Source organism: Vipera ursinii (assembly GCF_947247035.1).
Source record: "Vipera ursinii genome assembly, chromosome: 3".
Classification (NCBI taxonomy): domain Eukaryota; kingdom Metazoa; phylum Chordata; class Lepidosauria; order Squamata; family Viperidae; genus Vipera; species Vipera ursinii.
The window spans coordinates 185,933,288-186,005,376 of record NC_139516.1 but is presented as its reverse complement, the minus strand read 5'-3'; the positions used below and the strand labels follow the sequence as shown (position 1 = coordinate 186,005,376).

General features: G+C 38.9%; 2 protein-coding genes across 5 annotated transcripts in view; both read right to left on the bottom strand.

Annotated features, from left to right (window-relative positions):
* LOC310637507 (Y+L amino acid transporter 2-like) overlaps positions 1 to 5,739 on the bottom strand; it is a 24,915-nt gene extending 19,176 nt beyond the window's left edge. Inside the window, exons 1-2 of one of the 3 annotated variants that reach the window (XM_083357961.1) lie at positions 5,604 to 5,739; positions 46 to 567 (exon numbers count right to left, since the gene is read on the bottom strand). In XM_083357961.1, coding sequence (XP_083214087.1) covers positions 46 to 550 — 505 coding nt within the window. In that variant the 5' untranslated portion in view covers positions 551 to 567; positions 5,604 to 5,739. Of the gene's footprint in view, positions 1 to 45; positions 568 to 1,671; positions 1,806 to 5,557 lie in introns of those variants that run through there. The other 2 variants (XM_083357960.1, XM_083357962.1) reach the window with 2 other exon arrangements.
* Positions 5,740 to 20,536: 14,797 nt separating this feature from the next.
* On the bottom strand, positions 20,537 to 51,685 carry RIPK2 (receptor interacting serine/threonine kinase 2). Of its 2 annotated transcripts, none has more exons than XM_083357882.1 (11): positions 50,614 to 51,672; positions 39,325 to 39,478; positions 35,646 to 35,801; positions 34,228 to 34,382; positions 33,309 to 33,358; positions 30,544 to 30,705; positions 27,962 to 28,047; positions 27,365 to 27,460; positions 24,738 to 24,822; positions 22,737 to 22,889; positions 20,537 to 21,625 (listed from the first exon to the last, which is right to left on the bottom strand). In XM_083357882.1, exons 1-11 carry the CDS (start codon positions 50,841 to 50,843, stop codon positions 21,285 to 21,287), a joined length of 1,668 nt encoding a protein of 555 aa, XP_083214008.1. In that variant the 5' UTR covers positions 50,844 to 51,672; the 3' UTR covers positions 20,537 to 21,284. The 2 variants fall into 2 exon arrangements, with proteins under 2 accessions (XP_083214008.1, XP_083214009.1); XM_083357883.1 differs by lacking the exon at positions 20,537 to 21,625 and adding an exon at positions 22,024 to 22,551 and having other exon boundaries at positions 22,646 to 22,889; positions 50,614 to 51,685.
* Between the last annotated feature and the right edge of the window lie 20,404 nt (positions 51,686 to 72,089).

The window sequence follows — 72,089 nt, the reverse complement described above, 5'->3', positions numbered from 1 at the left end:
CATATATAATAAATTATTGCTTTGACCAAGTGAAATTTTACTTACAGATGCAGGCTGCTGCAATCAATCTAACTGCTCCATAGGGTGGCTCACAAAATGGAAATATTGGCTGAACAATGTAATTAGCAAAAGTAATTGCTATGACTGCCTGCGTGGTAGGTTCAATTATCAACAAGGAAGACCATAGTCTGATAAATGCTATAAATCCTCCAAAAGCTTCTAGAATATAGGCATAGCTTGCTCCTGATTTAATTATGGATGTCCCCAGTTCAGCATAACACAATGCTCCAAACAAAGAGAAGATCCCGCCAAGGGCCCAGAGTAGTAGTGCGAGTCCATATGAGCCACTATACATTAGCACACCCTTGGGTGATACAAATATTCCTGAGCCAATCATGTTCCCTACAATTAAAGAAATGCCATTAAACAAGGTGATTTCTTGTTTCATTTGCATTTTTTCCTTCTTGTTCTCTGCCACTGAGTCCAACTCTTGTAATTCATTCTTGGGTTTGTGTTTTTTATTGCAGCATGTTGTCCAAGGACCCGTCATCTTCAGTTAATCATTACCTGGAAATAAGAACGAGAGAATGTTTTGTCTGGGTAAAAAAATGTGGAAACAAGGAACAGTTATACTATAACACTTTAATTGCATGGAGGCTCATTTCTGTTATCAGTAGGCCAAGAGTTTTCAAATATTTTTCAAGCCATTGGATATGTTAGTTTAATAATAATAATCAACATCAACATCACCTAGAACCCCTAATCCAAACTCTTGTAATTAAAGTGAATTCTTTGTTTATTTCCTTAGTCTTTCACAGAACCCCATCAAGTTTTCATCCAAGTCTAAGGCCACAACCTCTGGTGCTCCAGGGGTTTTCCTACATGTAACTGCCCCTCATTGAAGATACACCTAATGCACTTGTTTTATAAGATTAGAGTGCTTTGCTTGGACAGCGGACAGGAGAAGAAAGAAAACATTTAAGTCTAAAATTCATGATTGGAAGGCCTATTTTTCTTTGCAGAAAAGTTTTCATAATAAAATTATGATTTTATGGTTCATGAAAAGCAGACTTTGAAAGACTGATTCCAGACCTTTCCTAGATAAAAACATAAGTTTATTGGCTTTGGTTAGAAATTTAAAATACTAGGTAATACATGGTACATAATATTACTATGATTAATTTTTACTAGAAGCCTAAGCAGTGATAGGTACAAACATAAAGTTTAGCTATTGCTTTGTGTACTACACATGGAAATTTAATTTGGAGAACTTTCTTTTGAGAGCACCTTATGCAGCAAAGTTAAAACCATACAAGGGACTATCCAAGATTGACTCTATATTTTTTGAAGGCTAGTATAGTATTTCTTCCATTTCTACATGCAGAATACTACTAGGGGGATAATTGACTTGTGTTGCTAAAGTGACTCAGGGACTGTCACTAGAAAATTTGGACCAATCACTGTCTTTCAGGCAACCCACACGATTGGGAATTAGGAGATATGAGTCATATAAAGCACTTTAAGTTCTCAAACAAAAGGTAGAATCTCAGTGCAATTGACAGTCACTTTCTCTTAGCCTACAATGCTAGGATTGGGCAACAGGTCATCAGTCAGTCAATTCTTGTTGCATCCAATGGATCAACACTTGGTTGATCTGGAAAAAGAACACACCTTGCACTGGTAAGGTAAAGGTAAAGGTTCCCCCGCACATGTGTGCTAGTCGTATCTGACTCTAGGGGCCGATGCTCATCTCCGTTTCAAAGCCGAAGAGCCAGAGTTTGTCTGAGGATGTCTCCGTGGTCATGTGGCCGACATGACTAGACGCCAAAGGCACACGGAACACTGTTACCTTCCCACTGTAGTGGTCCCTATTTTTCTACTTGCATTTTTTCGTGTTTTCGAACTGCTAGATTGGCAGAAGCTGGGATGAGTAACAGGCGCTCACTCTGCTACACAGCACTTGGGATTCGACCTGCCAAACTGCCGATCTTCTGATCGACAAGCTCAGCGTCCTAACCCACTGAGCCACTGCACTGATAGGTAAACACTAAAAAGAAAAAAGAAAAATGAGTATATTTTTTTGCTACAATATCTGAGAAATATTTAAGGAAGCCCTATCAGATTCTGGAGCATCCAAAGTTATCTCCTCAGATCTGCCTTCTAACTTCCCAGTTTCAGCCACTTGAGGTAGTCATCTAATATTAATTTAATTTTGTTTTTAACTGTTTTTATTATGTTTATATATAACGTTTCTGTTTTTATGTCTATTTGTACATCATCTAGAGTTGTTCTGTGAGGGAGATGGATGGTTTCTAAATGTGATAAATAAATAACATGGAGTTAATCTCCACTTCCTCCACTTCTCTTCTTATTACACAATATAAAGTATCTTCTTTCAGCCAAAGAAACACTGACTAACCTCAGCTATCGCAGCTTTTTTTTCATATTGAGCACGAATATTGTTGCTCCATAGACATTTTCTAATTCATGCATGTAGTACTTTATGCATTGCAGCTTTCCTTTGACCCAAGAGATTATAATTGGATTCTTATGCTAACCCACAATGCCATTTGGTTCAGCATCTTTTGTGAATAAAGTCACTGAAGCTTGTTGCAGAAATCATGATTAAAATAACTTTGACTAACTTGACTTAAAATGTGAGCCCAGCTACAGTATATTATCTCAAATTGATAGCCAGAATTAGTTCTGTGGAAATAGCCTGCCACGCATAACCCATAGAATGAAACTGTAGTTTCTTGACTTATTTTGATATTAGTGTATTACAACAAACAAGCCCAGCAATACACAAATTATTCCAAGTTTACCAGCTGGCAGCAATAATTCCTGAATGTTCTCATTTGCCTTAATGACAAAAAATAGCTAAGAATCAACAAAGACCTTCAGAGTTCCTCCGCTAAAATGAAGAAACCAACATATTTAAGATCCTGAAAGAATGCAGCTATAGCATATATACAGAGAAGTCATTGCAAGTTGACTGTCAGCAGGGATGTGGAATAAATTTATGCAGTTCATATTTGAATGTGAACGTATCACATTTTTAATAATTAGAATTTTAATACAATTTTAATTATTCTCCACATTTCTCCTGACTCCAAATTTGCAATGCATTCACCATTTTTTTTTAAAAAAATGCAATTCAGGAAATCAATAGAAGAGATTATATGTAGCTCAGGGTTGAACTGAGGCTTGCAGACATTTCATTAACCAGCTAGGTAACATTATCAATGTGAGTGAGTGTAGGATTTACTTTCTGTTTAGGGAAAGTATATATTAGGGGAAAGTCCTCACAAAACTATTTTCAATCTTGTTTTCCTTGTTTGCGTGCCATCCTCAATACATTTGGATTCAAAGAAAATTCAGACAATTATTTATAATCTAGTGTAAAAAAATGTGGTGGGATACTTTCTTTCAAGTCAGGCTATCATTCTTCAGAATAATTACCTTGTTATTACAAAACAACCAAAGAAAGCCTACTGAAATGCATAAGTCGATCTTTGATAGGGAATATTACTTTGCTCATTTTTCTTGACAAACACTCTAAAGAATTAAGCAGCACAGTAAAAATCAGATATTTGGTACTTGAGCCCATTAGATTATATTCTTTAGCCTGAGGGGGTGGGGGTGGGTAGGAGAGAATTAAGAAAATCAAATTATTTATGATGGTGATGATGTACTGTGTTTATTTGATAGGTGGCTTGATGAAATGATGAGAATAAACTAGGGCAGAATGACCTGTCCAAAAATGTGAAGAGCCTTTGCTAAGTGAACATTAAAAGCTTAGATTAAACCAAGAGCATTTTTGTTTTACCAAAAGTTTACAATGTGAACTAGCAATATCATTTGGTTTAATTGTACAACAGTTAAACCTCCCTTTAGCATTATTTTGCATTTTGTAATTATGAGTTCAATAAATATGCAGAATGATTCTAAATTGCAAAAAGACATTATTTTAAAAATAATTCTGGTAGGGGAAAAATTGAGAAAAGTAAGACCAAGGGAAATGGATTTTTTTTATGTTGTGGATGAAGATACATCTTGTAAGAAATTAATAAACTGACTCCTATTCTTCATAACAACATCTATATAGATTTTTGTTGAATCAGGAATGTACCCTTTCTCATGAAAGGGCCTGTAGTCCACCAAAAATATATAATGATTTTGTTCATAATTAGGGTATCACAAGTCTGTGACCCTACTTTGACCTTCCACTTTTCACTATCTTTACTACTTCAGTTGACGTTTGAGCCAGAACTCAGTTTAAATTCTGTCTTCTCTTATCTCTTCGGTTCTTTGCTTCTTTCCTTCCCCTTGGCAGAGACTTATATCACTTCTCTGCTCCGAGTTCCTGGTCTGGTGAAGTTGATATTGCTTACTACTGGTGCATGGAAAGACAGTATGTAGACTAAAAACAGATCTCTGTTTTGGAGTTCAACTCCTATGAGCCTTGGACAACATGTCCAGTGGCAACGAACTGTGAGAATTACATCAGTAGAACATTTGTTTATCTACTTTTACAGTACTGGATGAGCTCATGGAACAGTTAAATAGATTTACAATACTAAATGCCTGGCTGTTATGGTTTGCATCAAACATTACTTTCATAATCTTAGGAAAATTTTCCTGAGAGATAGCATAAATTGCCCCAAGATGTTTCATCTAACCATTTGTTCAAAAACACAGTGATGTATCTATAAATATTTTCTAGCTAGCTCATCGTATTTGTTACAGCATGAATTGGCAATGAAACCCAGCCATGCAAAGTTCATTTGAGTTTACCACCCCTTGCCTACTTAAAGTAATATCTTCAGAAGTAAATGGAGGTGAATCATCGGTGAGGGGTTTGAAACTTTTGACACTTCACTTGGGTGAGATGCCTATGTATACAAATGAACTAAAAGACTCTTAAATAATGCATCATGTAATAGAAATGCCTTTACTAGTTTCTAAATAATTAATGGGTACGTGGAAAAAATAGCTATACTAAACCATTTATGAGATCAACTATAGTACTGGAAAATCAGCTGAAACAGACCTCAATATACAATATAGCTATTGAGTATGATTAAAAGTAAGCTGTAAGAGAAGTGTTTGTTGTATGAACATTTGCCCAAGCTGGAATATCCTAAATGTACAAAACAAAACTGTCATCAAGAAATGTCTTCCCAAATGTTACACTATTGAACTAAATCCTCCTATCCTTTGAATGGATGATACAATTTCATATGCAGTGGTCCCTACCTCCTAATATTTCCTAGTACCACATGCTATTTTTCTGCTTATCTACAATATTGAAAAAGTTCCTCTGTTTCAGTTTCTTTAACCTAGTACTTACCAGATTCATAGGACTACAACACACAGTGATGGGATATGATGCAAGCTGTAGTCCCAAGTATCTTGGAAGAGCTAGTTAAGAAAGTATGTTTTCCAATGAACATTTTTAAAATGTAATTTGAAAAACAAGATCCTCCCTTGCTTTACCTTTTCAATGGTCCCTTTCTAACGACCCGAACATATCAAAAGGAAAAGTCATTCCTACCTGAAATTAATCAGTAAAGGTACAAAGGAGTTATACGGTGGCTCACCCATGAACGATATCCTCCTTACTTTAGAGGGAAAGCTGCTGTAACTTCAGAAATGGAATGGTGATCTCACTCTAAGTAAGCAACAGAACAAACAGCTGCCTGATGCAGAGTGGAAACTGATATGAATATGAATAGCCTCTTCGCTCTTTCTCTTCCCCCTTCTGTGTGCTGCTATTTGAGCAGGAAATCCACGATGAGCCGCTTCAACAACAACCAATAAAATAAACTCTCTTCCACTAAAAGCTCAAGTGTACTAATGAGCAGTAACTGTTGAAGCTACACCCAGTCTTTAGTTTGGTGTAGATATTACAGGAGAACTGTGTCAGTCTATGGCAGCCAAAAAGAATCCTAGGAATGTAGAACACAACAAAAGGAGTCTGGTAGACCCCTCTAAGACTATTAAATTTCATTAAAAGTCATAAGACTTGTGAAAAAGTGCTGAAAAGGGGCTACCAGATTCCTGTGGTGTTCAGAATATCTCACAAATGTACTGTGCTTGCTAAAAATAAAAGAATTCAACAGGATCTGATCTGATTTTAAGGGAGACTTTGCTTTATGTGGTCAGGGATCAGCTCCACATTCCTAGGATTTTTCATTGTTCCTTTGATTTCAATGTAAAATGGGGGATTTTGAATATTTTTTACAGCAATGCTTCCTAAACCTTTTCCTTCATATCCCTAAACTACTTTTCAGAAAGTCCTTTTTAATCACTTATCAGAAAGCCTTTATTTAAATATCCCTATTGTGATTGGCTGATGGGTTCATGTGTCATTATCCAAAGAAAAATCACTTTTATCCAGTTTTGGGTATAATTTACCCAAGTTTGAGAAGAACTGTTAAGGAGGGTGTAAACATAAACCAACTTCTTTTAAGAGAAGGAGTAGAATTAAGGCTAGATGGAAGTATGAACAGAAAGGAATTCAATCATGAGTCACTAATTCAGAGTAAAAAATCAGCCAAGCCAGAAGAAAAGTTCAACAATCTCATGACATAATAAGTCAGGGATCACAGCGGAAGATATTACATTGGGTGTGTAACATTCTGATTCCAAAAAATTAGGAATTAGTTTCACGACTAGCTGATCATTAAGCAAAACAAATGAATCCAGCCCACATCTAGATAAATGTTCTATGTGCTTTTCTGAGACACAAGTGTCTACTGTAGCAAATAGGAATTAAATTTACATTCCTGAGAGTAACGATTACCTAGACAGGACAAAATAGCCTAAAATGACTCCCAGACTCATTGCTTAATGCTTAATAGCAGATACTGGACACAGTTACAGGAAAATGCAAGACCATTGATGTAGAAATACAAAATAGGGACAAAATTCAGGCAAGGCAAATAATAAGTGAAATAGATTGAAAACATGGATGTTTAAGATAATTAGGACAAAAATCTTACGCATTCACTGGTTTCACACCACAGCTAGATTTGTTACTAGCTGCATACTGTAGTTTGTTGACTGCACACTCAGAATGACCTTGGGTGGCAGACAGATAAAAAAACCATAAAAATTCAAAAAAATCAAAACCTTAATAAAGAAAATATGATCAAACAGGTAAACAACAAACACAATAACCATAAACCAATTCACAATGAGGCTTATTTCAATGTATGGAAAAATGCCAGATCTTTCAGGCTTGTCTAAAAGATAGCATGGTAGTGGTAATCTAGCAAAAACTGTCCATGATTAGGCCAAATAAGTTAAAACCATATAATGCTGCATGGATTGTCCCTGCAACTATGTGGGACAGACCCTGAGGAAGCTAACCACCAGATTATAAGATCATAAGTGAGTGGTTAGAAATGGAGACCTGAAGTTAATGGTAGCCTCACACTGCAATGAACAAGGACATGTATTCAAGGTCCAGCCTGGGTCAGTCACTGGGACTAGAGGTTTAGTCTTCAAAGCTTTCAATGTCCTGTGGAGCCCATTCTTAGGAAACCTCTTTCTAGCAGAATGTGTGCTTTGGGCTATTCTATGCATAGTATTGATATGGCGCCTTGTTGCGTATGGCATTTTAGTTATTGATTGGGGTGTTGAGGGCTAGCTATTAAGTCATTGGCTGTTGTTTCCTTGTGCTTCCAAGTCTTTGGCTTCTAAGAACTTGATAAGCTGGTGGTAAATCAGCACTTCTGTTGATTGACAAGAAGCCAGTTTCCCAGGCTTCAATCATTTCCCTGGCTATTTTTGTATCTGCTCAGCCAACAATCTTAGTAGCTGTGGAATTGAATGTATGTCCTTATTAATTGGCAGCATGGTGGCTCAGTGGTTAAGATGCTGGGCTTGTCAACTGGAAAGCCAGCAACCCAAGTTTGAGACCTGAGCACCATGAAATGGAATGTGCTCCCATCCTCTCCCCAGCTCCTACCAACCTACCAGTTCGAAACCATACAAATGTGAGTAGATAAATAGATACCACTTCAGTGGAAAAGTAACAGTGATGTTATGATGGTCACATGACTGCAGAAATGTCTTTGGGCAGTGCTGGCTCAATGGCCTTGAAACAGAATGAGCACCACCCCCTATAGTCGGCAATGACTAATGGAGTAAAATCTGCAGGGACTCCTTCATCTTTTTATTTTTCACCTTATTCATTGCAATGTGAGGCTACCAATGAGTTTGGGTCTTCTCATCTGACTGCTCACTTGTATTCAATTTCACATATACAGGTGAAACTCGAAAAATTAGAATATTGTGCAAAAGTTCATTTATTTCAGTAATACAACTTAAAAGGGGAAATTAATATATGAAATAGACTCATTACATGCAAAGCAAGATAGTTCAAGCCATGATTTGTCATAATTGTGATGATTATGGCGTACAGCTCATGAAAACCCCAAATCCACAATCTCAGAAAATTAGAATATTGTGAAAAGGTGCAATATTCTAGGCTCAAAGTGTCCCACTCTAATCAGCTAATTAAGCCATAACACCTGCAAAGGGTTCCTGAGCCTTTAAATGGTCTCTCAGTCTGGTTCAGTAGGAATCACAATTATGGGGAAGACTGCTGACCTGACAGTTGTGCAGAAAACCATCATTGACACCCTCCATAAGGAGGGAAAGCCTCAAAAGGTAATTGCAAAAGAAGTTGGATGTTTCCAAAGTGCTGTATCAAAGCACATTAATAGAAAATTATGTGGAAGGGAAAAGTGTGGAAGAAAAAGGTGCACAAGCAGCTGGGATGACCGCAGCCTGGAGAGGATTGTCAGGAAAAGGCCATTCAAAAGTGTTGGGGACTTTCACAAGGAGTGGACTAAGGCTGGAGTCAGTGCATCAAGAGCCACCACACACAGACGGATCCTGGACATGGGCTTCAAATGTCGTATTCCTCTTGTCAAGCTGCTCCTGAACAACAAACAATGTCAGAAGTGTCTTACCTGGGCTAAAGAAAAACAGACCTGGTTTGTTGCTCAGTGGTCTAAAGTCCTCTTTTCTGATGAGAGCAACTTTTGCATCTCATTTGGAAACCAAGGACTCAGAGTCTGGAGGAATAATGGAGAGGCACACACTGCAAGATGCTTGAAGTCCAGTGTGAAGTTTCCACAGTCTGTGTTGATTTGGGGAGCCATGTCATCTGCTGGTGTTGGTCCACTGTGCTTCATTAAGTCCAGGTTCAATGCAGTCGTCTACCAGGAGATTTTGGAACACTTCATGCTTCCTTCCGCAGATGAGCTTTATGGGGATGCTGACTTCATTTTCCAGCAGGACTTGGCACCTGCCCACACTGCCAAAAGCACCAAAACCTGGTTCAATGACTGTGGGATTACTGTGCTTGATTGGCCAGCAAACATGCCTAACCTGAACCCCATAGAGAATCTATGGGGCATTGCCAAGAGAAAGATGAGACACATGAGACCAAACAATGCAGAAGAGCTGAAGGCCGCTATTGAAGCATCCTGGTCTTCCATAACACCTCAGCAGTGCCACAGGCTGATAGCGTCCATGCCACACCGCATTGAGGCAGTAATTGCTGCAAAAGGGGCCCAAACCAAGTACTGAGTACATATGCATGCTTATATTTTTCAGAGGTCCAATATTGTTCTATGTACACTCCTTGTTTTATTGATTGCATGTAATATTCTAATTTTCTGAGATTGTGGATTTGGGGTTTTCATGAGCTGTCATCACAATTATGACAAATCACAGCTTGAACTATCTTGCTTTGCATGTAATGAGTCTATCTCATATATTAGTTTCCCCTTTTAAGTTGCATTATTGAAATAAATGAACTTTTACATGATATTTTAATTTTTTGAGTTTCACCTGTATTTAATTTTGCAGCTATTATGATTGTTGGCCAAGCAAGGACAAAAATAGCCAGAGAAATGATTAAAATCTGGGAAATAGGCCCCTTGTCAGTCAATAGAAATGCTGATTTACCACCAGCCTATCAGGTACTCAGGAGCTGATGGTGCAGGGGTACAAGGAAAAAACAATTAGTGTCTTACTAGTCAGCCATTAATACTCTAATCAACAACTAAAAGCTACATATAACTAGGAACTATATAAATGCAACATGTAGAACAGACCAGCGCACATATTCTGGAGAAATAGAAGTTTCCTGATAATGAGCTCCAGCACAAGCCAGAAAGTTTGGAAGAATAAACCCATGGTCTAGTGACCAACTCAGATTGCATCCCGAACTATATAATGTTTATATTTTTGGATGCAGCTTGTTATGCCACATATTAATTATACCTGGTCAACTGACATTTGGAGTCTAGAGTGTTGTGTGAACTGAATTGTCTGAAAAATGTGCAAGAGATACACTTAACAGTAGCCCACGAGGATGGGTTATTTGAGTTACTGCCTCTCCTCAGTGACATTCATCCTATCCCGTCAGGACTAGGAGAAGAATCTTGTTGTGAGTTCCACCAATTAAAAAGTGTCATCTGATGGGATCCAGGAGGAGGGCCTTTTCTGTTGCTGCACTTGTCCTATGGAACATAATTGCCCCTGAGGTTACGCTGGCCCCAACCTTGATGGATTTCTGGAAGGTCTTGACCTGATTTTGTCATTTGGCTTGGTGATCAGAGAGTGGTGTGGAACCCATAAAATGGTTGCACTGTTCTTAAAATACTGTGCTCTCCTGCATCCTGAATTGCATGGTTTTTAATGGTTTTAATGTTTTTGATTGTTTGTATGATTGCTTCAGGTTTTTGGTTTTTGGTATTGTTGTTTTAAATGTCTGCTATGAGTTTTAGGTGGGAAGCTTTAGAAATTGAATAAATAAAATAAATAAATAAAATAAATAAGATGCACAATAGGAAGATTGCTGAACTCTCAGTATTATGCCACCAGCAAAGTGAGTACATTTCAGTGCAGTTGGAAAGTCTCTGTTGATTTCAGGGAGAATCAACAAAGACCTAATTTATAGCATTATTAACTCAAAGAATGGCTATTTTTCGTCAGCTGTATCTCTGTATTTACCTGTTTAACTAGAGAATGGGCAATGAGTAAAGGTTCTGTTTGCCTTCTTAATTTCTGTGCTAATTTCAGGGAAACATATTTAAAGCAATCTTCATGTACTTCAAAGAGTCTACTTGAACGTCTAACTTTCTGACTCCAAAGAGAAAAATAAAAGTTGATCCTAAGGTGGGTTCAACAGGTTTCTGGTAACTTTGCAGCTTGAGCTGGGACAGTCAACTGCTTTGTGATCTCTACATATTATACCTACCGGTATGAAAACTGCTATGTAACCAGTACTTGATTTTACTACTCTGTTCAACTGTACTTATTTTTAGGATTTCTTTTTCATAACAATCTATTAACTATGTCTTGAATTGTTATAAAAACCAATATTAATCTTCTTTGCTTAGATATTTCAAAAGTGATATCATATCCTGTCTCTTTTCTCAGGGCTAAACTCCTTGCTACTCATAAAACTTAGTTTCCAGTTCCTAGATTCATGGACCTCATTTACTTTCTTTGAATCTTTCTTAAATATGTTTCCCAGAACTGGACACAAATGTGCAGTTTATTTCAACAAACACAGAATATAGTAGAATGTTAATTCTTTTTAATACCAATAGGTAATCACCTTAGAATTGACAATTAAGGTACTGAAGTGGTGAATAGCTTTTACTTTTTAGGATTGACAGTCACAGTAATCAAGAAATACGTATATCACAGACTAGCTTTGGATAAAACAGAAGTAAACCCTTGGAAAAAATATCTAGATGCTCTGATACATCTTAGAATTATGCAGGTAATGGTTTTCCATGTGACACTCTGTGGAAATGAAAGTTGGACTTTGGAGAAGCAGATAGAAAGAGTTCTGATTAGCACTGATGAAGTTACCTAGTTTGGTTAATAAAAGTATGTATTGCTATTAGTACTGATTGTATGAAAGGGCACAGAGGATTTGTGGGTTAGTGTGATTCCTGGGATGCTATGGCTGCACCCCATGCATACAGCCAAGGACTGAAACAGCTTTATTGTAGAGTTATTAGGATTTTTTCTCCCATGTTCCTAACTATGGTGCAAAGATGTCTTTATAATGATTCTAGTTCAACTCCAGTTCACAGTGAAAGCAAATTTGACTTTAGCTGGCCCATTTTAGCTGATTCCTTCTTTTGGCTGTGGATAAGATGTGGGACATTTTGTCAATAGTACAGTTGATTATATGATCAGGGCTGGGATCTGCCCAGCACCTTTGAGCAAATTTGGGCCATTGTGGGCATATCTCTTTCCATTTAGTCCCTGGGCAATATTTTCCAGGGCTATTTATTTGGGCAGCAGGAGAGTAGCTGACAAAACACAAGAGTGAAGGACCTATATTCTCAGCCATCAACATACCCCAATCAACATCTAAAAAGCCACTTACAACAGGTACTATAAATACCACACACACAGAACAGCACACATTGCTAGAGAGAAGTTCTCTGAGGATGGGCTCCAGCATGAGTCCAAAAGCTCAGAAGACAGAAACTCAGATTGGATCCTGTATCCTCATTCACAATGCCACTGAAGCATCCCACATCAAAGACTATCTAGCATTTGCCCAGGTTTCCTTCATCCCATTCCAAAATCCTCTTCCCATAACAATATGGGGTTTGAGTGTACCTGCCGGTTATTTCCCTTCCCCTACTTGTTTTAACCTTTGCCTCATTTCTACCACCCAGATCATACATCTCAACAGTGGTGAGCTAAAAAAAGGGAGAAGGAAAAATTAGGAAGACATTAAATTGCTTCAACTTTGCTTGGATCCAGAGGACAGAAAGATTCTAACTGACCAGCTTCAGTGCTGTTGTAGTGATGATGAAGCAGTCTCATCTTCCCAATGAACATGTCTTATTGGAGGGGAAGCAGCTTGGTTCCTCTGAGTTTTTTGGACTGAAATATACTCCAGGTACTGTACCCAGTGACAAGGAACTGTGAAAATTGTAATCCAAAATAATTTGACCGTATCAGATGATCTATTCCTGGTTTTTTTTTAGTGAAAATTGCAGTCAGCAATTTTATGTAAGGTTAGGAGTAATGTGCAAGATAAGGGAGTGGATCTCCTTTTGTATCTGGCACCTGTAGCTGTTGAACATTAGTCCTGCTGATATCCAAATATTGATCAGCTTTCTTCATTTCTCATGGAATTAATTCTTCCTAGTTTCATCCCACTGTCCCCAGGTGTGTGTTAGAGACTATCCTGGAGACACTATTTGAAGGTGCTTTTAAATTAATTCAAAATGACCCCAATTTGTAAGGAAAAGACTTACCACACATCTACTGGCTAGATGTTCCTCACAGTCATATAGTTCCTTATTTAGAGCGTGCTTGTTGGCATCCAGAGGCCAGAATGAAGCAAAGTACACAACAGCCAAAGAAGCTGAGTAGAAAAACAGTCCCTGTGGAGTGTCTTGTGAGCAGCAGTTTAAGAAGTTAATGAATGCTGGAAAACTGTGAGGCAGTCAAAACAAACCAGCCAGAGTCAAGGAATGCATTCCTGCTCCTAAAGTCAAAGAGCAACTGGAAGCAGAATAGCCATGGGGATATGACCTAAGCCAGTCAGACCTTTTTTCTCAGGATCTGCTAGTTATATTCCTAGCTCTTGCTTTCTCTCATTCTGCTCCCTCCCTACCCACTCCTTCCACCCACTCCTAATTGCTTGGGGTTTTTAATAGTAACTAGCGCTAGAAGAATGAATTTTAAGAGTAAATATTTGGATTTAAGGAGCTTTGGTGCTTCTGTTTCCCACAAAGGTTCAAGGTTCAAAAGGCTTTTCATAGACCTCAATACTGAACTCTATTCAACAATATGCAACTGAATGGCAGAAAATGTAAAAGTTATGTTCTAGTCAGGAAAAACAAGCCAAAACACAGATACACAGGTACATGATGGGAAGTATGTAGCTCAGGAGTAATATTGGTGAGAAGGATCTGGATGTCCTGGTAGATCACAGATTAAGCATGAGGCAACAATGTGCTATAGCTGCCAAAAGAGCCAGTGTGATCTTGAGCAGGATCAGCAGACGTATAATGCCGAGAACATTGTTCCAATGCACTAGTTAGACTGCATCTAAAGTACATCCAGTTTTGGTCACTACAACAGCAAGAGCAAGAGCATTTAGACTTACTGTATATACCACTCCATTGTGCAGTGCCTCCCAACCTTTTCTATACCCCCACCACTATATTCTCGCACCCCTTACTAATGTTCAAAATAACAGCAACAAATTATGCATGTACACTATAATTTTGAAAACTCAAGTTTTCCCACCTCTTGGAATATTGTCTTGCACCCCCAGTTGGGAACCCCTACCATAGTGTTTTTACAGCACTCTCTGAGTGGTTTACATCAGCATATTGCCCCCAACAATCAGGATCTTCATTTTACCAACCTCAGAAGGATGGATAGTTGAGTCAACCTAAAGCCCACCAGGATTGAACTCCAGACTGTGGTTAGAGTTAGCTTGCAATACTGCATTCTAACCAGGGCTCCTACAATATAAGAAGGATGTTGAGGAAATGGAAAGAGTACAGAGCCAAAGGTCAAAGGCAGTGAGAAATTTGAAAGCTAAGTCTTATGAAGAAGTTATTGCTGGTCTTCAGCTTATGACCATTCATTTAGCAACTGTTCCAAATTATGACAGCCTTGAAAAAAATGACTTATGACTGGTCCTCACATATATGCAACATCCCCACAACTACAAGATCACAATCTCGGTGCCTGACAACCAGCTTATATTTATGACGGTTGCAGCATTCTGAGCTCATGTGACTGCCATTTGCAAACTTCCCAGCCAGTTTCTAACATGCAACATCAGTGGGGAAGCTGGCAGGGAAGGTAATGTGTTGTGATGTCTCATTTAACAACCGCACCACTATGAATTTTTCAGTCATTATTGTGGTTGTAAATTGAGAACTACCTGCAGAAGAACTGGGCATGCTTAGTTTAAAGATGAGAAGGCTAGGACCACATCCCTCATTCAATACTGAAACAGCTGTTATAGAAAGCGAGTAGGTTGATCTAAGCTTGCAATAAGGAAGAATCTTTTTTAACAATGAGAGCTATAAAGCAGTGGATCATCTGCCTCCTGGAAGCACAAATTTAAAGCAACCACTTTTTTTGGATGGTCTGAGATTCTTGCTCAGGGAATAAGGTTGGACTAGGTCTCCCAGGTCCCTTCCAATTATATAATTCTATGATACACTAATCAGAGAGGTGAATTCTGAGTAACATTGAAACTCAGAATTGTCAAGGTTTATTCAATGCTTATATAACATCGCTTTCTACAATCTTCAGCTTTTTATACTAAATTTTCAGGTCAGATGCTAATTTTGCTTGACTACAAAAAAATTCTCAGGAAATTACAAGTCATGACAAAATATTTATATGCATGAATAACAAACCTGTGAATTGGAGTTTGGGTGGGTTTTCTTTTTGCAACCAATTGCAAAATTATAATTTGAGAGGGCTTACTACTGGGAAGCTATTTCCAGTTCTGAGAAATTCTATTCCTTCTATAATGGTTGTGCTATTTTAAGACAGCAATAAATAAGAGAGAAAGAGGGAATGAAAATCCAGATGATATAAGGCGTTGCTTCTTTTTCTGCAGGATAATGATTTCCAAGATTCTTTCAATTCTGTTATTCAATAACACATCCTAGAATTTGCAGAACTTTTTACACTGAAAATAAGATGGCTTCATGCCCGCCAACTTAAAAAGACAAAAAACCCTCAGATCCTGGCGAATGCAGGATTAGGTAGAACTGTGCACAGATTTTTCTATCCACACCCCAGTACTCCCAATTTTCCATGCTGCAGAATTCTTTATGCTCCCCCTCTCCATTTCAGAGTAGGGCAAGAGGAGGAAGCGTGACTTTCCTCAAGAAACAAAACATTTACTTTCCATTTAGGTCACAAAAGGCTGCAGATGTCAAACTGTTAGTCTTCTAAATTTTGCTGTATTATAGTATACAATAATGGGCATACTTTGTAAAGTAAGTTTGTAAAGCCACCCTGAGTCTTCGGAGAAGGGCGGGATATAAATGGAATTAAAAAAAAATACTTATGTGCATACAGTCACATGCACAATATTTCTGAGTAATCGAAAGTACAAAAGTAATCAGAGGTGCAAAAAGTAACATAGACATGCTTTCTTTTATCACATTTTAATGTGGAGAGAAATTAAAATAAAGAAAGAAGTAATATGCTGCATCAAAATACTGGAACAAAATTAACAAAGGCATTGTTGGTTTTGGCTATTTCTTCTGTTTTTCCCCCCTTCCCAATTGTTTCAATCCAGATTAAGACTTTCTCCTTCTGGAACACTTCAGCTTGCAAACCATGTAACAAGAATAACAACCCAGATAACTGCATAGCTGTGACCGGTGGTTCAAAGTGTAACCTCATTCTTTCTTTGGTAAGTACAATTCAGGTACAGGCTTCAAAGCTTTATCTTTCTGATCCCATTAAACAGTTGTAATTCTCTGCTTCAAACAATGCTTTGATCTTAGCTTGTAACTTCCTCATGTACTTTACCTCTTCAGAGAATATCTTTGCCTTATGACATGCAATGAACAATAAAGCTTCCACACAATCAAGACTGTTCTGTTTAATGCATTACAGCTAGCCCTCAACTTATGACAATTGAGCCCAAAATTTATGTTGCTAAGTGAAGCATTTGAGTTTTGCCCATTGTATGACTTTCCTTGCCAGTTATTAAATGAATTATTGCAGCTGTTAAGTTAGTAACCCAGTTATTAAATGAATCCCCGTTGAATTTGCAAACGGTGATTGATCACATCATCCCAGGACACTGCAGCCATCATAAATATGAGCCAGTTGCCAAGCGTTTGAATTTTGATGATGTGACCATGGGGCTGCTACAATAGTTTTGTGAGAAACAGTCATAAATCACTTTTTAAAATGCCATGGTGACTAAACAGTTTGTTTAGTGCAAGTTGAGGAGTACCTGTACTTGAACCAGCCTCTGCCTCACACTAGTTGGCTGGTCCTCTGCTTCTGAGGATTATGCTACTCTCCTAGGCTAAAAATATACTTCAGAAACAATTGTGATCTTCTTTCTTCCAAAATAAGCCAATGGCTAGAACACATCAGTGGCCATTTTTTTTAAACTGCGAACTTTGAGAAGTTACGAGTATGTCAAACTGTACATATATTTGTTATCTGACTTTTTCGTGGCCCTTAACATGAAGTGTTTGACACTGACATTAAATCCATTACCATTACCGTATTTGACTCTTCTCTGTGCTCTGATTCTGTAACAAAATACTAGTGCTAAAGTTCATATCAGCAGGCTGCCAGACTGAAAAAAATTGGGGCATTCTTCAGCCTGGCTTGGTACATCTTTGTTTCAAGGAATTAGATGAAAAGTTTGTAACAGAAGAGACTAACAGAGTTGGAAGGGACTTTGGAGGTCTGCTAGTCCACCCCCTACTCAAGCAGGAAACCTATACCATTTCAGACAAATGGTTGTCCAACCTCTTCTTTAAAACCTCCAAAGTTGGAGCACCCACAACTTCTGGAAGCAAGCCATTCCACTGATTTATTGTCCTCTGGCAGGAAATTTCTTCTTAGATCTAGGTTGGTTTTCTCCTTGATTAGTTTTCATCTTGTTATATGAAGCTAGGGAGTTCCACTGGCAGTAATGATTTGTTGGATCAGATCCTTTAGCTCAATGTTTTTCAGAAAGCTGGTGCTTAGTTTCATTGGCTGGCAAATCATATATGCTCTACTCACATTTGCCAATGGCAGTTCATGTACTACGCTGTGAATAACAGGGGAAAGTGATAGCAATATTATTGACAAAGAAGAAAGCACCAGAAACAGGCCAAGAGCGTGGCCCACTTTTATCTAGATGATGATGGTATTTAAGGCAGGAATATCTCAGCAATCCAGTATGTGGTTGACATAGAGAAAATACCAGGCTCCATTAAATAGCAGTGCCTTGAGCAGCCACACCTAATTGAAGAACTTTTCCCAATTCAGGGGGAAATGAATAGATTAGTTAAACCAAGGGTGTAACAAAGTAGATGATGAAGTCTTATCTTCATAAGCAGCAAACAGGCATTAGCTGAACATTAAATGTGAAATCTCAAATAGGGTACACGTATAATCCATCAAAAGCCATCATTCTTAAGGGTAAATTTTCATACTTTGCAACAAGACACATCGCCCCTTTTGAGCCAAAGATTTTTCAGTGATGAAAGGCTTAGTTCAATGATGAATATAAATGTAATAAAATTAAATACTGATTATCACTCTATGTATATTCAGTAATTTCATCACAGACTTTAGTGGAGTACATGAAACCCAGAACCTCAAGTTGTACACCAATGCTTTTATGAAAATATCCCATATGTGTTCTCAATATTGCAGACAATAAGGAATGGACTTTGAAGAAATGGGAAACTGACTGATGCTTTTGAACTTTGATGTAGAAGACTGCTGAGAACCCAATGCACAGCCATTTTAACTTTTGTATTCTTGTTTTTTAACATGTATTGCCCTGTTCACCGCCCTGAGTCCTTCGGGAGAAGGGTGGTATACAAATATAATAAAATAAAATAAATAAATAAATAAAATAGTCCAGAATTTTCACTCAAAACATAAATGACATGGCTAAAATTATCCTACTTCAGACTCTGAAGGATCTAACTCTCTAGAAAAGACTCTAAAGCAGGGAAAAGTTTAAAGAAACAGAAGATGAGGACTCAATTACAGTGGTGATGACAATACCATTGGAAGACAAGACCTAAAGGACCAGGTTTAGGGAGTTTGGAAAAAAATCACCAATGTGGTCACCAAAAGTCAACACTGACGTGATGATACATAATCAATCAATCAATCAGACAAAATTGAGAGGACTTTTGGCTTCCTAACACTATTGATAATCTATATGCAGCAATATTCAAACTGAGCACCTTCTAGATGTATAGAAACAGAATTATGGAATTGGAAGGCACTACATGAATCATTTAGTTCAACCTTCTGCAATGCATAAAAACAAAATAAAACAATTAAACCATCCTTGAGAGATGGCAGTCCACCTTCTTCTTAAAAACTTCCAGACATAAGAGAGTCCACAACTTCAGCAGGTTAATTTTCCATTATGCACAGATCTTAGGAATCAGGATTTTTTTTCCCTTATCATTATAGAAATTCTGGAAAAGTAAAAGGTGGCAGGCTCTAACTAAATCATGTCAGACTCATCAGAGCAGTGAGCTTTGGGAAAAGCTGAGGTAAGAACAGCTGACCATCAAGAAAAAAAAGCCAGGGTTGACTGAACTATCCCAGATCTAGACAACACACATTAGAATTCTGAACAGAACATATGTAAGTAGAAATCTGGCAATTGCCACCAACACATGCAATGAATTTTGTTACATTTAACCAATGCTGGGCTACCCATTACTCTTTCAGATACAAATAAATGAAAAATGAAAAGTTTAAGTTAAAAGCAAAATAATCTTTGTAACATAAAAGGACAGCTTTTATCTACTAATTGGGCTTGAAAAGTTCAATCAATAGAGGTCCTCAATGGTCTATTCTTCCTACAACTCCTAGGAACTCCTAGCAACTCCTGGAAGAGATTTTTCCTATTAGCTACTATCTCAACTTTTTAATTTAACTGATAATGCAAAGGATTGAACCTAGAACATTCTGAATGAGAATAATTTTCAGCTATATCACTAAATTTTTCCAACCATAATTTGCATTTTTATAGAGAACTGTCTGAATCCTACCAGTCACATGTGAATTAAAATATAAGTTTTAAAAAAACTTATTATTTGGCTTCTAAAGAACATTACATAGTCTCTCTCCTGCCACAGCCCCTCTATTCCACCAAACTATAGTCAGCATAATCCTTGGTGGTTTAACTGGAAGAGCTTCAAAGACATTTGTTCATAATGCCTTTGAAGTAGTACAGTAGTAATGCAGTAGTAATTCAGGAATTAATTCTATGATTTATTTTTTGTCTCTTCAAGTCAGCCTTGAATCCTGGCAACTACCTATACAGGTCTCTGTAGTTTTATTGATAGGATTTCAGAAGTGGATTGCTATTCATCTAGTTGGTTCCGTGCCTAAAGAACTACAACTGGCCTACATATCCACTCTTCCGTTTTCTAGCTCGATACCAGACTGATTCGTACTTATTTTATATGCTATTGGTGGACTACTTGAAGGATTATTTCATCTTTTTAGAAGATGCCATTCTCCTCCCCTCATATCTAAACAGAATTAGACTACTAGAGTATGGAGTGCAACTTCATTTTGTAAAGAGGCAGGCATTGTGAGGCAAAACCTCATTCATGCTTGTCAGGTTCTCTTCAGTTCTTCAATGTCTTTAAAGAGTTTCCTCTTCAGAAGTGGTTGTTATATCCACCTTGCCACACCTACTTTTGAGTTAAGGCACACTGAACATGGATTGCTACAGGCCTATTTCCATCTTAGCAAAGTATTCATGAACAATTTGAGCTATAATCAATGGGGCCTCTATGAAAACAGTATAGATTTTTCCTAAAATCCAATACAATCCATTTGAACAACACTCTACTCTTTGGGGGATTAATGTCTTACATCTTGCAAATCTGGACTCGAGATATTCTTTAAAGATTATTAACAGAGAACATGTTGCTTTCAATAACAACTTACAGACCACTTTTTTTTCCTATTTTACAAAGCTGCAAAGCGGTAGCGTATGCATTCCAAAATAGATCTGGGGTTTGTCTCATTATGTCTGGTCAATATTTGGCATAGCCAAATAGGGTATGTGTTTTTTGCCTCAAAGCACATGATTAAGGAAAAGGAAATCCATGTAGAAGTGGTTCCTATTCATGTAAAAGACCTTATAAAGAGTGGTGTTTTAGAACTATTGTACTAACACTCTAACCCGGTAACCCTTCCCTATTTAAAGGCAGGTTTGACTGACAGAATGCTTCAAAAGACAGAAAACCCGTTTGAGTTGCCTATTATTTTGTATTCTTTATATATTTCATATTTTCTTTTTAATAATTCCACAAAATACAAATTTATTCAGTGAGGAAAGTCCAAGTGTGTTGTTCTTTTTAAAAATGGTAAGGACACTATAATACTTCCATTTGCCAGATGCCCTCTCCCTCAGGCAGCAAACTAAGAACCTCAGTTTGTAGCCATGCAGCACAAACATAAAGAGGTACTTCAGAAATAGGAATCCACACTGCAAGTCCTGTCATTTATAGATGCAAAGAAGTGCTCCTGGATGCAGGAGGTATATTTGGGTAAGGCTGAAGCCCCAACTGTTTGTTATCTTTCAGTTTTTGCACTATGATTCTAGCCACGTCTTCTCCTTGACTGTCAGTAGTATCAAGCAGTTGCCTGACTCTTGAGGTCCTTGTAGGTTTGGTGTTAACAAGTTCATAATCCTCTTTCATGATTAAATCCCTGGAAAGAAGGGCATCTAAACACTGGTTAATGCAAGTGTCAGTCATCTGATGGACAATATCCTCTCTTTTAGTTTGGATCCAATGATGAGCTACAGCGAAGTCTTGTGATTGCATAGTCCTCAATATAAAGTCTAATACAGAGAAGGAAAGAAACAACAAAATCTGACTCAGTCCTAAAAGAAAAATAACATCAATCTACACAAAGCAACTTAAGAGAAAATAACATATTTTTATATATATTTTTAGATAACAGTATGACACTTCAAAACTACCATATGTCCTTTCACCCTTATTAAAATAAAAGTTGTATTCTCCCATTATTCACTACATACTAGCTCTTCCTTCAGCACCTCCTTAATTATGTTATCTACCACTTTATCACATCTGGAGACATAGCCATTGCTTTTGTTAGATAAAGACGGTGGCCAGTTACGATCAAATGCACTTGAAGGTGAAAGTAAGTAAGATAGACCATACATATTGTTGCAGTGTGAAAATCCCAAACTTTAGACTAACGTTTTACCTAAATATTAGGGACACTTAAAGCATTTGGAGATTGTTCTTCCGAGTTATTAAGCAGATAGTGTGTCCCACACTTTGAAGTCATCTCCAACACAAAACAGACGATCCCGGCAGAAATATGTCCACACTTTCCAGAAACAAGTGTCTTCTGTACATGTACCCCAAATGTTTTGTACAACACAAAGGCTATTTTTTCCTGATTAGTTATATTTCTTTTAGATGTTCACTTCATTTTTTATTCTACTCATTTTGTTCTAAATACCCTTTTAAGGAACACATTTTTAATGTTATTTAATGTTGTAAATCAAGATATCAGAACATTAATTATAATCCTCATTGTTTAAAACAATCACAAACTCTTGAGTGACATGTAGATTCTGTTCACAAGTTCTACCTTCTCTATAGTTTCCACTTTCTTCTATACTTGTAAACTGTGTATGAGCTGAAACCATAAAATGATTTAATAGTTCCAGTATACTACTATCTGAAGAATTCTATTTCTGATCGATCCTTGTGATAGACAGTATGTGCAGTGCTACCAAGAAAAAAATAGCTTTAAGTTTTCTTTTTATAAATTCCCCCATAAAGTAACTCTCACAAATGTGTAAAAGAGAATAATGCATGCACACCTGTAGAAACTGTGTTACTCTAGAGATCTGATCCATTTATATAATAAAACAAGCTGATCATGAGTAGGATTCAAAACTCTCAGCTGCATACCTGGATCAGCTCCCGATAGCTGCAGCAAGCCCGGTGTGGAATTTGACGAATTAGAACTATCTGTGTTAGATGAAGAACTTTGTTGAGATACGTAAGACTGAGTACTCTGTGAGTGTGGAACATAACTGAGCAGCGAGTGTGGTTCATCCTTAACTATCACAAAAGAAAAAAAGCATCTTATTAATTTAATTTAAAAAAGAGTAAAAATAAAAACAATGCACAAAATAAACCCAGAACTACTCTGTCATTTACCTACAAATTACTTAACATCCCAGCCAGGCTGCAAACACAACCAGTAGACTGATTTCTCTCATTATCCTAACGGATAACATCAAACATTATTTTCTATCAACCTAAAAGCACTTTTGTTCTTCTGAAACATAATCTGGTATCTTCCAAATGTGTTGCATTGTACAATATGGCTGTTGGTAGTACAGTTGGCAGTGCTGTTCAGAGATGAGACCTGCTGCAGCCCAATGGGTCTAGGAGTACCAGGTTAGTACAGATACTTGCTGCCTCTTAAAAGAATGGCCCTGAAATCAAATTCACAAATCAGAAAGGCAGGATATACTAGAAGGAAAGACAAATGGATTGGAAAAAAAGAAAGCAGAGAGATCAAGGCCACAATGAAATGTTAAACATAAAGTGATTGATATTTATAGTTGCAACCATTTTTTTTTGCTAGACAACTAAATGTTGCATCTTGGCATAGTGAGACTAAACTTATTTTTAAATCTACAGATCTAGGGTAAAACTATCTTTTATAACACAATTTGATCTTTATTTACAACAATATGGTTGGAATCAATATATTTGCCCACATAATACTTTAAAAATAATATTGTTTACTGATACTGATTATTGTAGAATACAGGTAGTCCTCGACTTAAGACCACAATTAAACCCAAAATTTCTTTTGCTAAGTGAGACATTTGTTAAGTGAATTTTGCCCCATTTTATGACCTTTCTTGTTATAGTTGTTAAGTGAATCACTGCAGGTATTAAATTAGTAGCACAGTTGTTAAGTGAATCTAGTTTCCCCATTGAATTTGTTTGTCAGACAGTTTTTTTAATCCCATTTATATCCCACCCTTCTCCGAAGACTCAGGGCGGCTTGCAATCTAAGAAGCACAAATCAATGTGGTTAGCAATAGCCTTCATTCTATGTATATGCCTGCTTATTAGGGCTTTCAGCCCCACCCAAGCGGCATTTTTACAAAGTCAGCTTATTGCCCCCAACAATCTGGGTCCTCATTTTACCTACCTCGGAAGGATGGAAGGCTGAGTCAACCTTGAGCCTGGTGGGACTCGAACCTGCACTAATTGCAGGCAGCTGTGTTACTTAAGGAGGCATTAGCCCACTGCTCCACCAAGGCTCTTCTAAAAAAGCTGATCACGTGATCCCAGAACACTGCAACCATTATAAATATGAGTAAGTTGCTAAGTGTCTCAATTTTAATCACATGACCATGGAGAATGCTGCAATGGTCATAAGTGTGAAAAATGGTCATAAAGTCACTTTTTTCAATGGCATTGTAACTTTGAAAGCTCACTAAATGAACTGTTATGAGTCAAAGACTACCTGTACTAGTCTTCAATCTAAAATCTTATCCTGGATAGGATGCCATCTGTTCAATTCTCTATTCAATTCTCTATTCTTCTAATTCATTATTAACATTCTGTGAACCAGAGAGACACTATCTAGTTATGCTGTATCCATGAGAGGTGAGGGGTCCTTAGTGCTCTCTGAGCTTGGTTATTTTCTTGCAGATGTTTCCTTACTCCAACTAAGTAATATCATCAGTGCTAGTCTGATGACTCTAACACTGATAAAGTTGCCTACTTTGGGTAATGAAACATCTTTAAGAAAACAATCAAGCTCAAAGAGCACAAAGGATGCCTCATTTCAAACCTATGCTGTAAATATTCTCCTTTATTGGTATCCATAAGAGGATTATGTAATTGCCAATAGTAAACTTCAATTGTGTGCAGAGGACATACCATATGAAAGGAGGTTGCATGGTTTTGATATATTCTGGGGAACACTTGATGGATAAGATTGATCATCTTGGGATGAACAGGAATTCTGGAATGGACAGCATCACATGGAACAAAGATTTTTGGTTCAATTTTATTTATTGGTAAAATTTAGCAGACAAATACAATGACCACAAAATGCACTAGCGATTGTTTTTAAATTCCTATTTACATATCAGTAATTAAAATAAGCACACACACAAAAGAAAAACTTACTATAAAATTCTATATAGTATCAATTTTGTTTCAACACGGAATTAATTTAATCTTTAAACTCATAAAGGGGCCACAGTACTAGCTGTTCAGAGCCACATATGGCCCATGGGCTGGGCATGCCTGAGGTACATGAAGTAATGGCTTGACTCCATGTGCCCCACATAAATGAAACATCTTGTTTTTGTTCTCTGCACATTTTTGTTATGCAGTATGAATCTAGTACAGGGGTGTCAAACTCAATTTCATCGAGGGCCGCATCAGCATTGTGGTTGCCCTCAGGGGGCCGGATAGGTATGGCCAGGGTGGGCGTGGCCTACTGGGTGGGCGTGGCTAGAGTGCATATGGCCTACTGGGTGGGCGTGGCCAGCTCTACATCATTTGCATCAAGGGTGCCTATGGGGGCCTGGGCAGGAGTGGGACAGATCTGAGGGTATCTGGCAGAAGGAGGGTCTCTGGGCCTTGTGTTTCCAGGATGGCTTCGTGGGCCGCATGAAACCACTTTGTGGGCCGAATCTGGCCTCCGGGCCTTGTGTCTGACATGTCTGATCTAGTAGGACGTATTTCTGAACAGAAATAGCATTGCAGATTTCTCAATGGTACCCTTAATGCCATTAATTCTACTTTATATTGAGGTCTGAGGGCATCTAGAATAATTTTACTCATACTTATGGCTTTCAAATTTGTTTGGGTTGATTCTTTCACAATTTATAATCAGTATAGCTAAATTCTAATCTGTCTGAGGGTGTCAGGAAAGCTATTTTAAAATGTTGCATTCATACCAAAATTGTTGGTTATAAATACTACACACAATCACTAATTGCCACAGCTGTATTGTAGTTCATTTAGAATGTAGCAAAAGTATTGCAAAGATTTTTGGTGAAAACTAAAGCTAAATTCATTGTACAATTGTTGCATATAGCTCTTCATCAAGGGACAACATATTCTCAGCCTTAAATAATGAAACACCCCCCCCCCATAATAAAAGAGCACTGTCACTTGCCAATTTCCTCATAAAGATTACCAATGTTCATTTTTTGTCATTTTATTAATAACAAAATGACATAAATTATGTCTATACTTTTAATTAATGACAACTCTGTGAGGAACATCTCACTGAGAGAATGTGATTAGCCCAAAGTCACCCGGGAAAACTTCCATGGCCAATAGCGCACTTGAACCTAAGATTTCTAGGCCTAATACAACATTAATAACTGTATAGCTTCTCTACCCCTGTTATTGCCATTAAATCAATTCATTGTGTCTATTCTCCGATTCTACAGGGATATTCATCAAATTCAGGTTGAAATTAAAGGCTGATCCCTAGTATGATCAAAAAGTGAGGTGAAATTGTATCACCTTTTTACACAGTTATTTGCTCTTCTCCAAATGTCTGTGGTCTTTCTCTGTGAATGAATTCAAGTGATTTCCCCAATGGGAAAAGCCATTTTTCCTTCCTTTTAAGAACCTGTGGGAAGGATGCTATATCTTAAACGTGGTGCAAATTCCCACTGCACTATCTGTCCTAAATTAGACAGGTAATGTAGCAGGAGGCAGCCTAAAATCACTTGATAATGGTGTAAAGTTTCTCTGCCCACCCACTTCCCAAAGAAAAACAAACACAAAAATGTTTTTGGCTATCTGATCTTTCAAGGACGAGCCCTACCCCAAAGTTCAGAGATTCCCACACAGGCATTTTCCAAACCCTTTCTAGAGATGCTAGGGGTTAAACAGCACAGAGAATATCAGCTACTGGGTGACTGAAATGACCTGAATGTTAGATATCTTTCACTGTCTTCAACAGAGGAATGTATTATTCATGCAAATATTATATGGTTTCTGAAATGATACTGAATTATAAGTGCTGGAAGATCTATTTATTTCAAGGAAGACAACAGTGGTCCGAAAACATGACACCTCTCTGTCCCTACATGCTATTTCAGTTTCACCCTTTGGAAGCTATTCTTTTAAAAATCCATACCAATTCTGTGGCATTCAAACATGGAGCAGGTGTCCCCCTGTAACATAGTATGGTAAGCAGGAATCAGTAATTATCCATGTTTGTCATTTGTCATTTATCAGTTTATTTTCTGCCTTGAGCGGATATATGAATATGCTAATTGAAAGAACAGGTCTGCAATGCTGAAAAATGCTGTATGTTTATCCTTGGCAGAGAGCTCATTGTTTAGCTCACCATAAATCTTTGCATCACTGGATGAGACTTAATGTGTTCCAACTTCCAACCCAATATAGTTTACAAATGAAATAATCTTATGCATTCTCTCTGACTCTCTACAAAACCAACCACTGATTTTTGGCAAAAAAACAGTTTTAAGAATATTAAGGTGTTTATGTTAATAATAGAAAAAATGTTTTACCTCTTGTATACTAGTGTTCAGTGGTATATTTAAAGATATTGATTCATCACTGGCTATCTTGTTAGGCAAATGAATGCATGTCCACTCATACTGTGCCTGAAAGAGATATTGGCATAAAACAAAATGGTGTTATGAAATCAAAGCATAATTATAAGATAAAATACCTAAGAGTTCTCATCTGAGAAACAGCACAATTTGGGACTGTGCTTACCTACAGCCAACTGCTTGCAAAGATTTTTATTGTTTAACACAGCAATAAATAAATTTATTCTATAAACAATAAACAAATTATAATTTATGTTTATATTATATAAATATATTAAACCATAATAATAAAAATAAACAATACACAAATAAATGGACAGGATATCCCTTTAGCTAACCATGCTTACAGGGCAGTTTTCTGATTACATATATCTCAATGGACTTATGATCCCATAAGACCCCATACAGTATATCTTAGCATAACTCAGCCTGGGCAAGTGAACATTTTGTATATGATTAATAGTGTGAGAAGTCTAGCTTCAGCTATATGGATGTCCAGTTTCTTTTTGGGAATAAATTCTATTCATAACAGATTATAATATGAGCACTTACTTTGGCCCTCTTTATCTCTATTACTGCTTCAATCATAGGTATCTCTTCAAAGGTCCTCATCACAGATTCTAGATCTATTAAGCACCCTAAACAAAGACAGTCACTATTAGGTCTCTTAACAGAACATTTAATTTATGGAAATTACATTACTGAAAAATATTTTAAAACATACTCCCTAAAGCCAGTTTCTCTTAATGAAGAGAAAAAGAAATACTGAATGAACACAATCTATGCAGTATATGATACAATTTTGAGTGCATTTTGGTAGAGAATAACTGGCATGCATTGTTTGCCGAGTGCTGTCTGACCGCCAGAACAGGAACCAGGAAATATCAGGGTTAAGAATTTGCGTGCAACAAACACATTAGATGGCCTTAGGTAAAATAGTATGCTACGACCTATAGGAAGAATAATATTGACATGTTCACTCTCTTCAGTCATTCCAAAATTGGATAGAGATCAGGCTACAATACAGAAACGCTTCCATTCCAACACAGGTGTACAGCATAAAAAAAATCAAGATCCCAGATCCTACAGACAGCTCTATTTTGGTTCATCCAATTGCAGAAAGCCTCTCCTTCAGCTAAATGCATGAAAATTGGGAAGAGAAGAAAATCAGAGTTCCATTCTTCATCTATTTGGAAGTCCTATACATATGCAGGTGAATGGCTGGAGAAACTTTCTAATACACTGAAAACATTTGTTTATTATGTGCCGCTTGTTTTGTCAAGAAAAGCCAATCTTTAAGGGCATAAATAGCAATATATATATATATATATCGAAAAGTGAGAAAAACTGAATATTAATATAAAAATTGTTCTAGATTTTTCTAAGTCTAGAATACTGACACTTAACTTTTCTAATTTGTATGCCAATATAAAATACATGAATATAAGTGGTCCTCAATTTACCAGCAGTTGCTTAGCAACTGTTGAAGTTATGACCGACATGAAAAAGGGGGTCCAAGACCTGGATGTGACGTGTTAGTCATATTTTTATTTTTATTTTATTTAATTTAATTTGTATACCGCCCTTCTCCCGAAGGACTCAGGGCGGTGTACAGGGCAATAAATACCAAAAATACAGAATACAAAAATTAAAAACATTAAACCATTGTGCCCGAATACAATAAATTACTTAAAACAGTAATTAAAACCCCAAACCCATCAGACCAGGCCGGCTTGTTGATTGAACTTTGTTGATTGTTGATTGAACTTTGAGTGCTCAACAACAGGGTTGCATTTTATGGCCATTATCGTAGCATATTACCATGGTTTTGCTGAAAACTGGAATTTGCTTCCAGATTTTGGCAAAACTTCACTCATAGCGAGCCTTTGTTTCCTTAATGACTGTGCTGCTACAGCAAAAAAAGCCATAAAATGGGGTCAGTCACATGAACAACTATTTTTATGACCATTAAGATATATCACTGCAATAAGCAGGCTCCATTATAGTCGTATGTTGAGAATTACCTGTACCTACGAAGGCAACCAGACTTTTTTCTCTGCATTCACCCTGTTTAAATTTAAATATTAGAATATTTATATCAATTGACTAGAATAATATAGTATTAGTTGTAACATCAATAGCTTCCTGAATCCAAATACCAGATATCTGATTAGTACAAATGTATCTGATATTATTGGATAGTTGTGTTACTATCTAGATGGTCCTAAAGCACTAAACATTTTACAAATAAGAGTAATATATGCATCATAAAATTACTCATTGACTTTCTATCTCAGTTCTGCATAGCAGGGCAGTTTAGCCACAGAAGCCACATGAGACTTGCTAAGTATTGACTGCTTTAGTGGTTCAAGTAGAGGTGTTTCACTCAAGCTCACTTGCTTGGAGAATTACCATTTTTATTCCTTCATTTCTAGCAACTGTTTCAGTTTTGAAATTCAGCTGTAAAATGGGAAAAAGAGTAACCATATCCTGACAAGGAGTTTTAAAAGGCACAAGGAAGAACTGCTTGACTGAGCAACCTTCAGTGAACAGATACTCAAAACTTTCCACTGCAACTGAATCACAAAATAAATATAGGGTTATCCATTAGGTGTATATTCTCCTTAGTCAACAGACCTGTACAAGATTACAATTTTTAAGGGGAAAAGGTGCTTCAAATTCATTGGTCATGGACCAAGCATTGGCCCACAATTCCTTAATATGTATTTTTTACATATGTAAAAAAAGTTTTAATAAAATACGTTTTAATAAGTTCTTTACTAGTACACTATGCCTGCTCCAAAGTATCTTTACCCATTGAATCCAGCTAACATGTGGTGATGGGTAAGACCCACCTAGTAGGTAGCCCTAATTTTATAATGGTAAAATAAAGCTTATAGGCCAATGCAAATTATACTTAATAACTTTAATATACAAATAAAGCAATCTCAAGTAATCCTTGACATGCTTTCAGCTGTTGAATAGTCTTGAACATTGTGTTCAAGTGTGGCTTTTCCTCATTTCAATAGTTGATGTGGAAGAGAAGTAGTTCAGAGGGTGCAACAAATATCCAACGCCAGAGTGTAGCCAGAGCTGCTGAGTTACCTATCATACAGAGCAAAAGAGAAACTCACTTGAAAAAGATGGCCTTTCCTCTGGATTGGGTGCCCAAGCAGATTCCATTAAAGACACCATCAATTCTCGGTAAGGAATATCAAGGGGCAAAGTTTCTTCCCCAACATCTGGACGCTTCCCTTGTGACATGCTAAACATAATTTGCAAGTGATGTATAACATCTGCAAAAGTCAATACACGCATGTGTTAGAAATATATGTGCATTTCTTTCAATTCTAGAAATTGGAACACAAATAGTAAATTTTAAATTATATTACAGTTGCAAGAAAAAGTATGTGAACCCTTTGGGATTACGTGGAGTTTTGCATGAATTGGCCATAAAATGCGCTCTAAACGTCATGTAAGTCACAACAATAGAAAAACACAGTCTGCTTAAAATAATACTACACAAACATTAGCTGTTGTCATGTTTTAATTGAACATAAGATGGAAACATTCACAGTGCAGGGTGGAAAAAGTATGTGAACCTTTGCAAACCTTGTGAAGACTTACAGAAAACGTTTGACCTCTGTCATTGCCAGCAAAGGGTATATAACAAAGTATTGAGATGAACTTTTGTTATTGACCAAATATTTATTTTCCACCATAATTTGCAAATAAATTCGTTAGAAATCCTACAATGTGATTTCCTGGATTCTTTCCCCCCATTTTGTCATTCATAGTTGACGTATACCTATGAAAATTACAGGCCTCTCTCATCTTTTTAAGTGGGAGAACTTGCACAATTGGTGGCTGACTAAATACTTTTTTGTCCCACTGTAAGAGGAAAAAAATAGAACAGGAAATGTGTGACCTCTAGAAATAATTTCAAGTTATAATAAAAGGGATTTGATAGCTAATTTTATTTAGTCTTCTAGCCAGCATGGGACATGTATAGAGATTAAATGCAATATTACAGTTGCAAGAAAAAGTATGTGAACCCTTTGGGATTACGTGGAGTTTTGCATGAATTGGCCATAAAATGCGCTCTAAACGTCATGTAAGTCACAACAATAGAAAAACACAGTCTGCTTAAAATAATACTACACAAACATTAGCTATTGTCATGTTTTAATTGAACATAAGATGGAAACATTCACAGTGCAGGGTGGAAAAAGTATGTGAACCCCTAGCCTAATGACTTCTCCAAGAGCTAATTGGAGCCAGGAGTGAGCCAACCTTGACTCCAATCAGTGTGATGCTATTGGATGTGTTGCTGACAGCTGTCCTGCCCTTTAAAAACACACACCTGTTTTGGGTTTACTGGTCTCAAGAAGCACTGTCTGATGTGAACCATGCCTCGCAGAAAATTGCTCTCAGAAGACCTACGATCAAGAATTGTTGACTTGCATGAAGCTGGAAAGGGTTACAAAAGTATCTCCAAAAGCCTTGATGTTCATGTGTCCACGGTAAGACAGACTGTCTACAAATGGAGAAAGTTTAGCACTGTTGCTACTCTCCCTAGGCATGGTCGTCCTGTAAAAATGACTGCAAGAACACAGAGCATAATGCTTGATGAGGTAAAGAAGAATCCTAGAGTGTCAGCTAAAGACCTAAAGACATCTCTGGCACATGCTAACATTTTTGTTGATACATCTACAATAAGGAAAACATTAAACAAGAATGGAGTAGATGGGAGGACACCACGGAGGAAGCCATTGCTGTCCAAAAAAAAAATATTGCAGCACGTTTGAAGTTTGCAAAAGAGCACCTGGATGTTCCATAGCACTACTGGCAAAATATACTGTGGACAGATGAAACCAAAATTGAGTTGTTTGGGAAAAACACACAACACTATGTGTGGAGAAAAAAAAGCACAGCACACCAACATCAAAACCTCATCCCCACTGTAAAACATGGCGGAGGGAGCATCATGGTTTGGGGCTGCTGTGCTGCCTCAGGGCCTGGACAGATTGTTGTCATTGATGGGAAAATGAATTCCAGAGTTTATCAGGACATTTTGTAGGAAAACGTATGACCATCTGTCTGCCAACTGAAGCTCCGCAGAGGATGGGTGATGCAACAGGACAATGACCCAAAGCATACAAGTAATTCAACAAAACAATGGCTTCAACAGAACAGAATACGCCTTCTGGAGTGGCCCAGTCAGAGTCCTGACCTCAACCCGATTGAAATGCTGTGGCATGACCTTAAGAGAGCGATTCACACAGATATCCCAAGAATATTGCTACACTGAAACAGTTTTGTGCAGAGGAGTGGTCCAAAATTACTGCAGATCTTTGTGCAGGTCTGATCTGCAACTACAGGAAATGTTTGGTTGAGGTTATTGCTGCCAAAGGATGGTCAACCAGTTATTAAGTCCAAAGGTTCACATACTTTTTCCACCCTGCACTGTGAATGTTTCCATCTTATGTTCAATTAAAACATGACAATAGCTAATGTTTGTGTAGTATTATTTTAAGCAGACTGTGTTTTTCTATTGTTGTGACTTACATGACGTTTAGAGTGCATTTTATGGCCAATTCATGCAAAACTCCACGTAATCCCAAAGGGTTCACATACTTTTTCTTGCAACTGTATATTGTGATCTAAACCTAATTTAAAAATGTTAAAATGCAAAATATATCACCTCCCCTTCCTACCAATATTCTGCAATACATGGTATTTTACTACAATACAATAGTATAATACAATGCAAGCTTAAGACAAAGGGGAAACAATGGCCTTTTTAAAAATACTGTTTACATTAATCTTACATTAATCTTAACAGGTTAGTCTATCTCAGCTATTCTTTAACAGAATTAGACAAAGACAAAAATCTGACCTTCGAATGGTTTTTTTCTTGACATCACTTCCCACATAATAATGGCATAACTGTTCCAAACAAAAATGCATGTTAGTATGTATTTTTTAAATTAGTTCATTTTTCCCCCTAAGACAAAATAATCTCAGTAAAATGAAAATATCCTGATTGTTGTTTTGTGGGAAATCTACATCTCACTCCAACAGCAAACAGTATTATTATTTAAATATTTTCAGTGACTAGTTGGGACAAGTACCCACGGTATCTTAAAAACAAAGTGATTTCTTTATATACACAGCATTTGTGTATATAAATAAATACATCATATAGACCTATTACACCTAATACAAATACAGGGATACTTTCTCAAATGTTATTTAAATATTAATTATATCAACTGCATTCTTGTATCAGTATATATCCTAACCTACTAGAAATTAAGTAGAATAAATTTTAGGTTCCCATGCTAATTTTCCTCTTATATAGCTGCAGAGGAAAGTTTGGAAGATTTTACACCTATTTTTTATTGAATACAGCCCCTTTTTGAATAAATTTAGCAAAACTTCCTTCCCTACAAGATATGCCTTCTTAAAGTCAGAAGCTGACTTCATTCAAGAGCTTAAGATGAACCTTTTAAAAGCTTTTTTAAATTTAAAATGAAAGCAATGTTTTTGAAAATATGCAGGAAGCTTTACTGAAAGAGAACAAAAAGCAGAAGTTCTTTCAGTAAACCAGAGTTTATTGTGATAGCTGGATGTGTAAAGTGTAAAGTAATTCTGTGGAGAGTGAGACACCAAAGTATGCAACATTTTGGGTCAATCTCACTGCATTTTACATACACTGTCTAGAATGCCCAATATGGTTGTTGTTGTTTTTTATATTTTATATTTTTTGAAAATAAGCACACATTGTTCCAAAACTCCATAACAGAATAACACACCTGTATATATCATGCTTTACACTTGAGCGGATTTTGCTGCCATCATAACATTCAGGTGGTATGTAAATGATGGTCCCTCCCTCAGATATCGATTTATCCCCTTTTGAAAGTGACATGGACACCATGCGCCACTTTGATAAACCAAAATCTGCAATCTGAAAGATGGAAAAGAAACTTAGGTCACCATGTGCAGCTCAGAGAAAAAGGTTTAGATCAGGGGTAGGCAACCCTGGCTCTTTTATGACTCATGGACTTCAACTCCCAGAATTCCTGAGCCAGTAGAGCCAAAGTTGCCTAACCCTGGTTTAGGTCCATTAAAATATATACTTTGGTCACAGGAGAGCAGAGTTCAAATTTACAAACAATTTCATGCTTTATGTTATAAAACTAGAATCACGGTCACCACAACCCTTCTAAAAGTTCTTACTCGGTAAGTGGCAATTTTTACTTCCCCCTTTGAGACATAAATATGAGCAATGCAATTATCTACTAAGCCGCAATATCGCTTTTCTGTATATCAATTACACAAATGAATAAGAAAATTGAAAGAATATTTAATAATTTGCAAACTTCTAAAAATATGGTATGTGGAAATATGATGGAAACTGATCTCTGTTGAAATTCAAGAGAGGACTGGGATTAAATAGGTTAAATTAAAAGAGAGGCGATTCATAATGAGTATTTAGGAGGAATTTCCTGCTAAGAACTGTTAAGCAGTGGAATAAAGGCCAGAACAATGGTGGATTCTCCTTGCAGGAGGTTTTCAAACAGTGGTTCAAGCTGCCTGTCAGGGTAGTTTAGAAGATTCCGCTCATTCATAATGAGCACGTAAAAAAGGGACAAGGGTTCAAGTTATGAAGTTGTACTTGCCATCTGCTGCAGGTGCCCCTGTACCTCACTGAGCTGGGGAATTGGGCTAGATAACTATAAGGATCCACTCAAATAATAAAACTGGGACAACTGCATTAAAAAATAAATTACTTGAATATATAGCCAACTAAGATGATTTTGGTAAATTCTTTAAATTGATAAAGAATTTGGGAACATTCGGTACAAATCTTACTGAAATAAAGTTGTGATTATAGCCTTCCCTTTTTCGTTTAAAAGGATTTAAAACTTTAGCAGTGGAACAGCTTCAAAAGATTTTGATAACACTTGGCATAATTTTAGGAAGCTTTTAAAAATAGAACTTGGGACACTCCAAGTGTAAATTGCCCTTTTCTTATGTAAAATGCCCTTCTCTTATGTAACATGCCCTTCTCTCTCTCTCTCTGACTTTTGTACCACCCATCTCATCTAAGGGACTCTTTTCAACATTGATCTGTCTTACCTCCCTTACGCGCAAGATTTTTCTCTGCACTGTAAAGTTGCTACCCCTGATTTTTCCACTTCTTCTCTGTAGAAGAGCCCAGCCTTACCTTAACATGGAACTCACTGTCAAGTAAAATATTCTGGGTCTTTAAATCATGGTGCATGAGTGGAGGACTCAGGTTGTGAAGATAATTTACTCCTAAAGCGATTTCATACAAAATGCGATACCTGAGTGACCAAGCAATATCAGGATAGATGTTTTTCTATTTAGAAAAGAGAAAGAACATAACACATGGTGATACAGAGAGACAGACTAGAATGTTTGAAAGGGCATCTTGAAGCTAGCTGATTTACTAGCTTATGTATTTTTTTATCGAATTCTAAAACGACCCGTCTCCCATCTGGGTACAGTACAGATAAAATATTAAAATGTAAAAACAGTATATAAAATTTAATAATAATAATAATAATAATAATAATAATAATAATAATAATAATAATAATAACAACAACAACAACAACAACAACAACAAAACAAAACAAAAACAATACTACTACTACTACTAATGATGATGATGATGTTGGAAGGGACCTTGGAGGTCATTTGGCAACCCCCTGCTCAAGCAGGAAACCCTATACCAAGGGTGTCAAAGTCGCAACATCATGTGATGTGTCGCAACTTTTTTTCCATTGCCGGCAATGGGGTGGGCACGTTTTTGCCATGACGCATCCAGCCCACGGGCTGGCAGTTTGACACCCCTGCCCTATACCATTCCCCATCTATCCCCTCATCCAAATAGTTGATGAAGATGTTGAAGAGCACTGGGCCCGTAACAGAGCCCTGGGGCACCACACTATACACTTCCCTCCATGTACATGCAGTTCCATTAAGGACTATATGCTGAGTATGGCCGGTCAGCCAGCTACGAATCCATCTAGTGGTGATACTGTCTAACCCACATTTTTCTATCTTTTCTATATAAAATAGGCAAGGATGATTAAGATTTTAAAAGTTAATTTTAAAAGGTGGGGGGACCCTTTTCAGAGCACTAACCAGCCCCACAGCTGACTGCTCCTCTGTGAGCTCCAAGCAAAGCAACAGAGCCATGTTTTCAAACTTTTGCAAAAGGCCCACCTCATCTCTGGTGGGAGGACAGAGCGGGGCAACACAGAGAAGGCTTTTTTCTGGACCCCACAAGTCAGAATTCTTTAGCTGACAGGTCCACAATATACTTCTCCCTGAGTGACAGGATGGGCTGGGCTCTGTAATGGGCTACTATTAGGAGACTTGGTAGCACAGTATTGCAGGTAAATTTTCCCCACAATCAGGAGTTTGATCCTGACTGGCTCAAGGTTGACTCAGCCTTCTCTGCTTCTGAGGTCAATAAAATGAGGACTCAAATTGTTTGGGCAATATGCTGACATTGTAAAATGCCTAGACAGTGTGGGACTTCTGGTTTGTGTCGCGGCAGATTAGGATGCAGGAAAGCAGGGCTCTGCCTTCCACGCCCAATTTCTCCCTACTGGGGGCTCTAAAAAGGACCTAAAATCGCCCCGAAGAGGCGATGAAGAGGAGGGGTGCCTTGTTGATCACAGTCTTTCTGTTTGATTGAAGGAAAGGCCTCCAAACCGGCAGGGGAAAGACTGGCTACATTCCTGTGGCCGGCCATTAGCTGCTGACAACCGATGAAGAAAAAAGGACTACTTAATACATCATAAACAGCATTTTTGGAACTGGGTGAGAATATTGATCCTTCTTTACTATTTTGCAACTGAATTTCCTGGGAAAGGCTCCCAAGAAGCTAAAAACCTCCGAATGTAAACAGAAGCGGCATTTTAATCTTATGAGAGACAGAAACATACAATATTGAAGTGGAAGAAAAATAAAGCTACAGTTTCAACAAATTTGAGAACTGAGATAACTGTTAAGATTTCCTTTTTGAAAAAGAAACACATTGAGGCGAAATATAAGAAATCAAGCCTTTGTTTTAAGAGTGGAAAATGGACTTTGAATGACATCTAGTGGTGGATTTATGTATAGCACCATATTTTGCTTTGCTTGGTGATTCCTACCTTGGGAGAAGAGTTGCTGGTAATAAAAGAAAATATTTTGCCATACTTATCATCCTGACCTTCTTGAATTATAAATACCTACTGAGCTTGGACTTTAACTTCAAGAGCTAGTGGGAAAGAATGCGACTTGGCAAAAAAAGAAACCGAGAGATTTAAAAAACAGAAATTTAACCTTTTAGAGGGGGCATTATATATTTAAATATGTCTTTTAATAAGGTTAAAAGAACGGAAGACTTTTAGATATAATTACACTGTTATAATGAAAGATATGATTTAGAATTGAGATAACATTTCCCCCCTCTTTTTCTGATATGGGAAATATGAACATAAGAGGATTGATTTGAATAAAACTTTCAGTTATATAAATGTAATTAATATTGAGAAAATCATAATTTATAAAGATATTTCAAATACTGATGGAAATTAAACTTTAACAAGAGCACAAAAAACAGGATATTGATTAATGAATTGATATTATTGATTTATGAATTGATATTAGTTATTTGTATGTTATTAGTAAAATATGATGAAGATGCTTATATCTAACACTATACATTAATAGTACTAAAAACTGTAATGAAGGGAAAATGGAAAAAATATGGAGAAGAAAGAAGGATCAGGGAAAAATACTGGATTGTGTAGTATTGAACAGATTTATACTGAATAAGTTAATGTTAAATATTTGAACCCAGACAACCTGCTGCTTACTAAAGACTGTAATTTTAAAAAATTAATAAAACTTTTACCAAAAAAAATAAAATAAAATGCTTAGACAGTGCTGTAAATGACTCTAGAGCAGGGGTGTCAAACTCAATTTCATTGAGGGCCGCATCAGCATTGCAGTTGCCCTTAGGGGGCCGGGTGGGTATGGCCAGGGTGGGAGTGGCTAGAGTGTGTATGGCCTACTGGGTGGGCATGGCCAGCTCTACATCGTTCGCATCAAGGGTGCCTATGGGGGCCTGGGCAGGAGTGGGACAGATCTGAGGGTCTCTGGCAGAAGGAGGGTCTCTGGGCCAGGGCCAAGGCAGTGGGGGGCGTTCCCTCACTGTTTCCAGGATGGCTTTGCGGGCCACATGAAACCACTTCGCGGGCCGGATCTGACCCCCGGGCCTTGTGTTTGACATGTCTGCTCTAGAGTGATACAGAACTAAGTGCTATTACTATTGCTATTGTCGAGATAACCTGAAGAAGTGGTTCCTTAACACTTGGTGAAGAATTGACCTCAACTAGATAGCACCTTCATCTTTTACCAATTGCCCACAGTTTATGTGCACAATAATTAAAACTACACAATTAAAAATTAATAAAATTAATTACACAACTAAAACTATTTCATATTCATTCTCAATCTATAACAATATATTGAATCTAATAAAGAAAACATGTATAAGCTCTGGAGAATGGCTATATTCAGCAGCTTTTTAGAGGCTCTCTAAAAGCACTTACCAATCCATATCAATGCATGAAGATGGGGAACTTGTTCTCAAATTGCCCCTTTCTGGATTAAGACACAACACTGGTCAGAACATATGCTTCTCTTCTTTCTGAAGAATTAACTCAGTATTTCTCAACTTCAGCTATTACAAAAAATGTGCACTTCAATTCCCAGAATTCCCCAGCATGTATGAGTTCCTGAGACTGGTTCCCAAAGGTTTCCTTATTTTAAAATTAATAAAGTAGCTCTAAACACTTATTACAGTTGTTCACACTCACCTCATATAAAAGTTGGTTCAGTGAACCATTAGGCATATATTCTGTCACAATACCCAGAAACTGAGGTTCATTGCAAATTCCCAAAATTGGTAGAATGTAACTGAATCTTGCCTGATGTAAAATTTCAGCTTCTTTTAAGAGACTGTCTCTCTCACTACAAGAATAAATGGAAAAAACAATAGTCAAATTTATTTTTCTTCCAGATAATAGATTTAAAATATACACTGTGGAAAGACATGGTTAAAGAAAAAGAAAAAAAGGCTTGTTTACATATTTATTTAAATGTGCCCATTCTTTTTGCATCTTTCACCAGCTGCTGAAGTCAAAATATACAGCTGTTTTCAATTCTATTCCCAGAATTTCTATTTTGAAGCCAGATTTACTTTTGCTAGTCATTTTATGTAATATAGCAAATTATATTTTCTATAGCTTCATGGATTTTTACCTTAAAATCAATCCTAGCAAGTTCCTTCAGATAAGATAATTTAGAATTTTAAAAAGGGACCAAATCACAGCATGGATTTCTGCTTCCACTTTAGGTGTGAATAAAGGGTGCAGTTGAAAATGTTAGCTTCTTATTTGTATTTCCATAATTATTCAACTACTGTATGTTTTATTAAAACAAGCTGGTTGCAAACTAAATATGAATGCTCATAAAACCAGTTAGAGATAACTAGTTTTATTTGCATAATACCGAACAGTACATACAAGATAGCTGCATCTTGTTTCTGTGATGAAAACTAAGTTTCTCTTCTTTGCAGGAACTAGCATCTTGTCTCTAATAAAGGCATCCAAATTCTAATTATCTTCTGATAGTCGTTTCACATCTCCAATTCATCTGATATGGTGACCATATCTGGGCTGCAAAATCTAGGTGATTAATAAATACAGCAAAGAGAATCATCTTTGCTGCCTTCTACTGGTTGTTTGGATTTTTTTCCAGTCTAGACATAATAGTATCAATCATACTACAAGGCAGTGTATAGGTGAGGTTGTGCCATTACATAGTAGGGTAGCTGAGTACAATCCTCATAACTAGACCTTTGTAATTCAGAAAAAAAAATATATACTGTTAAGACTCAAGACAAAGCATTAGTGCCTTTAGAACCATATGCATTAGGTTGAAGGATCACAGATGTTAAGGCTGTGCTGGAACTGTGCCAAGAATGCTAGCCTAGGAAATAGTTACTATGATAAGAGTTCTGGTAAACAAATAAGGAATCTTACACTCAAATTAAGAAAGTATTAAAATGGCATTTCTTAGTCTAGACATAATAGGTAAAGGTAAAGGTTCCCCTGCACATGCGTGCTAGTCGTTTCCGATTCTAGGGGCCAGTGCTCATCTCCGTTTCAAAGCCGAAGAGCCAGCGTTTGTCCGAGGACGTCTCCGTGGTCATGTGGCCGGCATGACTAGACGCCAAAGGCGCACGGAACGCTGTTACCTTCCCACCGTAGTGGTCCCTATTTTTCTACTTGCATTTTTACGTGCTTTCGAACTGCTAGGTTGGCAGAAGCTGGGACGAGTAACAGGCGCTTACTCTGCTACGCGGCACTTGGGATTCGACCCGCCAAACTGCCGACCTTGTGATCGACAAGCTCAGCGTCCTAACCCACTGAGCCACTGCGTCCCCTAGACATAATAGTGTCTTTTAAAAATTGTAAAGGTACTGTATATCATTTACAAAAATATTTTCCCCAAAGGGAAATTCTTAAGTAGAGACTAGACTATGAAGATGCTTTAGAACTGCCTTAAGAAACCAGTATATGAGACACACCTTTTAATTTTGCACACCCACCTCATTTCCATAGATGGAATCTACAAATTTTATGAAGGCTTTAAGGTAAAGTTGAAGAAAAAAGAAAGAATCACAGAAGTGAATAATTCCAAACTATAATATTCAGCATTACTGGCAGGGAAAGTAAGCCTTTCATTAACCAAACCAAATTGTGAAAGTAAAGTAAAAAGTAAAAGTAAAGTCTTCCTTATCTGAATTAATGTTACCACTATTTTAATTTTCAAAATGTTGCAAGCCAGTAATTAAGTTGTTTGATTGAAGTTTTGATTCTTTTCAACTGAAGGCCGAAATATAGCCTGTGTCAAGCATGAGAAATCAGGAAATCCAGGCAGTTCAAATGAATGTAAAGATTTCTTGAAAGAATCTGAATTACTAATTGTCAAAGCAAATTGGCGTAGATAAAAGTCAATGGAATTCAAGGTGGGCACAAAGGGACTTAAAACTGATGACATGTTTGACCTCTCCCTCAGGCTCAGCCTGGCCATCTCCCACAACTGCTTTATATTCCCTATGTCTGTTTGGAGAACTTTTGGGGGAGAAACTCCAGCTATGAGATGTTTTGATTAAATTCAAATAAACTACATGTCAACATCCAGTTTGAGAATCTAAATAAAACTCCAGGTTCATTCCATTTCCAAAACTCTTACTGTTTATTGAATATACTGCGTGATAATGTCAAAGCAAAACTAACTCTGAGATTCCCAGACACAAGTTCATAGAATTAAACAATAATTTCTCCAACCAAACCCCCAACCTCTCATGTAGTCCATGTAAACAATTTCACTTTGTTATGTGAACTGTCTGCTTTCTCTCCACAACTGCTGCGGTGTCCTTGGAAAGGTTTCAAGCTCTCACAGTCTTCAGTGGAATCATAGAGGTTTTGTTTCTTCATCTCATAATCCATTCTAAAGCAATACTCCCCTTCTTACTCTAATGGCAAGTTGAAACAAGTTTCATTCTTGACACTACACTTATTTTCTCTCCCCTGTGTGTGTGTTTGTGTGTGTGTGTGTGTGTGTGTGTAAACAAAATCTGGGCAATGTCCCAGATTTTATCATCAGATTGTCCTAATTCCCCAACTTTTATTGATGACCTTCTTATCCAGTCAATGTTTGAACTGGAATGACACTTTTTTTTCATGTCATACTTTTTTGAGGTAGGCAGGTGAGCCTTTGCCCAAGGACCCTCATTGGTAAGACAGGTAGCAGCCAGGAGTTGAACCCAGGTATTCCGCATCAAAGGTGGCACTCTAACATATGTTCTACAATCCATCCACTCACCAGAAGACAGCATTGATGATAGAGCAGTGCCAAGTAACAGCAACATCAACAGAAAGAAGTATGAGAAGCTGGAGAAATACCAGGATTTGAAGAAGAAACGAGAGCGCATTTGGATAATAAAGGCCAAAGTAATAAAGGCCAATGGTGCACTCAAGAAGCACTTGATACTATGACTTCTGTCAAAAGAGTGCAAAGGACAGATAAGATCCTGAGCAGAACCTTCAAACTCCCAGGCTGTTGGTAGAGTGCCCACGATTGAGGATCAGAATGGAATTTTTATACATTTATCTAGAGAGAGAAAGCATGAGTGAGATAAATATATTCCCAAATGTATTCTTCTGGCAAGCAAACAAATTAGGTAAACAAAATTGGAAAATTTGAAGTTTAACAAATTTGAAAGTTGCTAGTGAAGAGGCTATTGAATGTAACCATTTACAGGCGAAGACTAAGAAACAATCAAGCCAATGAGTTGGATTTTAACTGGGCTTTGTTTAATGCAAAGGCCATAATCCTGGGAACTGTAAAATATTATTCATTAGAATATTACAAAAAAGCATGAGAAGCTAACACACCAATCCATATAGAAATCTGCTGTTGGTTTTCTATGTTTCTAAGTTTCTAATTACATTTCAAGAGGGAGGGAATATTTCTCCTTTAGGAAGAGATACATTATCTGGTCCTCCCAAAAAGTCACATCTCACTGTCTGGAAAATGTCTTAAGAGTTCCCCTTTTGTAAATTTTACAAAAGTCTTACTAGAAAAGCATGCATGAGTCACACACATGGTCGTCCTGTCATTTCTTCACAAAGTCTGGGACTATTCTCAGAATACAGCTTTGTTGTTAATAATTTATCAGAAGGCAAATAATCTTCCTAAGACTTCAAAACAAATAGACCCAACTCTTAGATGCAGCCACCTAAACTATCTCTGAAGGCTATCACAAAGTGCAATTTTGAAAACCAAAAAAAGTTAATGGGAATAATCATACATACTGTATTCTGATTAAATCTAGTTTACCGGTATTTATCTATTGTTGGTTCTAGTCCACTTAAATGTCACATGTGCCTTTCAGATAGGGCTATCATCCTTTCATAACTGGGTGGAAATTTGAAAGCCAGAGTGACCTAGTGCTTATTCTAAGGAGTGTTTAAATTTTCAGAAAGATGAATTCTCTTGAATCTGATGACTACATGAGCTCATCCAGGTGATTTTCTTAACAGTAAGACAAACGTGAGTTGCCACTGCCCTTTCTCAGAATGATAAAAACAAAAACCTTTCTAGTTCAGTTTTCAATACTGAATGTCTTGACAGTTATTCCATATAGCAATTTGAAGAGCAGCAAGATGCTGCTATCTGCACTTTCACTCCAAAAACAAAAGCATGCCTGTTTTCAGCCTTCAGAATCCACCCCTCCCCCAAAGCTTATTCCAGCAGGCTTCATTTTGGGAAGGGTATAGGATTGGGAAAGCAAAAGAACAAAATGGGTGCTTTAGCAAAATGGGTTTAAGGTGCTTGCTTTAATACTTAAATATTTTCACTTTGCAATAAAAGAAGTCCTGCCTCTGCCCATTTTTTTCACCACATGCTGCATTAAGAAAAAATTGCATACCTTCATGATTACTTCAGGGAATGCTTAATTTTAGGGATCTGCAATATTGTATTAAAGTCTGTTTAAATTGGCCTAGTACCAGCTCATGTGATCTTTCCTGCTTCATTTACTGTATTTATTTAGAAAATGTATATCGGCTGCCTGTTTTAAGTACATTTGCAAAAAAAAATAAATTAAAAAAATCCACATAAAAGAAATCCAAAACTAGATAAAATTAAAATAATCCAAATATATTAAAAAAAACCTACAGGGTCCCAAGTAACTTGCAAATGGGAAAGCATAACATCCCAACTCAAAACCTAAGGAAAAAGCCAGATCGTAGCAGCCTTCTGATGGCCAAGAGAGTTACAGCCAAGAAAATAATTACCTTCTCAAAGCACAAATTGTGCTTGATTAATTTTAAATGAATTCTTTTTCAATTCTTATTTTTTTCTTACTCAACTTATTCTTTTCTTATTACTCAATTCTTATTCAATACTTATTCTATCATTTTTGTTTTTATTGGGGAAAAATATCATTATGTTACTCTCTACCTTCAATTAAGTTTAAAGTAAAGAGATGGGACACCTACTAAAATAAAAAAGCAGCACAAACTCTGTGCATTGCTGATTTTCTTTTGTTACCAGATTCTTTCACAACACATGAAGCTTCTGTCTTGCCCCCAAAACCTGTCAGCAGGTTTTATTTTATTTCCTTAGGGTGCTCAGCAACCAGGTACACATTGTATCTTGGCTCTGTTCCCTTATCTTTAAATCAAAATATTTTGCTGTTAGCATGAGCAAACACTAGGCCATCACAAGCGCTTTGATTCACCTTGGGGAGGCAGAATTGAGTTCATGTTTCTTATTAACAGAAACATGGCTCTGTCTTAAATGATAATGCAGAACATGGCTACTCCTCTGGAAAACAGAACAGCAATCTCAAGAGGAACCCTCCCAAGAGGAAGCAAACTGTCTTTAATATATTCATGAACTATGTAAGTCTAATAAAATAATAAATAAATAAATAAATAAATAAATAAATAAATAAATAAACTATAAATAGAAGCATAAGGGACTAAGAGTGAAATTAATGTGTCTGTGTCTTCAAGTCAGTTTCTCACTCCTGCCCACTACCAGGACAATTCCCTGCAGTTTTCTTGGCAGGATTTCAGAAGTGGTTTGCTAGTGCCCTCTTTCTAGGGCTGAGAGAGAGTGACAGGCCCAAGGTTACCCAGATGATTTCATAGCTAAGATGGGACTTACGGACTCTTACTTTCAAGACTGATACCTTAACCCAGGGGTGTCAAACTCAATTTCATTGAGGGCTGCATCAGCATTACGGTTGCCCTTAGGGGGCCGGGTGGGTATGGCCAGGGTAGGCGTGGCCTACTGGGTGGGTGTGGCTAGAGTGCGTATGGCCTACTGGGTGGGCATGGCCAGCTCTACATCATTCGCATCAAGGTTGCCTATGGGGGCCTGGGCAGGAGTGGGACAGATCTGAGGGTCTCTGGCAGAAGGAGGGTCTCTGGGCCAGGGCCAAGGCAATGGGGGCCGTTCCCTCACTGTTTCCAGGATGGCTTCGCGGGCCACATGAAACCACTTCGTGGGCCGGATCCGGCCCCCGTGTTTGACATGTCTGCCTTAACCACTACACCAAATTGGCTGTCCAGTTTATTAACTGAATTAAGAGGAAATATAGAAAATATAAGTGGTGATACTTCTATTAAAAAAAATAAAGACCAGCTGATAATAGAAATAAAAAATTAACACCTGTAGTGCAGTTAACACACACACACACACACACACACACACAGAGAGAGAGCAAGTCGATCTGAGTTTCAGAAAGTGGTACTGAACTTGCAGGTGAATTGTACATTATTATCTATCGTTTTACATTGAGCAAGAATGATCCCTTCCAATTTTATTATTATTCTACCTCGTTCATTACTAAGCAAAGCATTTGTACTGAACAGGATTGTGTATTCAATTTATAGGATTGCTTTTTTATTTTACACTGCATAACTGTCCAGCCTTGCCTTATTTCTTCTTGATCCAGATGCATCAGCTAGTTAACTATAGAGAACTTTTGGTTATTGTAGTCCACTAGCCTTGGAATAAGGGACGCGGTGGCTCAGTGGGTTAGGACGCTGAGCTTGTCAATCAGAAGGTCGGCAGTTTGGCGGGGTCGAATCCCGAGTGCCGTGTAACAGAGTGAGCGCCTGTTACTCGTCCCAGCTTCTGCCAACCTAGCAGTTCGAAAGCACGTAAAAATGCAAGTAGAAAAATAGGGACCACTACGGTGGGAAGGTAACAGCGTTCTGTGCGCCTTTGGCGTCTAGTCATGCCGGCCACATGACCACGGAGACGTCCTCAGACAAGCGCTGGCTCTTTGGCTTTGAAACGGAGATGAGCACTGGCCCCTAGAGTTGGAAATGACTAGCACACATGTGCGGGGGAACCTTTACCTTTACCTTTAGCCTTGGAATTTATCTCTTTGCCAGCTTAGAAACAAGCCAAGGAATCTCAAAATTTTTGTTAAGGAAATTATATATAGTACAAAGAAGTCAAATAAAAGTTTATGTTCCATAGATGAACAGGAAACATCCTTGATTACACTGATTCAACGTGAATAAATATGGAATACGATGAGATTTCAACATATATCAAATGAAGCTTATCAAGATTTCAGCCCTTAACATGTGTTGATTTACATCATGCTTTATTCCACTTTTCTGCTGATGACAATCAGTGCACTGATGACTCTGCCTTGGATTGTTTAAGCTCCTCTCTCTTTTTTGGCTTACAATTTTTACATATGCATATAACATTATATTCCTCCAAGTCTATGTAGTAATTGAACAATATAATTGGGAGCAATACCAATTTTGACTTTTTGTATTTCCTTGTACTAATGAGAAGTAGTTTTACAAATACAGGGACGTTAAGATTATTTCTCAAAACTGTAGTTCTAATCAGATAATATTTGTAGAAGTAGTCCACATCTCAATTTCCAAAGGTAGACAGTGTCTTAACATATTAGCATTTTTACCAGATGTCTTGAAAGGGGATAATTCCTAGTTAGTATGCCTTGTGTATTAGTATTTTAGAAAGTGTTCTGGCTAGAGATTTGATCAGGTATCCTATAATTTGGATAGGTTCTACCATTTAGCAAAACCAAAAACATTAGGAGTGCCTGACTTTATATTAACCAAGAAGGAAATTGTAATTGAGAAAGTGGAAGTAGCAAAAACATGTGGAAGAAATGTTGGCATTCTTGATTTTAATGAAAATTAAACCTGAATAAAATGGAACCAACATTTCTGACTTCAAAAGCAGAGATTTTGAGAGTAATGATGTGTAGAATTCCGTGACAAATAGGAAAAGTTGCCCTCAATAGGTGAGAAATAAAATAAAACTATGCAAAATATTCAAAATGGACACCTCACAAGCTAGTTTAGTACAATTGAACACATCTTGCTGAACCTTTAGATGTAAAATCAGGAAATGGTACATGTACATATTACTGGAGACATTCTTCCTGCCTAATACTAAAAAGAAAATTGGAAATTAGGGAAGTTCCCTCCTGGGCCACTTCCTGAATAGCAACAATTGCAGGCTGCTGCTGTTTTTCTTTATGTCCCCATCTCACAGCTCAATGCCAGATTCCACCACATCTCAATAGAGATTTCTCATAAATGATCACTGACTTGAATGCCACAAAGTTCAGTCTTACTCAACTAAAAACAAGCTGATCAATATTGACAACAAAACAAAACTGGTTAAGATAACTAAAAATACAGAGAGAAAATTCAAAAGATGTTGATAGAGTAAATAAATGGCTAAGAAAAGAATGAAATTCAAAGAGACAAATGCAATTTTCTTCACCTAGGCCAGACATGTCAAATACAAGGCCCGGGGGCCGGATGCGGCCTGCAAAGTGGTTTCATGCGGCCCGCAAAGCCATCCTGGAAACAGTGAGGGAACGGCCCCCACTGCCTTGGCCCGGCCCAGAGACCCTCCTTCTGCCAGAGACCCCAAGATATGTCCCACTCCTGCCAAGGCCCCCATAGGCACCCTTGATGCGAACGATGTAGAGCTGGCCACGCCCACCCAGTAGGCCATACGCACTCTACTCACGCCCACCCAGTAGGCCATGCCCACCCTGGCCATAACCAACCGGCCCCCTGAGGGCAACCGCAATGCTGATGCGGCCCTCAATGAAATTGAGTTTGACACCCCTGACCTAGGCAATCAAAACTGAATGTAAATGGGATGAAGGCTACCTAGCATGGCAACAGTAATTCTTTAAAAAACAAACCAACCAACCTGGAACAAGCATTACAAACTGAACTTATCAGATATGATAGGACTGCAAAAATGCCAAAGGTAATATTGGAGTGCAAAACCAGAAACAGTGTTTCAAATAATGAGCTGCAATTGTTTCATTTTGTTCTGTTTGGTCATATGCCAGGAGGAATTGGTGTGTCCTGGTATTGCATTGCATAAAGAATTCGAGCAATCTGGTTTGGAGAAAAGCAACACGGATGATCTGGAGATTAAAAACGAAATACTATGAAGACAAGTAGAAGAGACCCTTATCATTCCAGAGTGGATAGCTGCAAACTGAAAACAGTGGTGTCCCACTAAGAGCTTCAAATTATTGATGGTCAACATTGAAACAATGAGTTATTTCAAATATCTAGGGTTGAATTCTTATACAACACTCACATTCTATCTCTTTAAAATATGGCAGGATCTTCTAATAGTTCCTATACTACTTGTACTCTCAAAGGACCAGCTAATATTAGATTCACTGAAAGGATAAACTGAACTTGATATCCTCCCCTTACCTCCCCAAAATAATGCACACTTGCTGCAGGTTGCTCACCTAGACTTGCCAACTGCCTAGTGAAATTTAGGAAATACCTTCCCACACAAAATGGGTGCCTATGACACACCAGTCTTCCTAGATGTATGCAGGTATTATTTACCTGGCAGAAGTGGTAAACCAAACCAATATAACGTTGGAGTGCAAATATATATTAACTCACTTAAAAATATGAATTAAAACTATTTGCCTGTAATGTAATGTACCCCATTTACAAGGCTATTATCCCTCTGCATGCACTATCCTCCAGAAATATACGCAAAACAAAACAAATAAATAAGTCCAGAATAGCAATTATGGGACAAAAAGTATTCTAGGAATCCCACCCAAAACTATATTACAGAACCATATTGCTTTCCTCCACGGGCATACTAATATCCTCCCAAAACATTGCAGTATTTCATTTTTTTTCCTAAACAGAAAGCGAAAGAAACTTCCAGAATTTATCAGTCTGTTACTGAAACTGGGTAACATCGTGAGCATTGATGATGTTACCTAGTTTGGATAATGAAACGTCTAAAAGAAAACAAGCAAGCTCAAGAGAGCACCAAGGAGCCCTCATGTCAACCCTGAGCTACAAATATTCTCCTTTATTTACCAGTTTGATCCCCTACGAGTTACTTTACCAACCTATACAATGGCATTCACCATCAGAGTTCTAATAAACTTTTGCTTAACGTGCAAATTAAATTTCTTGTAATGTTGATCCGACTGCTTCGCCCTTTAAGCGCTCATTCTCTTTAGCTCACGCGGCCAGAAGCAAGAACCGGTGGGAGAAGAGCAGGCCTTATCGTGGCTAAGCGTACAATCCCGTATGAACCACAGATAAAAAACAAACAAACGCCCAAATAGGGCTACCTTCCAAAGAGAAAGCATAGATCAGGGGGTCTTCAAACTTGGCCCTTTTATGACTTGTGGACTTCAACTCCCAGAATTCCTCAGCCAGCAAAGCTGGCTGAGGAATTCTGGGAGTTGAAGTCCACAAGTCATAAAAGGGCCAAGTTTGAAGACCCCTGGCATAGATCGAACAATTGCGAGACTTCGTTCAGGCTTGGGTTTTTTTTACTTTTTGAAAAGGAGAACGACAACTTTTTAAAAAGCTTTTCGGGAAAAAAAAGCAATGGAGAGAAACGGCTCGTCTAGCGGGAAGAGGCTGGGTTAGAGCAAAGTTTCCCAAACTTTCTGACTTTGCGGACGGGGCGCCTGGGGAGCGGGGGGGGGGGGAGGAGGAGGAGTGGGGATGGTTCCGCACGAGTAGCTGGCAAGCGCACCTGCGCGCACCGCTTCATTTGCACGAATGGGGTGCATCCACGCCCGCCACTCACGCAATTGGAGCGCACGTGCACGCGCTCGTCCAAGTTCGGATGCGCGTGCGCGCGCTCGCCGGCCGTTTCCGCAGCCCGGTTGCAAACAACTTGGGGACCCCGGGGTTATAATAATAATAATAATAAATAATAAACCTTTATTGTCAAAGTACAACATGTGTACATTGAGATTAGCTGAGCCTCCCCCTGTGCTCTCTCCCCCCCCAACACAGGGGCTTTTAGCAATGTCTAGCTCAGCGTTTCCCAACCTTAGGAACTTGAAGATGCGTGGGCTTCAACTCCCAGAATTCCCCAGCCAGCATAGCTGGCTGGGGAATTCTGGGAGTTGAAGTCCACGCATCTTCAAGTTCCTAAGGTTGGGAAACGCTGGTCTAGCTATCAGGCATTCTTCTTTTAGCCCTAAAGGTTACCTTTCTAACAGGTTGCCTTGCAAGGACTTGACAGCTACCGGGATTCGCCAGTCTGCGTGGCGAGCGGAGGACACCGTCCCGTAGGCCCCGCGGCTAACGAAGCGCTGGTCCGGGAGCTTGTTGGAAGAGATGATGGGGAGTGTGTAGCTGATGTTGCAAGGCGCGCAACTGGCGCTGCTCCCGCACTCGGGGCCTCCGCCGTTCGTCCTCATGCTGCCGTCAGCGGCCATCAAACTAGGGCAGTCTTCCGAAACGCGTCCCCTCGCGAGGGAATTCGGGCAAGGGATCCGCAAACGGGGCCCGGCCCGGCGAACTGACGGGATCTCGGCCTTTTTCAGCGACCCTCAACAATCTCAGCCAAGAGGCGCCGGTTCTTCCGCGACTCGCTTCTAACTTTTCTTTGCATCGTATCCTGCTCTCTCTAACTGGCTCTTCACCGGCGGCTCATCCGAATCGTCCCGAACATCGACCTTTTTTTTTTTTACCAAGTCCTCATCATACGTCCTTTCTCGGCCGCCATCTCTTCCGCTCCGAATCCGGCTGGTCTTCTAATCTAGGCGAACTTTTCAGAAGCCGCTCCGGCTTTCCCTTTTCCAAAACTTTCCTCCCACCTCTTGACGCCTCTTCTCCCACTCCCTGGCCCGGAACAGGTGACAGAACCTCGCGCCACAAAGAGCGTCGGGCTTTCGAGCTTGCGATTCGCAGGACGACCGAGCCGACGCACCCTTCGCCTCTGGAGGGGCGGGGAAGAACCTCGAGGCAGCGCAGGCCTCGGTAGCGATGCAAGATTTCCAAGGTTCGAAAGTCGAACCGGGCCCGCTGAGACCGCTGGGCTTCGGAGGGAAGGAGAAAACACGGAGGGCGAGGGAGGCTGAAGTAAGCCAGCTCGCTGCGACCGGCGATGCCCAAGTCAGTGGCGCCCTAAAAGCTTCAAGGTCCCTCTTCTCGAGGGGACCGAGATAACTCCTCCCGCCTCGGAGAGTTAGTCAGCTGTGCGTAGAGAAAACAGGCAGGAAGGCGTTGCCTGGGCTGCCTTCCCAAAACCTCCGATTCCCTACGGTGTTCCGGAAGAGCAGAGGCGCACGCACTGGAAAGTCTGGCTAGCGCCCGCCCCTCGCCACTGGCTCACTTGTCACTGCGGATTGGCGGTTCTCCTCCCCTTAGTTCAGGGGTAGGCAACCTCGGCTCTTTTAGGACTCCTGGACTTCAACTCCCAGAATTCCTGAGTCAGCTATGCTGACTCAGGAATTCTGGGAGTTGAAGTCCAGGAGTCCTAAAAGAGCCGAGGTTGCCTACCCCTGCCTTAGTTGCTTAAGGCCAGGGGTGTCAAACTCAATTTCATTGAGGGCCGCATCAGCATTGTGGTTGCCCTCAAGGGGCCAGGTGGGTATGGCCAGGGTGGGCGTGGCCTACTGGGTGGGCGTGGCTAGAGTGCATATGGCCTACTGGGTGGGCATGGCCAGCTCTACATCGTTCGCATCAAGGGTGCCTATGGGGGCCTGGGCAGGAGTGGGACAGATCTGAGGGTCTCTGGCAGAAGGAGGGTCTCTGGGCCAGGGCCAAGGCAGTGGGGGCCATTCCCTCACTGTTTCCAGGATGGCTTCGTGGGCCACATGAAACCACTTTGCGGGCCGGATCTGGCCCCCGGGCCTTGTGTTTGACATGTCTGCTTAAGGCAGAATTGTTCATGAAGACCCATTGGTGGGCAACTAACTCACTGGCAGGCTTTGGAGAGGAGATCCAACCTAGTCCTGGATTTAATGACCGCAACTGAGCGCCCAATTTATGTGGCTAAAGGAGATGTTTGTTAAGTGAATTTTGCCCTATTTGTGAATCATTGTAGCTGTCAAGTTGGTAACAGGGTTGTTTGTTAAGTGAATCCGATTTCCCCATTGACTTTGCTTGTCAAGAAAGTCTCAAAAGCTGGTGCTTTTGGATGCCAGGAGACTGCAACTGTCATAAGCACGAACTAGTTGTCAAGTGTCTGAAATTTGATCACGTGGCCGGGGGGATGCTGCACTAGTCGTAAGTGTGAAAAACAGTCATGTCACTTTTTCCAGTGCTGTTGTAACTTTGAACGGTCACTAAACTCTTTGTAAGTCGAGGACTACCTCTACTTGTCGGCAAGCAAGAAGAAATATATCTGAAGTCCACAAACTGATTTATTTGGGCTCAAGGCGCTAAAGCTTTAAGCTGCGGTCCTGTCACTTTTTGTCTCACTACTTTTACAGTATATGCTTACATATTTGAGGTTATCTAAGAAGTGTTACACCTCCTTAGGTTGTGTTAAGTGTCAGCTAACCACACAATCTTTAATCTGTGTTTACATAACATTAAGACAATTCTTAACAAGCAAATAACATTATGTCTTAGGTTGTTACGTGATTCAAGCCTATCCTACCTCAGTGTATAAACCTCAGTGAACGGAAAGTGATCATAAAATTTAATTAATGCAGAAGAAAAAATGTCATTTTTTAAAAATATTTTCCACAGGCTCTATTCTGGTTCCTTTCTGAGGAACAGAGGAACCACTCCATATCTACTGAGATCAAATAATCTAACATAATTTCCAAATAAGTAGAGGGAGAAGTTTTTGGTTCTCCCCCAGGTTTAGGTTTTTTTTTTTATATTGAAACCTAGGTTTAGTTTTAATCATGTGGAAGTCAGCGGAGAAAAGTAATTTCTGGAAATCCGCCGCATTAGCGTGCTTTTTCAGAGACAGCATTTTGTAAAAAACAAAGCTATACTTTATAACTTGCCACCAAAGTCCAATAGAGGAAACCAATATTAACATCAATTATTACATTTGAAATTGAGAAGCAATTCTTTTAATTCTTCCATAATTCCATCAGTCTTGAGAAAGCGTGGAGTCTCATCAGAACACTGATGTTACCTAGTATGGTAGTAAAATGTCCCGAAGGATCTTTCTTTTTCTGTCTCTCTCATCTATTTATCTCCCTCCATCTATTTCCTTCCTTCCTTCCTTCCTTCCTTCCTTCCTTCCTTCCTTCCTTCCTCCCTCCCTCCCTCCCTCCCTCCATTTCCTTCCTCCCTCCCTCCCTCCCTCCCTCCCTCCCTGTGCTTCTCTAAAATTGGACTTGCACTTGACTAACCTTATTCCCCCCTCCTCGCCTTTCTGCTGGCTTCAGAGTTATCCCAATATCTGCTGATTCTCCCTTGTTGGTTTTGATGACTTCATGAGATTGCATGGAAAACCTTGTTCTGTCTTAATATTCATTTTTTAAATTTGGAAGTTAATTACTATAATTTATAAAAAGATATTATAATATTCTTTCCCTAGAAACAAGTTTTTGAATATTGAAAGGAGAATAATCAGAAGTCCCAAGGAAAGAGCAACTGGTCAGCATACTTCAGATACGGAAATCAGAAATTATTTCCTTTCATGTATTTGGGAAATTCCTGTCAGAGGTCTTTTATCAAATTTGGCATTTTCCTAGCTATTTACAACAACCTTGGATCCTATATAAGCAGTCTAATCTAGGTTGTTTTGTAAAATGATGTACTATTTTCTGTTTTTCTGTATTTATTTATTAGATTTAGATGCCACCCATCTCACTTTGGAAAATATCTGGGCTACTTTTTAAGTTCAGAGTTAGAAACTGGAGTTCTAGTTCCAGTTAGAAACTGGATGATACAATTGATAAAATAGGTGGATATTTTATTACATATGATATTAATTTAATATAGGATATTGTATCATGTAACAAATGGAAATATTTCCAAATTCCGTATCCTTCTACTCTTCAACCTGGTGCCTTCCGCAATCTTCAACATTTCAACTTCCATGATACCCAGGCAGTTTATGCAGATGTTCCATCTTTACTTTCTTCTCTTTTATAGTAAAAAAAAGTGGAGAAACACCAGAAAACATTTTCAAGCATTGTCACAAGAGATTGGTGTGGTGGTCTGGTGGTGGTGGGGGGGCATGGGACCACAACTAGAAAGACAAGAAAGAAAAAAACTAGAAAGAAATTCAAAGCACTCCGAGCCTTGGGGGAAAAAAATCAGTGGGTGGCTTTGGACCAGTAATTGTCTTTCAGCCCAACTGATTCTCTAGAATAAGTTAAGTGGAAGTAGTACAAATGTGTGTGGAGCCTTCTTGGCTGAAGGTTGTTTTCTGCCCTTTGTCCCTTCACTGTTGTAGACAGGTGTGGGCTGTTGGGGATGAGTCTGTGTTATCTGCATCTCAAACTGAAGCACAAGAATCTTTTTGGATGAGAAGTGAAACGTCTTCAAAGAAAAACAAGTCTAGTTGCCTCCTGAAAAAGCACCTTTGGGACATCCATGACCTGGATCACTGAGAATCTCCATAGACATTCACCTATGCACTTTGGGATGAACTCCCCTTGAATGGTGCGGGAGTATGAATGGATTTCCAGAAAATATTGCAGAGTACAGGAACCATCTGCGCTTCAGTTTGAGATGCAAGACAACAGAAACTCATCCCCAACAGCCTGCGTCTGCCTTCAAGTGAAGGGACACAGGGCAGAAAACATCCACACGTATTTGCACTACTCAGGTGAACCTGAGGACACAGGCAAGCCTCCAAGTGGCCTCAATGACTCTCTAAAAGAATGCAAATGGCCTTCTGTCTGCAAGGAATATAAATCCTTCCGTATTCGTATTCCGTTCCCTACCGTCCAGTCAGAGTTGAAGCAGCTTCTTGGATGAGAAGTGAAACATCTTCAAAGAAAAATAAGAAAGTCCAGTTGCCTCCTGAAACAAATGGAAAGAATGTTCTGTACAATCTTCCAATGAAAAGATAGAATAAATAAGTAACAAAGAAATGTCTTTGAACCCTTTGTGAAATTCTGTGTTTGAGAAAGGCTATTGTGCAATTAAAACCTAATCTGGAAACACCCTGAAGGAGGGCATCATCAAGCAGTGCATACAAAAGAAGGAAAGTCCTTTGTTGAAGTAATACATTTGGCCACAGGTTTGGGCCAGCTGTTAAGCAGAAAAATAGACTTATCTCAGATTGGACACAGAAGTCAGGCCAGGCAGAAATACTGGGAAATTCCCTTACTCCCCCTCGCTTCTGGCTGAGTTAGTTGTCAACAGGAAGGAGGAAATAGTTCACTCGCTCTACGGAAGAGCTACAAGAGCAAGCAGAGATTCTGCAAATGCATGGCTTGGGGAGGAGGGCAGAAGGAGCTCTGTGCAAACTGCAGACCTTTATCGTTAACTATTTTAATTGCATCTCTTTTATACACATTGCTTTGCATGTGTTCAGTTGTCCACTCGGAGCATTTCATGGAAATTCCCACTGAACGGATCCTGAATGTAGTGAAAATGAAACCAGCAGTTGGGTAAGGGGTGGAGAAGGGTGGATTAACAGGATTGAGGAACTGGATTTCACCTTGTTTTTGTTTGACGATTAAACAATCTGAGAAATGAACAGTTGATTTAATTGATTACTTGTCAACCACCCTGAAACAATTAAGTTTGGGGAGTGCTTGAATTGAAATAAATATAAAGTGTAGACATTTTTTAAAGGTCCAATGAGTATCGATTGGAACTGTTCAGTATTTTCTTTTCTCTCTTGATTTTCTTTTCCTTCTATTTGCTCTCTACTGCCAGGTGTCATTCCAGGCTTCCTAATCACACCTTATTCTCCTGGAGCTGTTGAACCGGTTTCCCTCCACTCTCTTCTTCTTCCCCACTCCCTTCCTCTCCCAACTTTTCCCCCTCTCCTCTCCCACAGCCTTTTCTTCTGTGTTTCTGCAAATCTCTGGGTTTCCCCTCCGTCTTGTAATGCCTCCCTCTTGTTTGCAGTCATTGCTTATTTTTGACTGTCCGTGCACCAACCTTCCTTCCTGAAGACTGAAAGTGGAATGTAAATTATTGCATGTGCTGTTGGTTTTGAAACCTCTTATTCATTAGGAAAAATGTCTGTTTCTCACTTTGCCTTTCTCCCTACAGCCAATTAATTTACAAGTAAAATCTGGCTCAGTGGCACAGTCTTGCATTTCACTTGATTTGCTTTAAGATGTCAGAAATTGGCATGGGCATCTTTGGAGAAAAGAGGCAGCAAATGAGCTGCCTGACTTGGAGAGGTAAGGGAGACCATAATGACATCACTAAAAGAGGGAGAACCATCCTCCCCCCAGTCCGTATTGCTGGAGTGGATGGGATGCCGATTGGGAGAAAGCAATTCATTGGAGGCAATCCATTCTGAACCCCACCCTTATTAGATCGATAAATGAAGTCTGAAATCAGAGCTGATTTAGGCTATTTGGGAAATTTTTAAGGGTAAGGTGAGAATGGTTTGATTGCCCTTGCCTCCTATTCCCACATCCCAGAAGACAAAATGATTGGCAAAATTGGATCTAGAAACTAGATTTGATGTCCATGGGCTTGAGGGATAAGGGCAACTGGGAGCATTTTGCTCCATGTTACTACCAAATTTAGCTACTAAAGTTGTCATATGCTCATGGAAATTAAGAATGGGTTGTGGACAACAGATTACCCACTCACACTGTATTGGATAACAAACAAAATTTTCAGAATTCTGTTGCTAGATTGTTGACTTGTGGATTATGTCTTTATTATTGAAGGTCCTCTAGCTCAGACGTGTCAAACTCGCGATGTCATGAGACGTTGCGTGACGTATTGGAGCTTTTTCTCCATTGCCGGCAATGGGGTGGGCGCAGTTTCCTCGTGACACACTCAGCCCGTGGGCCGGCAGTTTGACATCCCTGCTCTAGCTGTTCCTTAGCACAGTAAAATTCTGATTATGGCCTATAAAGAAGAGAATTTTTCTAAAATATTAGATGAGAGACCTTTATCAGCGCTTCATATAATGAGTCCAGGCAATAGCTCTTCCTAAGACACACAGTTTGGTTGTTAGTCAGTGCATCAGAGGGTGGTTTCATCTGCTTCCTAAGAAAGTGTTTTCACAGAAGACGAAGTAGGTCTTTCTTTAATAGTGGCTCCCTCATGTGCAGGTAGCAAACTACATAATCATCAGGGAGCATGGCTATTGGCCTACCTGGCTCTAATGGGATTTCTGATCTCTAGTATCTAAAAGATACCAGGTTGAAGAAGGTTATTCAATATTATGCTTGCAATAGAACTGCCTCTTAATACAGTATGTCAGGGAATGTATGTCGTGCTGGGAATAATAATAATAACCACTCTGGAAAATAATATTCAGTAATATATTAAAACATTGCTGAAATAAAATTCAGTAACAAATGTCCCTTATTTAATGAAATGTCCTCCAGATTTCAATTTCCATCAATTTATTCCCATTTTGCTTCATTCACTGGAAGTGAATCTCACCAATAACCATCATGCATTCAAATTTCATTTGGTTTTGTGTTATCTTAAACCTATACCTCTAATACAAGACTTGGAATGGTTGATAGTAATTCACACTGCTGCTGATATAAGTGAGGTTATGTATTGGTTATTTTGGACTTCAAAAATTGCTTTGTAAACAAGTACTCTTTGTCTATTTCTTTTTATTTATATGCTTGATTCCTCTATATTTCTCTGCTGTAGAATTTTTTTTATTTTTCCCAAACAGCCACTTTATCAATTTTAAAATAGGATTAGTTTTTTAAATGTCATTTGAAAATTTAAAACAGAAATATGCTTCTAAAATGGATAATATCTATAGATGGACAGATAATTATACAATTAACGCTCAATATAGCATTAATAAGAGATACCAAGCATTTTATTTAGCATATGAATCAATATTAGAATTATAAGATGTATTATTACTTACTTATGTTTAAGGGGAGTTAAAGTGTGATAGGATTTAAAGTGTATTTATAGTTGGTTAGCATATTTTAGCTTAAATTTGTTTGAGGCAATACCCTGTATTCAGCTCTGGGAAGTCAGGGGGGAGGGGGGATGTGGGGGGGAAGGGGGAGGGAAGGAGTATATGCTTAAAATGTAGTGTAAAACTTTTCAATAAAAAATAAGATACCAAGCAAAGTACTTTTAATTATTTTATTATTTATTTATTTTATTTTATTATTTAACTTATATACCGCCCTATTCCCGTAGGACTCAGGGCGGATTACAGGGCAATTAAAATCATACCATACAAAAGTTAAAAAATTTAAAACAGTTAAATTTCTCGGTGGGAGCGCCTGCCCTCTGGAACCAGCTGCCGGTGGAGTTGAGGACTGCCCCCGACCTCCGATCATTCCGCCGGGGCCTGAAGACCTGGCTCTTTGAGCTCTCGGGCCCAGGCTGAGGAGAAAATTATTTTAATTGGGGTTTTTAATAATACAGGGTTGATTTAATATTTTTTAAACTGGTTTTTAACTTTTGTATGCTTCATTTTTAACTCCCTGTAAACCGCCCTGAGTCCTCAGGGAAAGGGCGGTATATAAATGCAATAAAATAAATAAAAATAAATAAATTAAAACAGTTAATTAAATTTAGAGCCCAAAATTTAAAAAGTTAAAACATTAAAACCCAATTAAAACCCCTCAGTCTAGGCCCGACAGCTCAAAGAGCCAAGTTTTCAGGTCCCGGCGGAATGAGCGGAGGTCGGAGGCAGTCCTAGGTTCCATTGGAAGCTGGTTCCAGAGGGCAGGCGCACCCACAGAGAAGGCCCTCTCTCTGGGAGTCACCTGCTGGCAATCCTTTACTGGCGGTACCCTAAGAAGGCCCTCCCTGTGGGAGCGCACAGGACGATGGGAAGTTGATGCCGGCAGCAGGTGTTCCCTCAGATTTAGATTTAGATTTTAGATTTTATTAGATTTATATACCGCCCTTTCCCGAAGGACTCAGGGCGGTTTACAGGGCATTTTAAAATCACATCAATATAAAATACAAAGTTAAAAGAGAATTAAAAGATTAAATTATCCCTGAAAATAAAACTCCAGTTAAAATTCTCAGCCTGGGTCAGAGAGCTCAAAGAGCCAAGTCTTCAGGTCCCGGCGGAATGAGCGTAGGTCAGGGGCAGTCCTGAGCTCCGCGGGCAGCTGGTTCCAGAGGGCAGGCGCACCCACAGAAAAGGCCCTCTTCCTGGTTGTTATCCGCCGGCAATCTTTTACCGGCGGCATCCTGAGAAGACCCTCCCTCTGCGAGCGCACTGGACGAAGGGAACTTGATGCTTGCAGCAGGTGTTCCCTCAAATATTTTCATGACATTAAAGACAAAAATGTGATTTTTTTTATCTTAAGGGAATCTCTGCTAAATTATTACTTAGTAAGGTAAAGGTTCCCCCGCACATGCGTGCTAGCTGTTTCCGACTCTAGGGGCCAGTGCTCATCTCTGTTTCAAAGCCGAAGAGCCAGCGCTTGTCCGAGGACGTCTCCGTGGTCATGTGGCCGGCATGACTAGATGCCAAAGGCGCACGGAATGCTGTTACCTTCCCACCGTAGTGGTCCCTATTTTTCTACTTGCATTTTTACGTGGTTTCGAACTGCTAGGTTGGCAGAAAAATATTACTTATACATGTTTAAAATAGAAGAAAAAAACAAGAAAAAATATCACCCTAAAACAAATTAGATATTATATTGCTGTAGGAGTTCTGTTATGTAGTTAAAGCATAAAATGAAAGCAAGTCTATCACATTTAGGAGGCTGAGTACCACCACATGTTTATTGGACCCGTGCCCTTCCTGGCTGGTTTATGCAGCCCGGGAGAGGACACGCAGCTGGTTCCAGGCAGTTATATCGGCTTCTCTGAGCGAGGATAGCTTCCCCGCCATCTTGAAAGAGGCGGTGGTGAGGCCTCTCCTCAAGAAGCCTGCCTTGGACCCAGCTGTATTGAACAACTTTCGTCCTGTCTCCAACCTTCGCTTTCTTGCGAAGGTTGTTGAGAGTGTGGTGGCACATCAGCTCCTTCTGGTCCTGGATGAAGCGGATTATCTAGACCTGTACCAATCGGGTTTCAGGCCCGGGTACAGCACGGAGACGGCATTGATCGCGCTGGTGAATGATCTCTGGAGGGCTCGGGACAGGGGGCATTCCTCTGTTCTGGTCCTATTAGACCTCTCAGCGGCTTTCGATACCATCGACCATGGTATCCTGCTGCGGCGTCTCAGGGGATTGGGAGTGGGAGGCACGGTTTTACAGTGGTTCTCCTCCTATCTCCAGGGACGTTCGCAGTCGGTGTTGGCAGGAGGGCAGAGGTCGACCGCGAGGTCTCTCATTTCTGGAGTTCCTCAGGGGTCGGTCCTCTCGCCTCTCCTGTTCAACATCTATATGAAACCGCTGGGTGAGATCATTTGTGGTTTTGGAGTTGGGTATCATCATGCTGATGATACCCAGCTTTTCCTTTCGACCCCAAACCACCCCAGTGATGCCCTCGACGTGATGTCCCGTTGCCTGGAGGCGGTTCGGGTCTGGATGGGGAGGAACAGACTTCAACTCAACCCCGACAAGACCGAGTGGCTTTGCATACCTTCATCCCGGGTTTATTCGGACATTCCACCTCTCGCTATGGGGGGTGAATTATTACCCCCCGTAGATAGGGCTCGCAACTTGGGAGTCCTCCTAGATTCACGGCTCACCCTGGAAGATCATATAGGAGCTGTGACTAGGGGGGTTTTCGCCCAGGTTCACCTGGTGCGCCAGTTGCGGCCCTATCTAAGCCGGGATGATCTATGCACGGTCACTCATGTGCTCGTGACCTCTCGACTAGACTACTGCAACGCTCTCTACATGGGGCTGCCCTTGAGGACCACCCGGAAGCTCCAACTGGTACAGAATGCAGCCGCGAGAGTTGTGTTGGGAGTCTCCCGATACTCCCACGTTACACCTCTGCTCCGTGAGCTGCATTGGTTGCCAGTTGTCTTCCGGGTGAGATTCAAGGTACTAGTAATGGTATTCAAAGCCCTACATGGCAGGGGTCCGGAGTACCTGAGGGAACACCTGCTGCCGGCATCGACCTCCCTCCGCCCTGTGCGTTCCCACAGAGAGGGCCTCCTCAGGGTGCCACCGGTCAGAGAATGTCGGCTGGTGGCCCCCAGGGGGAGATCCTTCTCTGTGGGCGCTCCGGAGCTATGGAATCAGCTACCGGTTGAGCTCCGGACGGCGCCCGACCTTCGCTCCTTTCGCCACGAGCTAAAAACATACTTTTTTGAACAAGCTGGCCTGGCCTGATGAGGGGATTGGGGGGGGGGTTTGTTATTGTTATTTGATTGGTTTTAAAGATGTATTTTAGTATTTGGGCATTTATTTAATTTTGTTTTAACTTTTGTAATTTGTATTTTTATTCTTGCCCTGTGAACCGCCCTGAGTCGTTCGGGAGAAGGGCGGTATAGAAATAGTATTAAAATAAAAATAAAAAATTTATCTATTATGCAGGCAGAGGAAAGAAGGACTTGCACTCAAAATATCCATTCTAGTGTTGGATAGTTTTTAATAGCTTGCTGGTCATGCAGGAGAAAAGGAGTAAGAGGAAAGCTACCTTAAACTGGATAGTTTATTTAATAGCAAAAAAAATAGACTTTGAGTTTATGGATAAAAGTTTACAAATCTGCTTAATCTATTTACATGCTATCAAAAAAATACTGTACATCTGTTTGTGGGTCTTTCACTACAGGAATAAGATTATTGGTGAACTTTGCCCTCTTAGGCTTCCCAAAATCTGGGGCTTTACAGATATGTTGAACTCGTTTCTGTAATTGCCAGTCAACATTCCATTGGTTATACCAATTCCGCTGGTTATGGAATTATGGATCGTGGTCATAGACTTCGGAAATTAACAGACTGAAGAACCTTATAGCAATGTATTTTGCATATCTTGCCTGCCATCTTGTGGTAGTATAGCAGTATGATTTGTTTTCATTGATGACAATCCTCTCTACACGTATCTAAATTAATACATTATAAAATGTCATATTTGTTAAAGGATGTGAAACTTAAACAAGATCAATGGGGTGATTATAGCTTGCTTAACTCTCCTGAGGAGCTGTTCAGATAAAACTAAAGTTATTGGAGAGGAGATAAGCTAACAAATGTGTTTAATACGCTCTCTGTAACACCAGGAACAACAATTAAAAGGAATATTACTAACAGATTCAAAATATGTTTAATAGAGGCTAGGCTAGGCTAGGCTGCATTCATTCATTGGACTTAAGATTTCTTCCTTGACAATCCTCAACAATCAAGAAAGTTTTTTATTAATATAAATTGTCTCAGATGCAAGTTACAAGTTAGTATGATCCATTCTGGATTCCATTCATATCACACAATAATTGGATATCCAACTCTCACTTGTATTATTTATCTATTATGATCTGAACAGGCTGGTATAATACAGACATCTAATGATGTCTCTTTCCTTCTTCTATTCTTTTGTTTGTGTTATGTACAACACATTTGTTCTATAATTATTTCAGTTTTTTTTAATAACTGAAATCATCCCCTCTTGTCCTAGGTGATATTTCTTTTTAGTCAGTTCATTAACTGCATTTAAGTTTGCAGTGGAGAATATGGTTGCAATCTTACACTCTTAAGTGGATTCTATAATACAAATTGCCCTTCTAGCTCTAAAAAATGCAATGAAATATTATGAAAGTTGCTGCTTCCTACATCAATCATTCAACCTCTTATTACTTTATGTTCATCCTTTTGATTGTCAAAAACTATGTACTCACTCTCATTGGCATTATAGAGCAGATTCCATTCGTTTAAGGTTGAAATTAGCATGTTTACATGGAAAGAAACTTATGTGTACAGGTAGTCCTTGACTTAAAACCACAATTGAGCCCAAAATTTATGTTGCTAAATAAGATAGTTGTTAAGTGAGTTTGGCCCCATTTTACACACTTTCTTGCCACTGTTGTTAAGTGAATTACTGCAGTTGCTGAGTTAGTAACATGATTGTTAAGTGAATCTGGCTTCCCCATTGACTTTGCTTATTAAAAAAGGTAAAGGTTCCCCCGCACATGCATGCTAGTCGTTTCCGACTCTAGGGGCCGGTGCTCATCTCCGTTTCAAAGCCGAAGAGCCAGCGCTTGTCCAAGGACGTCTCCGTGGTCATGTGGCCGGCATGACTAGACGCCAAAGGCGCACGGAATGCTGTTACCTTCCCACTGGAGTGGTCCCTATTTTTCTACTTGCATTTTGACATGCTTTCGAACTGCTAGGTTGGCAGAAGCTGGGACGAGTAACAGGCGCTCACTCTGCTACGCGGCACTCGGGATTCGACCCGCCAAACTGCCGACCTTCTGATCAACAAGCTCAGCGTCCTAACCCACTGAGCCACCGCGTCCCCGACTTTGCTTATTAGAAGGTTGCAAAAGGTGATCACATGACCCCTGGACACTGCAACGGTCATAAATATGATTCATAAATATGAGCCAGGTGCTAAGCATCTGAATTTTTATCACATGACCATGGGGATGCTGCAACAGTCGTAAACGTAAAACACAGAAGTCACTTTTTTCAATGCCATTGTAAACTTTGGTTACTAAATGAACTGTTGTAAGTTGAGGACTACCTGTATTTTGGAAGTCCCAAATTACAATAGTCCCAAATTAAAACATTTAAAGATGTTTAATACATTTACTTTATTCCCCCAAGTAGCACTGCCAAATTTAAACAAAAGTATAAAAAGTTTTATTAAAGCTAAATGCTATTCTATTACAATTAAAATGAAATGACAAACTTTTGGAGAATTTTCAGGGAACTGCAGCTGGCACTCCGCCTAGCCACTTGATGTCACTGTTGTGACAAATTCTCTGATCTTCTAAAAATAAATAGGAGAAAATTATCTCTCATTTATAATGACACTTGTATTAATAAGAACTTGAACGAAACATTCTCAGCTAGTCTTATCTCTATACGTAACCGTTTTAAGAATAAATTGGCCCTGTTTGAAGTAATTCTTGTCCCATCTTGGCTTTTCAAAATGAATCAAGGGCTTGTGGAACCTAGCACTGCTTTGGTTCTATTTTCTTAAATGTTTTGGAAATGTCAGATTTTGTTGGAAAAATGTTCATGGAGCTACTTGCCAGAAGTTTACTTTTGGGGGTGCTGCGAAATCCTTGTATAGATCCAACTGAGTAAAACTTCAGAATTGATCGATATGTGACATTAAGTCATTCTTGATTCCTAGCAACCACATCGATTGTGGTCTATCAGAATAGTCAGAATTCAGTAGTTAGAATTCACTTTTTCAGAGTACTTAGATTCAAATGCCATTCTCTTAGTAGCTCTACAGAGTTATTCAGGTTGCTCAAACAATAAGGGAGGAGGAGATCAGCTCTACCTTCTCTTCCACTGACAAACATCTTACCCAATATGCTTTGCAGTGCAGATCCTTCACCACTTTTGGAAAGCCCAAGTGCACGTAGCATGTGAAAATGTTCCCTGATCAAAACTGTGTGGCAAAGTCTCCATTGCAAACAGTTACCTCAAACTTGTAGATGGCAACTGGGGGTGGTGATGGCCAAATAGGGCTAAGGAAGAGTTCCCATCTCTTTTTCTACTCATTACATCACTAATCTGAATGCCAGCATTTCTTAAACCAATTCAGTTTAAAATAAAATTTTAATCTCAGAATTGATTATAGTGTATCTAAATCAAGAATGGTCAGTTGACAGCCTATGATTCATATGTGCCTTTGCCCCGGACACCTCTGAATCATTAATATATGGCTGGGAATTATAGACCAATATACTGTACTTGGAAGGGCGTGATAGCTCAGCAATGAAAGATGCTGAGCTTGTCAGCTGGAGAGTTGACAGTCTGGGTTTGAAACCCCAGTGCCATGCAACAGAGTGAGCTCCCGTTACTTGCCATAGGTCCTGCCCACCTAGCAGTTCGAAAGCTTGCAAATCAGAATATATTAATAGATGCCACTTTGATGGGAAGGTAACAGCATTCTGTGTGCCTTTGGTAGATAGCCAGGCTGGCCACTTGACCACGGAAAATATCTTTGGACAATGCAGGCTCCCATGACCAAGAAATGGACATGAGCACCTTAGAAGTCAATGTGACTGGACAGGGAAACCTTTATGTAAGGAAAAGGTTATGAAAGGCTGCTTTGGACAACAGCAGAAGATTAGAATTATTTGTTTGTTTATTTGTTTGTATGTTTAACAATAGAATATTAGAATTATTTATTTAGCACATGGCATACAAGGAGGCTACAATGTTACGCACACAGTAGAAGTCCTGGTAGCCGACAGTTCCTAGTCCGTTTGTTACACCGATGCACCACAAAAGGGCACACTAGCTTAACACCGGCTGGCCTGCAGTATTCTTAGAGGAAGTCAGTTCATCCAGGACTTTCCTCCACCACTCCTTTGCCAATCACATCCAGGCAGATCCAGCACTGGTTCCAGCTCCCCATGCAGAACACAGCCAGTAGTTTCCCACCACCGAAATGGTGGTACTTATCTATCCACTCCCACACAATGTTTTCAAACTGCTAGGTGGGCAAGAGCTAGGGACAAGAGACAGGAGCTCACCCTGTCCTGCAGAACTGCACTCGAACCACTGGAGTGATGGCAATTACTCAGCACATCCAAGCGTCATTAAGCCTCTGCAGCACTGCATCCCCACAGAAGGTTAGAAATAATTAGAAATAAAATATTAGATACAGATATATTAACTATGGTAGATTCCTTTTTTCATTGAACAATTCTTGATGTTTAATCTTTTTTCCCCTGAATTTAGATATGTTCTAATAGCATGTGTTATTCATTATTTCTAACTGTAATTGTCCTTAGAGTAAAAAGTGTTTGGCAGTGATGCTAATGGTGAGATGCTGGACTTATTCTTGTTTTTAGAAATTTCAGTTTTTTAAAATAAACTATTGTCTTATCTCAGGGACGTGGTGGCTCAGTGGGTTAGGACGCTGAGCTTGTCGATCAGAAGGTCAGCAGTTTGGTGGGTCGAATCCTGAGTGCTGCTTAGCAGAGTGAACGCCTGTTCCTCGTCCCAGCTTCTGCCAACCTAGCAGTTCGAAAGCACATAAAAATGCAAGTAGAAAAATAGGGACCACTGCGGTGGGAAGGTAACAGCGTTCCGTGCGCCTTTGGCATCTAGGCATGCTGGCCACATGACCATGGAGACGTCCTCGGACAAGCGCTGGCTCTTTGGCTTTGAAACGGAGATGAGCACCAGCCCCTAGAGTTGGAAACGACTAGCACGCATGTGCGGGACAACCTTTACCTTTATCGTCTTATCTGCCATCAATCAGATTCTTTTCTTCTTTGGTTTCTTTATTCTGTATAGCAACAGCACTTAGACTTATATACCACTCCATAGTGCTTTACAACACTCTCTGGGCAGTTTATAGTGTCAGCATATTACCCCTAACATTCTGGGTCCTCATTACAAATAAACCTCTCAAGTCCATTAGCTAATCCTGTTCTTTTTATAATTGGCATTTTGTTGTTAAGGCATGTTATCCATCCTGTTGTCCATAATAGGCAATTTACTCTGTGATGCAATCTGACATTGGGAAAAGTTACTCCGCATCTTTCCTTTGAGCCCTGCAAGACCTTGTCCCCTCCCCCCCAACTCCATCTATATCTGTTTATTGCTCTTTGCCAGTCCTGCATATTTTGTCTGAAATTCAGATTGGTCCATTTGGAATCGATACTTCAACTTGGGAAGTATATTCATGTTTATCATCCTAGCCAAGGAAGTTTTAATTTTTTCCACCTTTCAATGTTTTATTTCTTTCTATAATTTATTGTAATTATTTTGAAGCGTATCTTTATTGCTTCCTATCAAGTGGAGACCTAGATCCTTCACTGAATCTTTTGCTATTTCACAATGTCACACTCTTGTTCTTCAGAGGTTAAATGCTTTTTTAACTGTTTAACTGTTTTCTTTTCACTGATCTTATATTCAGAAAAGCAGCCAAAGTCTTTGATTACATGAATCAACTGTCATATGGAGCTTCGTGGTTGTGAAATTGTTAATATTATATCATCCGCATAGTATTTCATCTTTCATTCCTCTCACTGAATTTTAATTCTGATTGTTTGTGTATCTTGTTTGCTAGAACTTGCAAAATGATTACAAATAGTGTCAGGGAGAGTGGACAACCTTACCTTGTATCTTTACATATAGAAAAAAAAGAGTTTTTCATTCATTGCAATCTTTGCTGTTTGCTGTTGATATATGCTTTCCACCCATTCTTCTCTGTGACTTATTTTGTCTAGAACTTCCAAAAGAAATATCAATTCAAGTTGTCAAAGGCTTTTTCCACATCTAAAATATTACCACTGCTTTATGTCAGGCTCCAAAAACCAGAGTTACTTTTAAGTAGTTTTCTTTATTGTTCTTCACCTATAGACAGAAAACTTGCCAAACTAAAGCAAATATTTATATCATTTAAAGACATACTGTATGAATTTTCAGGAAGTAGTAATTTTGACCCTCTTCCTTCCAAATAAACTGTCTAAACTTCATTGTGTTTTGGTTCTCTGGAATGCAGCCACACTCTCCTGGATATCCAGACTAGCTTCCACCACAGGTTTTTTTTATCTTAAAGTTGATATTTGCAGTACCTTTATGATAAATCTAGTATAGTCTACCATGTTCCTCTTTGGAATATAATCTTTTGCTATATAGTAAGTACTAATTTGAAAGTAGGGACGCGGTGGCTCAGTGGGTTAGGACGCTGAGCTTGTCGATCAGAAGGTCAGCAGTTTGGCGGGTTGAATCCCGAGTGCCGCGTAGCAGAGTGAGCGCCTGTTCCTCGTCCCAGCTTCTGCCAACCTAGCAGTTTGAAAGCACGTAAAAATGCAAGTAGAAAAATAGGGACCACTACGGTGGGAAGGTAACAGCGTTCCGTGTTCCTTTGGCGTCTAGTCATGCTGGTCACATGACCACGGAGACGTCCTCGGACAATCTCTGGCTCTTTGGCTTTGAAACGGAGATGAGCACCGGCCCCTAGAGTTGGAAACGACTAGCACGCATGTGCGGGGGAACCTTTACCTTTACCTTAATTTGAAAGTATTCTATCTTGTACAAATATCTTATAATTAATGTTCAATAAATAAATTTGTCTGTATGGCTGAGATTGCTTTGAGTCACTCCCTTCTTTGTGTATTAAAGTTACAGCTTTTCATATCTTTGTTATTGTTATTTGAATTTCATTCATTGTCTTCTTTAGTGTTTCCTCCAGTCTTTTCTTCTAATTTCTTATAATATTGGGCAATTAGCTTTTGTGGTCTGGTGCCCAATTCTAATTTTATTTATTGTTTCAATGTAGTTCTCTTGAATTGTTCCTGACTTACTTTGTATGTATCTGTGTTCTTCAGTGAATACATTACATTCTGACTCTTAAATGCATGTTTTCTGATTTTTCCTGTCAGCCTTATGTTTTGTGCAAAATTTCAAAGATGCAATCACGCTGTATGAATTGGAAAACTAAAGGGGGAAAAAATCAATAAAATTTACTTCAAGTTATAATTTAAGGGCAAATTGCTGTAAAATGTTTTACAGATGCTGTATAACTCTGCCAATTGCCAAGATCGACCAAGTATCTAACAACAAATACAAATGGATCTTTGTTGGAAATGCTGCGACAAAGAAGAAACCTTTTACTATATGAGATCGTTATGTAAAAAACTCCACAAAATACTGAAAAGTAATACATCATAGTATTTTTAAAAAATCCTAAAAATACAGTTCAGACTGACAGCATAGATGTTTTTATTAACTATAATCCCTGAAAACAGAAGTGACAAGTATCACAATTTACTAAGATACATGTAGACACTTGCAAGAACAAACCTTGTTCAAAACTGGAAAAAAGAAACCTTGCCAACAATAGTAAAATAAAATATTTTCTGTAATGGCAGCCATATTCCAAAACAGAGAAGACAGCAACAAATTAGCAGGTTTTTAACAAGGTCGGCAGTTTGGCGGGTCGAATCCCGAGTGCCGCGTAACAGAGTGAGCGCCTGTTACTCGTCCCAGCTTCTGCCAACCTAGCAGTTCGAAAGCACGTAAAAATGCAAGTAGAAAAATAGGAACCACTACAGTGGGAAGGTAACAGCGTTCCGTGCGCCTTTGTTGTCTAGTCATGCCGGCCACATGACCACAGAGACGTCCTCGGACAAACGCTGGCTCTTCGGCTTTGAAACAGAGATGAGCACCAGCCCCTAGAGTTGGAAACGACTAGCACACATGTGCGGGGGAAACTTTACCTTAAAAATAATTTTACCTCCATTATAGCCCACATTAGTGCCTATGGATATATTAATGAATAGTCAAGTAGATAATATTATATAAGTTCTGTTACCTTTAAATTTATCTGCTTTTATAGCTTTTAATTGTATTGGCTGATGGATTTTAAACAAAATTTTAATTGAAGGTTTCTTACATTTTAGTTCATTGTCTTATTCCTGCAAATCATGATGTGAGTCAGCTGGTAAATATTAAAATAGAAATTGAATGAAATCAGTAGAGATTTTAAAGATGCCAATTTTACTTTAGAAATTTTGCTTGCAAGATTATCCTGGTCCAGGTCCCAAAATATTTAATTAAAGGAGTCATGGTGGACTAGACAATTACTGCATATTATTTCTAATTTTGTCTTTACTAATAGTATTCACTGTTAATCAGTGGAAAACAACTGTGATGGTACTGGGCTCATGTCTGCTTTATAACTGTCCCATGGGAATGTCGCTGGGGACAGGGAACATAATATTGATTTAGAAGGCTTTTAATCCAATCCAACCGGTGGACCTTATATTATTAGGAACAATAATCAACAAAGGATTGTATCATAAAATCTGTTTTTTGTTAATTGTGGCGATGTTTAGAGCAGTGCAAGAGATGGCTGAGTTTCTAAACCCTATTTGTGATCAGGATTTCTTAAAAAATGTACTTGTTCTCTCTGGACTTGCTGATGACTTCACACTTTTTTTCATAAAGAAGAACATTTTTAGTTGTGATTCCAAGAAATTTTCACCTATAAATCACACTAAGAGACATGTTATTTATGAAAGAGTCCATTGCTGAGCATACAGTATATTGCATGGAGGACTGAAATTGAGATATCTCTGTGTTAAGCACTTCTTGACACTCATCTTAATATATGAAAGAAAGCCCAACATATTACAGAGACCTCTTATGACTCAAATGAAGAGGTTCTGGTACAAAAGTGTTCCCCATTGCTCTGGAGATTCATAGCTCCCTTTTGAGATGGACGGCAAAGATGACTTATTTCAGGAAAGATCATGAACAAAACCAAAGGTGAGACCTTTTCATTGACTGTGAATCAGGCCAGCTTTTTTTTTTTTTTAGCTTTGGGGGAAATATCATTAGGGAAATATAGTTTCAAATTATTTGCTAAAATCTGGGTTTTTTGTAGCAAATTTGCCATTTGTTTCAGTTATCATCTTAGCCCTTGGGACAGTGCCAAAATGTATGCTTATGTTTGGCAACAGTGAAATGTCCATGGGTCACATTGCATCATTGTGGAGGATATGTCCTGTACATTGTCTACCTTTTTCTGAGACTTCCTTAACACCGTTTTTTGAGAGAGTTGCTTTGCTCTTGTGACTGTTTTGCAGCCTGGGCAAAGCCTCAATCAAGGTTTCAACAAAATACCTTTTGTTGTACTGCTCTGCACTGCATCATTGACCTTCAAGATGCAAATATTTCTATGAAGTAAAAGGACCAGGAAGATGGCAACCTCAAAGGTGGGGATACAAAGTGTTAAAGCAAAAGGCCTTTCTTTGCTGAGTTAGATGCTCTCTTGAAGTAGATGGCTTCAGCAATTGGAATCAAGGGTGACTCCAAAAGTAAACTTGTTTTCCTCTCTTCCTCCTGTTGTAATCATTCATTATTGGTTTACAGGGGTTAAAACAATGCCCAAAATTGAATTCTATTCTTCACTATTTTGCCCATGCAGAAAACAAAAGAAATCTGGATTCTAATGATGTTTTCCCTTAGTTATTTTGGATGATTGTGCAACTGATTATGAGTGATTCATGTAATTCAAAGAACTTATTTTTTGAAGTTCACCAAATATGCATTGGCATTTTTACCCATCGACTGTGAACATGGAGTAATGAAAAAGGGTGACATTGTGTAAAAATTGACTGTCCTTGGTCTGAACCGGTGACATTTCTATTCTCTAATCACATATGCACAAAGTTCTATGTTGCAGAGGCAGGTGAGCAACAGGTATTGACATAAGATTCATCTGAGCAACTTTGTATAAATCATCTGTGTGATTTATTACAGCATTACATTTTTGGTTATGAGGGAGAAAACGGAGAATATTTTTAGTTTAAATTATATAACAGATTCAGACTCTGAGGCTCAAAAAAAATCATACATAAAAGCGTATTTTAGTAAAGATTTGTTGGGGTTTTTTTTCCTGTCTTCAGTAAAGTAGGAAAAATGCAGTATAATTATGTACTGGGAATTGAAGATATATTTCTTTGTATGGTATAGTGCATGAAAACAATAATAACGCTGAATCTGAAATTACTATGTGGTCTCATATCACATATGAAATCTTAGAACTTCAACCAAGTCATATTAGACTAATTA

What these genes read in the sequence shown, in the direction of transcription:
- RIPK2 (XM_083357882.1), bottom strand. Translation starts at nt 50,843, where the DNA reads ATGGCCGCTGACGGCAGCATGAGGACGAACGGCGGAGGCCCCGAGTGC. An exon ending in TGAACCAACTTTTATATGAG is followed by an intron (nt 35,802 to 39,324) that starts GTGAGTGTGAAC and finishes TTTTCTAAATAG; the next exon opens with AAAAACATCTATCCTGATAT. An exon ending in TGAACACTAGTATACAAGAG is followed by an intron (nt 24,823 to 27,364) that starts GTAAAACATTTT and finishes TGTCCATTCCAG; the next exon opens with AATTCCTGTTCATCCCAAGA.